This window comes from Argopecten irradians, chromosome 4 (genome assembly GCF_041381155.1).
Source record: "Argopecten irradians isolate NY chromosome 4, Ai_NY, whole genome shotgun sequence".
NCBI lineage: Eukaryota > Metazoa > Mollusca > Bivalvia > Pectinida > Pectinidae > Argopecten > Argopecten irradians.
Genome location: NC_091137.1, coordinates 41,599,428 through 41,661,852, shown reverse-complemented (window position 1 = coordinate 41,661,852; position 62,425 = coordinate 41,599,428). Strand labels below are relative to the sequence as shown.

The window sequence follows — 62,425 nt, the reverse complement described above, 5'->3', positions numbered from 1 at the left end:
TTGAAATAATCAAAGAAAATAATGGTCAAATATTGAATAAACATACCGATTTCATGGAAATTTACTTACAAAGGTGAAACGTGTAACCTGAACGAGCCCTCATTCGTTGTATTTATTGTGGGGGGATGGGTGTGTGTGTATACACTTTGTCTTGAGTCACGCGGACCAAGATTTGGCGGTTTCAGAAGCTGGGGATAGAGGGGCGCGTGAAATTTGATCCCCACGCGCAGCTACGGTGAGTGATGTATACAACAACTACGTTATTTAGCTGGGCACCTATAGCTAGTTATCTGCCATCGGAGTTTTAATGTGGGACAAAGAAACTACACATAAACTCAACCACCCACCTACGTACAAGCTACTACAGAAAATAATTCTTACATTTTTTCCGGTGCGATATAAATGACATCCCTTTTACTTATTTGTGTAACTGTTAAATTAATTTTGAATGTTGTTATCTGAAGTAGAAGGTGGAAAATTAAGTGTGAAATTAAAGGGAAGCGAGAAAAGACATAAATTTACTTGAGGCATAAACAATGGGAGGTTGACTTCGGGTCGCACAGACATCGCGTGAAATCGGAGACGTCAGCTTCTGTATCTAACCGGAGTTAGGCGATGGGGCCAGGGTTTTATAAGGGGGTAATATTTTGTCAACATTTAAAAGTAAAATACAATTTATGACATAGCGTATAATGTAGATATCATAAGGTTTGTATATAAATTTTACTCAGGTGAATGTATTTGATAATTAATATAAAAAATATGTTATTCTCCCATTTCATATTTATTTTCGAAAATGAGCATATAATTTGTGTATTTTTGATAATAAATCAATAGTATTAAAGATATTCTAATACTCTAAAGTATCTTTGTAGACATTCCCGCACTTTTTTTGAATTGAAAAATAGTCATGACAAAAGTACATTTTCTATGGGCAGTTCGTGAAGAACATGTAATTATGATAATACATTGATATTAATGTGCTAGTTTACATAAGTATCTTAGTTACTATTTAGCTTTATGTCATATATGTATTTCAACAATACTGTTGTCCTAATTTAAAATTATAAATAAAGAAAGTTTGAACTAAAGAAAATTAGATAGGATTATCTCTTGGCATAGTGAAATATCTATATAGTTACAGGGACACCAAGCTTCCCTTTGTGACACAGTAAGCTTTCTCTGGCTCATATTTCAATATCCATGTCAATTTCTGTTCTTAAATTTTTAGGAAGAAAAGTAAAGCCAAATCTTTTCTCTGGCTCATATTTCAATATCCATGTCAATTTTTGTTCTTAAATTTTTAGGAAGGAAAGTAAAGCCAAATCTTTTCTCTGGCTCATATTTCAATATCCATGTCAATTTCTGTTCTTAAATTTTTAGGAAGGAAAGTAAAGCCAAATCTTTACTCTGGCACATATTTCAATATCTTTGTCAATTTGCGTTCATTTTTGGAGTTGGTATAAAAATGCCAATGGACATTTTTCAAGTTCTAAAAATGATTGCAAAGTTTATGCTAATGATCATGCTTGGGTATGCTCTTTTTCAAAGAATAGATAATTGATACTGACACAGTCTAATGTTTATAGAGATAAAATTTATCAGTTTACATTATGAAGCTTTTTCTGTATCTTATATTTGTGGCATAAAAAGAAAACATTATATTTTATTCATTTTATTCATTATCCAAGTCAAGTAAGTATAAGCCAAAAGAAATTAAGAATGCAATCTAAATAAGGAATTAATTTAACAAATTATGTCAATTTACCTGAAAATTACTTGTGTAACATGTGTTTTTATTAAGCAAAATGAGCATAAGAGGTATTCAAATATTAGTTGTGTTTTGATTATTTCTATCAGAGATATAAATAGCCTTTATTTAAAATAAGTAAGATGAAAGTAACAATTGTATTATTGATGATAGGTGTATATAAACTATCCTTACAAACTATTTATGGAGAAATCGACAATTCTGAGTCTGTTATCTGGTAATTAAAATCCATTATCTGTTTATCATGAAGTCACGATTTGTTTTCTTTTGAATGAAACACTTAACAAACTGAGCAAACATGAGTACAATAAAGATATTATCATTTCCAATAATTGAACAATTTAGCCTGCTTATTTTACAGGAAATTACCTGTAATCCCCATTGATATAATTAGGATCCCACACCTCAATGATGAATTATTCAGGAAAAGGAAATCGATGTCAATTACAAATAAAAGATACGGATGCTGGGCTTACCTGAGCGTGTTTCTAGCAGTGATAGCTTGTTTGTCAATGATCTCAAATCATCGATTTCCTCAGGTAACCTGAGATTTTGATTGACGGGTGATTAGCTCGAGCGTTAGCCAATGAGAGCTCGCCTTACCTAATCCTCACACCTTTGACAACTACCTGGGAGGTAGTCGCGTGCCAGTCGCGCGGTAAACGCATCCGGGGTATTAGACAGTGATCAGGATGTTAATTGGGATCAGCATCCGTTACGGTACCTTACAGGTAAAAGGTCATATAACGGCTCAGTAAACACGTGGTTGTGATTTACCTGGGCAATTGGTGTTTTCTCACCTGGCTAGATATACCTGGCCAGGCAGGGGGTCACTCGCTACCGGACACCAGTCGCTCGCTAATCACCACCAACTAACACGATCAAACAACAAATAAACCTTTGAATGCAGTTGTGAATTTCCTAACGGTATATCAAAGCTGTTGATACCTCGGTATATTATGTAATAGAGATGGGCTTCTTTTGGCGGGAAATCGACGGTCGGAATCTAGATCAGACAATAACACTGAGCAGATATACAAGTTTCTAAATAAAAGTACTTCAATCAGATATTAATTACATATTTGTTATGAATTCATTCTGTCGTTGAAATCAATTTTCAATTAAAAATAATAATGAGGTAAAAACGGTTACGGTATAAAGCTAGTATATTAATAATCCGAAATAAAGGTCAAAATAAATCAGAGTCAAATGAAAGTAATTTCTATGGAATATATATTCAGCCAATAGGACCTTCTTTAGTCCAAAATAACACTTTAAAATAAATGAACGAACATGCACATTTTCTTATTAGTTTTATGTAGTGTTAAAGTTTGGAAAGCGATTTAGTTCAACTTAAAGATGCTCCACCGCCGACAGACCATAAATGATATTCATCATTTGAACAATAATTGGTGTTTTATCGTGTATATATAATTCTAATTAACACACACACAAAATAATATAAAATAATCTATTTCGCCTTTGGTGCATGCGCAATCAGTACTTCGTTCCATATAGGATATAGTGACACGGAATTTTTTTCGGGATGCAATTAATTATTTTTCATATTTTTAACTTGAAGTAAACTTAGAAGCACAAACTTTTCAATGGTGCAAGTAATGGTGTAAAGAACGTAACTTTTGTAACTGAAGAAAAATACTAAATCGTCTGCTCCTGTTTTCGATAGTGAAACAATACCATTTGTTAGCGGTGGAGCATCTTTAAAGAATAAGTTTGATTGATAAATAGAATTACAGACCTTCAATACTGAAAGGTATCTAAATACCTGGCGTTATATAATAATGTAGGAAGTAAAAATTTATTTGTCTTACAATTACATGTTATGATAAAAGAATCATTTTGTCGTTGATTCAGACTTAATTCACCAATGGTAATTTTATATTTAACAATTGACGTGGCAGAACCGTCCATAAAAAGCTGACATTTACTGAGAACAAATGAACACTTGCTACCTTTGTTGTAAATATAAGCAGGACATTTTATCCAATTTATTTGTCCGAGTTCGGCGGCTGTATGCGATAAATTGAGTGGAAATATTAAGATAATTATACAAGGTATAACTGGGTCCGGATGCTGGGAAATGTCATGTAGCCCCAAATGACTATTAAATAACGATTGAGCACCTGGACCAGACATGGACTGGAATGAGTAATGGATGGAGAGAAAATGGCGGGCGTTAACTGGGACGAAATGTTGTAGGTATTATAAACAAAGCGGTATGGAAGGACAGAGGAAGGGAGATAATGAAAGTTGAAGCTGAATGTTAATATGGGCACGCGCAGCGTAATGAAAATAAGTCTGAAATATTTTAAAAATTAAGGAATGGCTGATTACTCTTTAAATATAGTATAATTAATGTAATGATGGGAATTTGAGCTTAAATGTAAGCTATAGTGTATGGATATAAACATTTCGACCTATTGATATCCATATTTGTAGTTTGTTTATCAATTAAAAAGGTAACAATTTATTTACATTAGTGGAGAGGTGAATGAAGGGAAGAAACAAAATAACCCACTCAGAAAAATATGACAAAGTTTCTGATACATAACCAAGTTATATGACAAATCGACCAAATATGACCAATTAGAATAAACAGGTCAACCTCACTATTTTGTTTACTAACGTCAGATAAAGAGGTGGAATGGATTCAGTAAGTAGCTTCCGGGATGTGCTTCTTTAGTTTTCGGAGATTTCCCCTAACATAGAAATCGATTAGACCAGTCATCTCTGACACTAATCTATTATGAGGAGCATAAGCAGGCTAATCTATAAACAAACATTGGCTTCGGAATGGCTGTAAATTATGCGCGGTAAAATAGTAATGATACACGCACGTGTAAGGGCGTGAATGTATGTGTCTGAAGATAAATGTGTATAAATGTTGGTGTATAAGGATGTGTGTACGCGTGAAAGTGAACGTGTGCGCATGTACTTGAAAGTGTAAAAGTAACTTACGCGGTACCTGTGTGAATTTGGAAAGATGTGCTCGCGTGAATGAGTGATGTACGTGCCCTTTAAATAAAGGTCAAACTAGTTAAGCTACATAACTATTTTTAATGTAAACTAATTATAATGAACTTTTTTAATGCAAGTTGAATGTTTGAAATGGATATATGAAAGGATTGGCCGTTCAAAATAAAATAATTACCTTTAATCTCAGTTTGAAATACTTTAATGTTGGCTAAAAATGGAGCTGTGGTTGTACTTTCTATGGAACCTATTTTGTTATTTTTTCTGTTCTAGGAAATATAAGGCGCGTTCGTATGTGAATAATTCCCCATCCCGGATCTGCATATCATTTAGGCGCATTCGATTGTTCCACCTCAACCCCGATAGAGGATATTAATTTTGACATTTCGGAAAATGTCTTTACGATTATTGGTGTGGATCGCCACGTGCACACCATCATGCAAGCTCGGTTACTTCCAATTTCCTAATAAAGGTAACAGTCGAACACGCATCAGAAGTATTTATCATTATTTACAAAGATGGAAGAGATCGCTCCTGTTATGAGCGTAGCTAGGCAAATAATGCTTAATTGTACCCAAGAAAGCAAATCTGACTATCCCCATTGATTAAATACGATAATATCTCATCGGCCATTGTTATGGTAATTTCTGGCTGCAGTTCTTCTGCTTCTTAGAGCCAAAATTATGGACGCTCCGTCGAAACTTTAGTCCGTAAAGTGACATTTTATCTGATGTCAGACGAAGTAATATTTCAATCCATCAACCTTGATCAGCCACCAATACCCGTCTCTAAAACACAGACTACGGGGCGGGATTGTGGTTGATTTCTCCAACAAATGGCTACAGGTAAATGAAAAAGTGATATGAAATTATGAAATTATATCGATATCCAATGGAAAATAAATAAATAAATAAAGAATGAAAGAATTTTTTTAAAGTGTCACTGTCATTTGCTCATGGCATTGCCAATCAGCAGTTGATAACTTTTATCATGCTAAATATCGTTACATTTTTAAGGGAAGGCATTTACAGCGTTCATGGATATGTGACCATACAGAAAACGTGTGATATTTATATAATATATTGATATTGATTTTAATCAGAATTTTTAATTTTCTTTTCACCGTATTTTTTTGTAGCAATGATCCCTATGGTCCTTGTTTCACGATACACCAATCTGATAAAAAATATATATATATGTATGTATACGGTCTGTCCTCAAATTTATCGATATCATACGTATTCTCAATTTTGTTTAGATTCTATCAAACAAATTCTATTCTTTGCCTTGTCTACAGGACTACATCAACCACTCACCTCAGCCAGTACCTATAATTTGATATATATCAGAACTAAGGAAGTGATATTTTTATACCCGAATCGTTTAACATATTTCTCTCAAGAGATAACAATGTTCATCTTTCTTCTGTACAATGTTCACATTTCAAAGTTAATGCAATAGATGAAAAATTACTTGGCGTAAAGTATTTCCATGTGATGGACATCTTGGGTTTGTTTCATAATTCAATACAACGTAAACTGTTCCATATATTCTATTTTCTTTATGAAAACAAGACCAAATGTTTAATTCTTTCTGCTTATTTTTATAGCAAGATCACAATGATGAATAGAAAGATAAAAAATATCACAATGTCCAATACCTTCTGTTTCATTTTTAAATTAGATCACAATGTTCATTACCTCCTGTTTCATTTTTAAAAGATATACCACAATGTTCAATACATTCTGTTTCATCGTTAAAAATATTACAATGTTCAATACATTCTCTTTCACTGTTAAAATAGATCACAATGTTCAATACCTGCCCTTTGCTTTATTCGGAAACTAAAACATAAAAGTTCAATCCCTCAAGTTTTATTGTTCAACACAAATTTAAAAAAATTAGTCAATTGAAATTTTCAAATCCATCCCTTTCTTGATCAGCATGAGGGCAGAAATACACAATACCTTCTCTTCCTTGTTCAACATGAGGATAGAAATATACAATACCTTCTCCTGTCTTGTTCGTCTTGTTCAGCATGAGGGCAGAGATACCCAATTCCTTATCTTGTCGTTTAGCATGAAAGAATAATCTATTAAATATATTCTCTTTTCTTGTGTATTATGAAGGTAGAAATATTCAATACCTTGTTCAACATGAGGATAGAAATATACAATACCTTCTCCTGTCTTGTTCAGCATGAGGGCAGAGATACCCAATTCCTTATCTTGTCGTTTAGCATGAAAGAATAATCTATTAAATATATTCTCTTTTCTTGTGTATTATGAAGGTAGAAATATTCAATACCTTATCTTTCCTTGTTCAACATGAAGGCAGAAATATTCAGTATCTTCTCCTGCCTTGTTCAGCATGAGGGCAGAGATACCCAATACCTTATCTTGTCGTTTAGCATGAAAGAATAATCTATTAGATATATATTCTCCTGCCTTGTTCAGTAGGAGGAGAATGTGTTCTATATCACTAGAAATTATTTGTATAATTTTCTGCACTAATTGATGTTTGTTTCTTCATTGTTTTGTATAAGTGGAAGTTACTTAACTTTAATTATCAGTAGTATTAGCAGAAACTATTAGTTATTTGTTACTACACATACTGAAAAACTACAACGACAAATTGGCGAGACCCTACTCTGTGTTGGAGAACATTTTTGCCAGTTTAGAATATGTTATCATGTTTGAATGCACGGTAGTACATGTATCGTTTTTCTAACCTAATGATTTCTTTGGTGAGGTTTCAGGCAAATTCTCATGTCAACTGTGACCAGTTTTTGTGATTTTCAAAAATGAACTATATGCATTCTGTAGCAAGTTGTCATATGAAAATGTGCCTGAAAAAATAAGACTTACATTGTTTGTAGAATAATTGATAATAATGATTGACCCATCTGCCAGCCATTTTGAAAAAAGTGCTTCTCCGGTTTGCAGAGATTCCCAATTTATTGTTTTGTTTATGTGTATTCGTGCCTTAGTTTTTGTTTTCCACAGATATTTTAATGTTTTTCTTTTCTACATTTGTATATGTTATAATCTCTAAAAGAACTTGTAATTAACAAAGAATTATCTATTTTGATCTTCCAATTAATTATACTTGGAGTTAGTTAATAATTTTGGTAGTTAAAATGCAAGTGTCATAACTTCTGTAACCAAGAAAAACTACAAAAACGAAATATGTTTTTTCATAACAACATTGTCATTAACTTCATATAAATTTCCAGCACTGTTAAGACTTTTATGTAGACAACTGTAACTTTACAAGCACTGTTTTGTAGACATTGTAACTTTACCAGCATGTTTTGTAGACATTGTATTTTACAGCACAGTTTTGTACATTGTATCTTTACCGCACTGTTTTGTAGACATTGTAAAATTTACCAGCACTGTTTTGTAGACATTGTAACTTTACCAGCACTGTTTTGTAGACATTGTAACTTTACCAGCACTGTTTTGTAGACATTGTAACTTTACCAGCACTGTTTTGTAGACATTGTACTTTACCAGCACTGTTTTGTAGACTATCAATGTTTTGAGCATTGTACTTTACAGCACTGTTTTGTAGACATTGTACTTTACCAGCACTGTTTTGTAGACATTGTAACTTTACCAGCACTGTTTTGTAGACATTGTAACTTTACCAGCACTGTTTTGTAGACATTGTAACTTTACCAGCACTGTTTTGTAGACATTGTCACTTTACCAGCACTGTTTTGTAGACATAGTAACTTTACCAGCACTGTTTTGTAGACATTGTAACTTTACCAGCACTGTTTTGTAGACATTGTAACTTTACCAGCACTGTTTTGTAGACATTGTAACTTTACCAGCACTGTTTTGTAGACATTGTAACTTTACCAGCACTGTTTTTGTAGACATTGTAACTTTACCAGCACTGTTTTGTAGACATTGTAACTTTACCAGCACTGTTTTGTAGACATTGTAACTTTACCAGCACTGTTTTGTAGACATTGTAACTTTACCAGCACTGTTTTGTAGACATGTAACTTACCAGCACTGTTTTGTAGACATTGTAACTTTACCAGCACTGTTTTGTAGACATTGTAACTTTACCAGCACTGTTTTGTAGACATTGTAACTTTACCAGCACTGTACTTATGTTTTAGACATTGTAACTTTACCAGCACTGTTTTGTAGACTTGTTTTGCACTGCATGTTTTGTAGACATTGTAACTTTACCAGCACTGTTTTGTAGACATTGTAACTTTACCAGCACTGTTTTGTAGACATTGTAACTTTACCAGCACTGTTTTGTAGACATTGTAACTTTACCAGCACTGTTTTGTAGACATTGTAACTTTACCAGCACTGTTTTGTAGACATTGTAACTTTACCAGCACTGTTTTGTAGACATTGTAACTTTACCAGCACTGTTTTGTAGACATTGTAACTTTACCAGCACTGTTTTGTAGACATTGTAACTTTACCAGCACTGTTTTGTAGACATTGTAACTTTACCAGCACTGTTTTGTAGACATTGTAACTTTACCAGCACTGTTTTGTAGACACTGTAACTTTACCAGCACTGTTTTGTAGACACTGTAACTTTACCAGCACTGTTTTGTAGACATTGTAACTTTACCAGCACTGTTTTGTAGACACTGTAACTTTACCAGCACTGTTTTGTAGACATTGTAACTTTACCAGCACTGTTTTGTAGACATTGTAACTTTACCAGCACTGTTTTGTAGACATTGTAACTTTACCAGCACTGTTTTGTAGACATTGTAACTTTACCAGCACTGTTTTGTAGACATTGTAACTTTACCAGCACTGTTTTGTAGACATTGTAACTTTACCAGCACTGTTTTGTAGACATTGTAACTTTACCAGCACTGTTTTGTAGACATTGTTACTTTACCAGCACTGTTTTGTAGACATTGTAACTTTACCAGCACTGTTTTGTAGACATTGTAACTTTACCAGCACTGTTTTGTAGACATTGTAACTTTACCAGCACTGTTTTGTAGACTTTGTCACTTTACCAGCACTGTTTTGTAGACATTGTAACTTTACCAGCACTGTTTTGTAGACATTGTAACTTTACCAGCACTGTTTTGTAGACATTGTTACTTTACCAGCACTGTTTTGTAGACATTGTACTTTACCAGCACTGTTTTGTAGACATTGTAACTTTACCAGCACTGTTTTGTAGACATTGTAACTTTACCAGCACTGTTTTGTAGACATTGTAACTTTACCAGCACTGTTTTGTAGACATTGTAACTTTACCAGCACTGTTTTGTGCTTGAATTGTTTGTAACTTTACCAGCACTGTTTTGTAGACATTGTAACTTTACCAGCACTGTTTTGTAGACATTGTAACTTTACCAGCACTGTTTTGTAGACATTGTCACTTTACCAGCACTGTTTTGTAGACATTGTAACTTTACCAGCACTGTTTTGTAGACATGTAACTTTACCAGCACTGTTTTGTAGACATTGTAACTTTACCAGCACTGTTTTGTAGACATTGTAACTTTACCAGCACTGTTTTGTAGACATTGTAACTTTACCAGCACTGTTTTGTAGACATTGTCACTTTACCAGCACTGTTTTGTAGACATTGTAACTTTACCAGCACTGTTTTGTAGACATTGTAACTTTACCAGCACTGTTTTGTAGACATTGTAACTTTACCAGCACTGTTTTGTAGACTTTGTAACTTTACCAGCACTGTTTTGTAGACATTGTAACTTTACCAGCACTGTTTTGTAGACATTGTAACTTTACCAGCACTGTTTTGTAGACATTGTAACTTTACCAGCACTGTTTTGTAGACATTGTAACTTTACCAGCACTGTTTTGTAGACATTGTAACTTTACCAGCACTGTTTTGTAGACATTGTAACTTTACCAGCACTGTTTTGTAGACATTGTAACTTTACCAGCACTGTTTTGTAGACACTGTAACTTTACCAGCACTGTTTTGTAGACACTGTAACTTTACCAGCACTGTTTTGTAGACATTGTAACTTTACCAGCACTGTTTTGTAGACATTGTAACTTTACCAGCACTGTTTTGTAGACATTGTAACTTTACCAGCACTGTTTTGTAGACATTGTAACTTTACCAGCACTGTTTTGTAGACATTGTAACTTTACCAGCACTGTTTTGTAGACATTGTAACTTTACCAGCACTGTTTTGTAGACATTGTAACTTTACCAGCACTGTTTTGTAGACATAGTAACTTTACCAGCACTGTTTTGTAGACATAGTAACTTTACCAGCACTGTTTTGTAGACATTGTAACTTTACCAGCACTGTTTTGTAGACATTGTAACTTTACCAGCACTGTTTTGTAGACATTGTTACTTTACCAGCACTGTTTTGTAGACATTGTACTTTACCAGCACTGTTTTGTAGACATTGTAACTTTACCAGCACTGTTTTGTAGACATTGTAACTTTACCAGCACTGTTTTGTAGACATTGTACTTTACCAGCACTGTTTTGTAGACATTGTACTTTACCAGCACTGTTTTGTAGACATTGTAACTTTACCAGCACTGTTTTGTAGACATTGTAACTTTACCAGCACTGTTTTGTAGACATTGTAACTTTACCAGCACTGTTTTGTAGACATTGTAACTTTACCAGCACTGTTTTGTAGACATTGTAACTTTACCAGCACTGTTTTGTAGACATTGTAACTTTACCAGCACTGTTTTGTAGACATTGTAACTTTACCAGCACTGTTTTGTAGACACTGTAACTTTACCAGCACTGTTTTGTAGACACTGTAACTTTACCAGCACTGTTTTGTAGACATTGTAACTTTACCAGCACTGTTTTGTAGACACTGTAACTTTACCAGCACTGTTTTGTAGACATTGTAACTTTACCAGCACTGTTTTGTAGACATTGTAACTTTACCAGCACTGTTTTGTAGACATTGTAACTTTACCAGCACTGTTTTGTAGACATTGTCACTTTACCAGCACTGTTTTGTAGACATTGTCACTTTACCAGCACTGTTTTGTAGACTTTGTAACTTTACCAGCACTGTTTTGTAGACATTGTAACTTTACCAGCACTGTTTTGTAGACATTGTAACTTTACCAGCACTGTTTTGTAGACATTGTAACTTTACCAGCACTGTTTTGTAGACATTGTCACTTTACCAGCACTGTTTTGTAGACATTGTCACTTTACCAGCACTGTTTTGTAGACATTGTACTTTACCAGCACTGTTTTGTAGACATTGTAACTTTACCAGCACTGTTTTGTAGACATTGTAACTTTACCAGCACTGTTTTGTAGACATTTGTAACTTTACCAGCACTGTTTTGTAGACATTGTAACTTTACCAGCACTGTTTTGTAGACATTGTAACTTTACCAGCACTGTTTTGTAGACATTGTACTTTACCAGCACTGTTTTGTAGACATGTACTATGTAACTTTACCAGCACTGTTTTGTAGACATTGTAACTTTACCAGCACTGTTTTGTAGACATGTAACTTTACCAGCACTGTTTGTAGAATGTAACTTTACCAGCACTGTTTTGTAGACATTGTAACTTTACCAGCACTGTTTTGTAGACATTGTACTTTACCAGCACTGTTTTGTGTGGAATTGTAACTTTACCAGCACTGTTTTGTAGACATTGTAACTTTACCAGCACTGTTTTGTAGACACTGTAACTTTACCAGCACTGTTTTGTAGACATTGTAACTTTACCAGCACTGTTTTGTAGACATTGTAACTTTACCAGCACTGTTTTGTAGACATTGTAAACTTTACCAGCACTGTTTTGTAGATGTACTTACACTGTAACTTTAACTTACCAGCACTGTTTTGTAGACATTGTAACTTTACCAGCACTGTTTTGTAGACATTGTAACTTTACCAGCACTGTTTTGTAGACATGTAACTTTACCAGCACTGTTTTGTAGACATTGTAGTTTTGTAGACATTGTAACTTTACCAGCACTGTTTTGTAGACATTGTAACTTTACCAGCACTGTTTTGTAGACATTGTAACTTTACCAGCACTGTTTTGTAGACATTGTAACTTTACCAGCACTGTTTTGTAGACTTTGTAACTTTACCAGCACTGTTTTGTAGATGTTTTGTAACTTTACTTTACCAGCACTGTTTTGTAGACATTGTAACTTTACCAGCACTGTTTTGTAGACATTGTAACTTTACCAGCACTGTTTTGTAGACTTTGTAACTTTACCAGCACTGTTTTGTAGACATTGTAACTTTACCAGCACTGTTTTGTAGACTTTGTCACTTTACCAGCACTGTTTTGTAGACATTGTAACTTTACCAGCACTGTTTTGTAGACACTGTAACTTTACCAGCACTGTTTTGTAGACATGTAACTTTACCAGCACTGTTTTGTAGACATTGTAACTTTACCAGCACTGTTTTGTAGACATGTAACTTTACCAGCACTGTTTTGTAGACATTGTAACTTTACCAGCACTGTTTTGTAGACATTGTAACTTTACCAGCACTGTTTTGTAGACATTGTAACTTTACCAGCACTGTTTTGTAGACATTGTAACTTTACCAGCACTGTTTTGTAGACATTGTAACTTTACCAGCACTGTTTTGTAGACACTGTAACTTTACCAGCACTGTTTTGTAGACATTGTAACTTTACCAGCACTGTTTTGTAGACACTGTAACTTTACCAGCACTGTTTTGTAGACACTGTAACTTTACCAGCACTGTTTTGTAGACACTGTAACTTTACCAGCACTGTTTTGTAGACACTGTAACTTTACCAGCACTGTTTTGTAGACACTGTAACTTTACCAGCACTGTTTTGTAGACATTGTAACTTTACCAGCACTGTTTTGTAGACATAGTAACTTTACCAGCACTGTTTTGTAGACATAGTAACTTTACCAGCACTGTTTTGTAGACATAGTAACTTTACCAGCACTGTTTTGTAGACATAGTAACTTTAAGCACTGTTTTGTAGACTTTACCAGCACTGTTTTGTAGACACTGTAACTTTACCAGCACTGTTTTGTAGACATAGTAACTTTACCAGCACTGTTTTGTAGACACTGTAACTTTACCAGCACTGTTTTGTAGACACTGTAACTTTACCAGCACTGTTTTGTAGACATTGTAACTTTACCAGCACTATTTTGTAGACACTGTAACTTTACCAGCACTGTTTTGTAGACACTGTAACTTTACCAGCACTGTTTTGTAGACATTGTAACTTTACCAGCACTGTTTTGTAGACAATGTAACTTTATAAGCACTGTTTTTTAGACATAGTGACTTTACCAGCACTATATCGTAAACATTGTCACTTTACCAGCACTGTGTTGTAGACATTGTAAATTTACCAGCACTGTTTTGTAGACATTGTTTATAAACTTTACCTGCACTATATCGTAAACATTGTAATATTTTGTCACACTGGGTTATAACTTTGTAAGCATCATTTTGTAGACGTAATTTATTTTTTTGGTTGCTGTTTCCATTTTGTGTAGACATAGTTTGTGATTTGTCATTACTATGCTGTAGATATTGCTTGTAGTTTTGTTAACATTGTTTTGTAGACATAATTGTAATTTCATCAGTACTTTCTGTTTTTCATAAGTTGTTTGTAACGTCTTCGGTATTCTTTTGAAATACGTTTAAGTCACTGAATTTGTATTGTTTTAAAAACTTTTGTCAACAACTGTTTTGTTGAACTCGGTTTGTGTAAATAATTTGTATTTTGTGAATACATCTTGATTGAATTAGTCACAACGAAATGACAATTTGTATAAATATCATATAGATTTAACAAACAATATTTTGTAGATATTTTTTTTAAATAATTATGAATATGTGATTTTAACTTCATTCCAGATTTTATTTTTTTTGTCCTTTATCTTCATATGTCTATTAATCTGTTGATGGTTTATGGGTATTTCCTTTCACGTGCGACTGTTTAATGGTGACTGATTGATTACACCTTTATCGAACCGTCAATCAATTATCGATTTACAATTCGAAAAAAAAAAATTCAAATGATATGCCTGGATTGAAACATATTTCACGGATCGGTAAACATTTTGAGAAATCAATTAAAGAAATGTTATGCCTGGATGAATCAGCCATTTAAAACGACATAAATTGAATTTCGTGAAAGGATACAACTGAACAGTAAAAAATTAGAAAGGAATTTAATGCTTTTCTCGGTCTGTCGAAAAAGAAACTTGATTTAAGGACCGGTGACAATCAATTAGCAATATCATAATTAGCATATATTTGATTGCCTTGGCGGTGTGCTCGTGCAAATCGATTAAGATCGGTGTTTTCATGGTTGGTAGTTTTCCCTTTGTTGCAAAATCGACCTGTAATGCTAAAACGACGGGCATAAGGTCTTTAAGGCAGGGCTGGCAGACCCGCCTCTTGTTGTTGATGGTATCGCCAACACCTAGAGAATCATGCATGGTCGTACCGGGGAAGGAACCCGTCATGCCGGTATGGCGTTTTTAGGGACAACTAACCGTACCAAAAGGTCTTCGTTCACCCATCTGTTAACTCGGCAACAAAACGCGATCAAAAATATAAAAATCAGATTACACCCATCATAATCAAATAAGTGAGCGAGGTCGCTCTGTTATTTTTGTTTGATCTTAGAATTTTCATTGTCTCCTTATAAGAAATCAATTCATAAAAAATCAAAGACACAAAACGTTTTCACAAACCATGTAACGATACAAACAGAACGCTCTCAAGTAAAATGCCAATTTACGGCAATTAGACTTGCCTAATTGAATTTTAAAGATATAAAAATTGGAGATAAAAATGTATCTCGTGACACTACTCTGAGACTAATTAATTTTACTAATCAGGGAGGCTGCGACTGTGTATGCTATGTCATGTTACCGTGGATTGTGGACCCAAAAATGTTCGACAAGATGTCAACCGGAGGCATCCAAACGTATTATTGATAAAGAAATTAAACAATAAATAAAATGTGACGATACACAGCTCTGCTAACAGGGCACTGCACAACTCTCAGGAGAAATAAGTAACGTCCCGGAGTGTTGAACGATTAGTCATGCAGCTTTGACTAAATATCAATTTTTCTTGAAATGTCACACGTTAACAGGACAAAAAAAGGACAGCCAGATGAAGTCCTTTTACTACATACGCTGTAGTGGGCCAGCTTGAAACTGGGACGAGGCGGCCATAGACTCCTGCAAATCAACGTCTTCGCGTTTCTAATACCGAGTCAACTCGTATTCTTTGTGGTTGTTCTTTTGGCAAATGACATATAAATCATTAATTTGGTCGGCTAAATATTAAATCTGGTTGCTCAACTGGAAATTAGTTTTTGAAAATTTGTGAATTGTTGACAGACGGACGTGGGACCTATGGTACAATATTAAACTCACCTTTATGGCAAGTCAATTTATAATATTTATTATACAGGAGCAAGGTCTATCCCGTATTTAATCGGATTATATAGTATATATCTTATATAAATGAATTAAATGATATACATTGTATCTTTTATACGATATAGAATATCTTATGAAGAATTTCTTTTGATTTCTATATAAAATATCTGGTATCTCATATAGTACATGTATATAAGATATATTATATAGTAATAGGATATCTGATACGAGATGATTTATATCGTGTTCAAGATATCTTAAATAAATACATGGAAATTTATAGGATCGACATTGCTCCTTGAATAAATGTCATGTTTGCTTGGTCACTTGGATCAGCCTACAAGAGAGTGATGGATTCAAACACGAACAAAACATCAGAAATTTAAAGATGCTCCACCGCCGACAGAGCAAAAATGATGTTTATCATTTGAACAATAATTGGTGTTTAATCGTGTAAATATGTCTAATTAACACAAAAATAGTATAAAATGATTTATTTTGCCTTTAGTGCATGCGCATTTAGTACTTCATTCCATATAGGATATAGTTCCACGGAATTTTTTTCGGGATGCAATTAATTAATCATTTTTTTTTTTTATATTTTTAACTTGAAGTAAAATAAGAAACTCAAACTTTCCAACAATGGTAATGGTGTAAAGTAAGTAACTTTTGTAACTGAAGAAAAATGCTGAATCGTCTAGTCCCGTTTTTGAAACTGAAAAATTACCATTTGTACGCGGTGGAGCATCTTTAAGTGGGGGACATATATCCGCTAATTACGCGAAGATTGCTTGATCGCGAAAATTCCCCTCGCGTGCAATTATCTGTGAATGCATGTTACCTACCGCGATAATAACACTATCGCCATGGTTTTATATTTGCTAATCGCGAAAATATCCACGTTTACACGACATAAAGCAGGGAGTGGCAGAATAGTTTAAGGTTATACATTTTGTAAATGCCGTAATTTTATACTCACGAATCAAGAAGAGTTTTTAATCTGTTATTCACCACCAAAATTTACCAACATCTTGAGAATTACAACGCTTGATATGAATATATAGGTTTTAATTTTACAAAAATGAGCTGAAATGCCAAAAATCATTATATTCACCTCTATAGTGCATTAAAATGAGTACATACGGTCAGACCATGAAACCAAGTTGTGCTCTACAATTTCATTTCACATTTTTACAGTGTTATTAGAAATTGTATTTGATTTCTGCAGGTATGTTTGTATAGATCTAATATACGTAAGGCATAAAAAGTAAGAATTTGAAGTGCATTAATTCAATGTCGTAACTAATGATTAACAGCATATGCTTTGTCTGTGCCTTTGAATGGTTTTCACCGCTTTATTCATCAAATCTGATGTTTTTTCAATAGGTTACATAACCGATGAAAATAGCATTTCAAAGTTTTCGCCCAGTGATGGCACATATAACTTTCAAGTAGAATGGAAGATGTAACACACTTAGTTGTCATCGTATTAGAATAATTTCTAATTTTTAAGGAACAAACTCTTTGAAAATATTTGGAGAAGACACCGAATTTCCTGAACACATGTACTGTCGTGGTTGGAATGCAGTTTGTTGTTTGATGTTGGCGCTGTGTTTTATTTATATAAATTAATCATACAAGAGCATGTCCCTCCGCTATTGTTTCACGGACTCCGATGTTTTCGTTCAATTTGCCGTACCTCCGTTTCTATGACAACCATTCACACCCCTAACAGATGTCCTTATAAATACGTCGACAGATCGGCCCTTTAGAGTTTCCTCCTGGTCCAGAAAAGGTGTTAGATGTTATCAGGGGAACCGAACCAAAACAATCCACACCAGCCTCATCACCGGCTTCTGAGGGCCACGGTAATAGCAGGATAATTTGATACGGATTCGATATAGGTCCGGGTTATCACTCATGTAATCTGTCCCTCTCCCGAGAATACACCATTCACGTAGTTTTTCTTAGAACGGTAACTTTTATGACAGAAATATGAACACAATGTATTGTTCTATTAAATACCACGTTTATCGGTCCTTCACTTTGAATACTATCAGTCGGTATTGTTGGTAATTGGCAAATTGGAGAAAATCACAAACCGTAAAACGAAGGTATCTGGGAACGACCTATCATCTGTCACGTATTTCTGTGATAGTAGGGAAATAGTGGACATATTGGTCAATGTTCGTTTTACAGTTAGTCTTGTTACAATAATGAATCTTATCTTTCACAACACGTCAACTTTGTAGCATAATTTATTATTTAAAAAAAGAAAAGGCGTGGTTGGTTGTCTGACGAATTCAATTTAATCATTACAGATACTAGGTAATTAGATATCTTATATATGTTAGTAAGGGATATCTATAACTTGAAAAAGCTAAGTGGACCGCTCGATAAAGAGTAAATAAGTAATTCGCTAGATTGGAATAGCATTATGCTTCCAACTATTACTTTATTTTATTGTTTATATTTCGGTGATACAATGAACGGGTGTATATTATGAATAAGCATAGGACTAATGGCCAAGTATATCGCGCGAACTAACAAACAAGCATTGTGCAACATATTACGTGGGTAATAAGCACATCTTGACATCTAATGTGATATGTATCTCATCTACGTGATCTAAAGCGAATAAGCAGCTTGTGAAATTTAACCTCAATACGCACATTGCAAAATGTAAAATGTGAATAAGCATATTCGAAATATAACACGAATAAGCCCATCAGGAATTATAACATGAATAGGCACAACACGAATTATAACATGATTAAGCACAATGTGAAATACTATAAGACTCTTTCATATGTGGATATGAAGGATAGGGATATTCTACCCGAGGGTCACAAAATGTAGTAAAACCCGAGGCTTGCCGAGGGTTTTGCAACATTTTGTGATCCCGATGGTAGAATATCCCTATCCTTCATATCCACTTATGAAAGAGTTTTTTCTTTCATACCTCGAAGTTTTATTGCAATTTTTCAACTGTGATATTCCGCCATTTTAAAATAAATTCGAAGAAATCCACGACATACATGAAAAATTACGTGACACTTTCAACAGAAATTCCGTTGTTTGCATCTTTTGTAGTAAAACCAGTCATATTTGTGAGAAAAAATTTTTTTACCGAGGAAATAGAGATTTTGTTGACGCCGTGACGTCACGAGGCTTTATTGCATGGGTACCCATGCACTTTAAATTCTTACTTTTTATGCCTTACGTATATTAGATCTATGCAAAATACTTGCAGAAATCAAATACAATTTCACTGATGAAAATGAAATTAAATGAAATTGTAGAGCACAACTTGGTTTCATGGTCTGACCGTATGTACTCATTTTCATGGGTACCCATGCAATACAGCCTCAGGCGACATGAGTGTATTGCCCTGTACCAGCAAGAATTACACGTGTAGGTATGAAAGAAAATGTGGATACGCACTGACTTGAATAATAACCTGAATTAGTACATCGATTGGTATCATACCGAATAAGCACAACTTAGTTGACAGGTATTGGATGAAAACGTAAAGAGGATCCTTTGAAAGTATCTTCGAAAATTCCAAGATTATTTCGCAATGGGTGTATTTATAATGGCGTCGCACGTGTTTTACAGAATACAGACCGACTCTCTGTCGCCGCACCGCTGATTCTAAAATCGAATTGTCAAAACAAACTGCTCACTTCAATATCTCAGATGTTTTCATAAGCGTAAAGCTGTTGAAAGGGTTAAGAAATCGTTTAATAATACTGACAGAAAGCGAATTCTATTATTTGTAATTGTCTAGAAACTTTGATGTAATGATTGTTAGGGACCAGACACTTTGATACAATGGTTGTAAGAGACCAGGCACTTTGATGTAATGGTTGTTAGGGAGCAGTCAATTTGATATAATGGTTGCTTGGAATCAGACACTTTGATGTAATGGTTATGAAGGACCAGACACTTTGATGTAATGGTTGTTAGGGGCCAGATACTTTGATGTAATGGTTATAAGGGGCCAGATACGGTGATGTAATGGTTGTTAGGGACCAGACTCTTTGATGTAATGGTTGTTAGGAATTGGACGCTTTGAGGTAATGGTTGTGAGGGACCAGACACTTTGATGTAATGGTTGTTAGGGACCAGACACTTTGATGTAATGGTTGTTAGGGACCAGACACTTTGATGTAATGGTTGTTAGGGACCAGATTCTTTGATGTAATGGTTGTTAGGGACCAGATTGTAGAGGTTGTGAAGGACCAGACACTTTGATGTAATGGTTGTTAGGGACCATCTACTGTGGTGTAGAGGTTGTTAGGGACCAAACACTCTGATGTAATGGTTGTTAGGGATCAGATACTTTGATGTAATGGTTGTTAGGATACTGTGATGTAGAGGTTGCGAGGGACCAGACTATTGATGTGATGTAGAGGTTGTTATGGACCATATACTTGTGATGGTTGTTAGGGACCAGACCTTTGATGTAGGTTGTTAGGGACCAGATACTTTGATGTAATGGTTGTTAGGGACCAGAACTTTGATGTAATGGTTGTTAGGGACCAGATTACTTTGTGTAATGGTTGTTAGGGACCAGACTTTGATGTAATGGTTGTAGGGACCAGACACTTTGATATAATGTTGTTAGAGACCAATGTAGAGGTTGTGAGGGACCAAACACTCTGATGTAATGGTTGTTAGGGATCATATACTGTGATGTAGAGGTTGCGAGGGACCAGATATTGTGATGTAGAGGTTGTTATGGACCATATACTGTGATGTAGAGGTTGTTAGGGACCAGATACTTTTTTGTAATGGTTATTAGGGACAATATACTGTGATGTAGAGGTTGTTAGGGACCATTACTGTGTGTAGAGTTGTTAGGGTTTGGGACCAGATACTTTGATGTAATGGTTGTTAGGGACCATCTACTGTGGTGTAGAGGTTGTGAGGGACCAGATACTTTGATGTAATGGTTGTTAGGGACCATATACTGTGATGTAGTGGTTGTTAGGGACCATAAACTGTGATGTAGAGGTTGTTAGGGACCAGATACTTTGATGTAATGGTTGTTAGGGACCATCTACTGTGGTGTAGAGGTTGTGAGGGACCAGATACTTTGATGTAGAGGTTGTGAGGGACCAGATACTTTGATGTAATGGTTGTTAGGGACCATATACTGTGATGTAGAGGTTGTTAGGGACCATCTACTGTGGTGTAGAGGTTGTTAGGGACCATAAACTGTGATGTAGAGGTTGTTAGGGACCAGATACTTTGATGTAATGGTTGTTAGGGACCATAAACTGTGATGTAGAGGTTGTTAGGGACCAGATACTGTGGTGTAGAGGTTGTTAGGGACCATAAACTGTGATGTAGATGTTGTGAGGTACCAGATACTTTGATGTAATGGCTACTCTATGGCGTCGATTAAGCGGAGAATGCTTATGTACATTATAATATGAAGAAAATGCTTAATCGTCGATTGGATTGAATAAAGAACATTTTACACTTAGATTGAGCAAAAATGTTCATTCTTCTATTGTACAGATAATGCATGCTTACTGTTCGATTGGACAGAGAACGCTAACTCCTTCGATACACGTGGTTCTATTATCTTTGTATTGATGAAATTCATATATTTTCTTTTTTTAAATCAAGGATGACATTGAATTTTTGTATATGTCTCTTATTGTGGCTCTGGTAAAATGTTTATGTTGAAAATGTTCATATTTAAACAGAAATGATTGTGTTGGGTTCAAACTGAGAATCCAAACGGGGTTATTGCCAAGAGAACTAACATTTTATCTCTCTATCGGACCTTAGCATATCATCATCCTTCGATTTTGCGCGTTTTATTTTGAGCGGCATACGGGGTCCCTGATATGAAACTGACAGGTATGCCGACTTTATTTTCGAAACAAAGCCTCGCTGGACCAGTATCCACTTACTAATTTATTCGCATACTTGTCCTGAGGTGCCGGTCAAACCTTCAGTCATTTTTGTATCAACACTGACCAGGTGATAATGTTTATCAAAGGTCAAGTGTCCAGTCCAAGTGACCGGGCATGGCATGGCTCCGGACATGTGCGTCCACTCCAGACTGACCATCACCCGCTTCCCTTACCTTTAATTTGGACAAAGCGCGTGCCGAATGGCGTGCTATTCAGTTTTTCACCGTTGGCAATGTAAACTAGAATTGAATCAAAACCAACAAAGCTGTATAATCTAAAAGGTGTTAATTATGGCGACCTGGCGTTACCCTTATTTCTCTCCGGTCACAACTGACCAACACCCGCTGAAACTCCGGAGTGACCGTATCAATTTCAAAATCCGGTCATCCGTTAAATTGAACACGAGTATAGCCATTGTGGTCCGTGATCGGCTAGCTCGATTACCTGGATATGTGTCGCGTGGCGGTCAGTCGATAAGTGTGTCCAGCCATTCTACTGACCATTGGCCATTATTGACAAATTTACTAACGGTCCAAGGATTAAGTGTAGAATAATAAATATGTCTGTCCGGGCCGTTATCAGGACGTCAATGAAAGTCGTCTAATACTCCAATCAAAACGGATTAAATTTTCCGAGAAAAAATTGTGCATTTGTCCGGAAACTCATAAATATCTTCAAAGGACTCGGATAGTCGAGATAAATATCATAGATCATCATTATAATAACCCTGACAAGTCTGATTACACCAAGTTGTGCTTGTTAGGCAGTTGTGATCCAAACAAAGATGATGTTTAAGATTCCGGATACTTATTATAATACTAGTCCGGATATTACTGGGAGAAAACAATATCAGTTTGGGGGTGGTCGTAAATAACAATCAGGTTGACGTTGATAGGAATTTCTAACGTTAAACGATTCAGTATCTCGTTTATTTTCAAAAGTATGTTTTATCAAATTAAAGATCCAATCGTGATTCTACAATTTCACTTTGTCGGTACCCTACCAGAGTTACTTCCCTTCGTTTCACTCAGTCAGTTTCAGAGCTACTTCCCTTTGTTTCACTGTCACAACTGACGGAGTAAAACGAATGCAAATAACACTGTAAGATCAGAAATATGATTACCTAAAAAAAACCTAAGGAGTTATGGGTAAAAGCTTATGTAGAAATACCATGAAACACGTTTTAAGTTCAGGTATGACCAGACATTCCGAAACTTTTGAACGGAGGAGTAAAACAATAATCGGACAAAACATGTCCTCCTTCCGGGATATATCATCTGTATATAAGCATGAGTGTGGTAAAAATAGTATTCGATTCAACGTCATATATTTACATATATCCCTATATAGTCAGTGGGAGAGGAGTTGCGTTAAAATTAACGTATATATAGCTACTGTATCCACTTGCGTTCATATCACCTTTAACGCAATTAAATCACTCTTCAGTCCCCATTAGGATAAGTCTAGGATTCAAAAGAAACAGAAATGCTAGAGTTTCAGGAAACATGTTATGCGCTTCGAATCATAGATATTAAAGATGCCAGGTAAGCGAGAAATATAGAGTGGGTTTGAGTACGATAGGATATAACGATGCTAGAGTTCATTAAGCGAAACTAAAAATGTCGGAATTTTACGTCCCGTACCAACTTATACAGGCTTGTGTACGGCGTTATCCATACATGTCTTAGTGGAGCACTGTCTTTGTGAATCTCTAGGTTTTCAATTAATTTCAAAAATATACACGGAAATAATTCTAAATATAGCTACCTATATACCACTTAGAAGACTTTTATTTGATCTGTAGAATTGTGTATTTTTTCTTTTGAAAAGACTGCCTTCATATGTATATTAAAGATACTCCACCGCTAAAAACCGATATTTTCTCTATCAAAACCAGAAACAGACGAATTGGTAGTTTTCTTCAGTTACAAAAGTGAAAACTAATTTTACACTCTTACCACCATTGAAAAGTTGGAGGGTCTAATTTTACTTCAAGATAAAAATATAAATTGCTTCCCGGAAAAAAAAATCTTGACACTATATGGAGTGAAGTACTGATTGCACCAAGAGCAAAATTAATTATTTTATATGATTTTTTGTGTTTACCGATTAGACATATATGTACACAGTTAAACACCGTTTTTGTTCAAATGATGAGTACCTTTTATGCTTTGTCGGCGTCGGGGCCTCTTAAAACAAATATCCCACGGTGTGTTTTATAAGTATGTTTAAGTCAGAGATTTAATTCTCTGGTTTAAGTACACAGCTGAGCTGATAAATATGTAAATGTGCTACCAACTTTTTGCATTTCTGTTTTGCTTTCAAAAGGTGTTCCACGTTGACTTTTCGCCGATAGACGATTAAAGGGAAATAACTTTTATTTTCACAAGTGTACTAACGATCAAAGGGACACAACTCGCTAAAAAAAAATTGTTTTCAGCCGGGCTAATTAGAGTTGCATCCCATTATACAGGCGTAAACATAAACAGTCTGTTTCCAGGACAATTTGATTTCGGAGGAAAACATACCTTATACCAGTTCATTCTATTCAACGCCAAAATGTCTGGTTAATAAAAAATGTTCAGCTAAGTCGACGTGATAGATAAGATTTCATTCTACTTAGATTCTTAATTATAAGATGTACCACCGCCGTCAGAGCATAAACAATATTCATCATTTGTACAATAGTCGTGTATACATTTTTTTCTATTTAATACAAAAGATAACTTTAAATAATTTATTTTACTTCTGGCGCGTGCGCAATAAATGCTTCATTCCATATAGATTATTGCCACGGATTTTTTTTCGGGACGCAATTAATTATTTTTAATATTTTTATCTTGAAGTAAAATTAGACACATTGGTGGTGATGGTGTAAAATAAGTAACTTTTGTAACTGAATAAAAATACTAATTCGTCTGCTCCTGTGATTTTTATTGAGAAAAATACCAGTTGTCTGCGATGGAGCATTTTTAACTTGAAATAGGAAAAGGTAAGACCATTACAAGAACTCCGATTATTGTTCAGTAACCCTTCCAATGCCAACTTAGCATTGAGTTATCATCAGAAGAAATGACATAAGAAAACTAAGTACAGAAGTCTTGACTGTGCCTGCTTATCTTTACTGACCTCTAACGGAAATACAACCTATATAATATGTACACACTCAGAATTAGTTCAGTTCAAACCAGTACTAACTCTGGTTTCTGTATATATTAGTACTTATCTACTCGTAGGACAGAATTACACTCCAATTTCCCCAGTAAGGTCACCGCCGTCAACATGGAGACCCTGTTGGTCCTATCTCTGTGTTTCGTCACAGGTAATTAACTCAAAACAATTTTATCATCACATTAACACGACAGTTTCTTTTACTGTGTACTTCATCAGTATGCCATTTCATTGACGTGACAAAAATGACATAATTTGGACGAGTTCAACAGTTGTGAATGGTGACGCATCGATATCACAAAACATTATCTGTGGAATATTATTGACTTTTAAAAATCATTTATAAAAGTAATTCTAAACATCACATCACATGCATTACAACTTGTATAAGGTCAACCGCCTTTGGTTTTCAGCACTAGAAAAAATTTATTTTTGAGAGTTGTCGTCCAATATAAAGTATACTGCAAGCTTTTTTGTTGCTATGTAGACTTTACAGGAGGCTTCGCTGTGTGTGTAAATTCGCGCCCCAAATGTAGAGGGAAAGAAGGGAAGAAGCAGACCGACATACATAATTTAATAATATATCTCTAGATTCTTCTCGAATCTCTAATATAATTATCATGTTACTTGTACTTGATAAGATGCGTGATTATATTTAGTTACAAACCACTAACTAACTTCCTTATTTATCATTTTGATATTTTTCCTCCTCCGGTTTCTTACACGTATAGAAAGCCGTCGTTGTAATTATATATTTATAGTGTCAGTTCGACATTTACCGAAACTGATGGAAACTATTTCTAAGAGTAGTTCGGATAAAAGAAAGAAAAAAGACTGTCGATCTATTTATATGTTTATTAGTGATATAAGGTAGTTTATTAGAAGTAGGTTTTCACTTCGCACTGGAGATATTTCTTATCATTCCAGATAATCTAGATTACACTATGAAACTTGTCATTCAATCACGAAACTATGCTACAGTTAAAAACCAGGAGTCAGGAGTTTGTTGTAAAGTAAAAAAAAATAAAAAAAATAATCGCCATTTCACCTATATTTGTATGGTATCTAATACAGATTTTTTTTTAATTTTAAAAGGTTTTGTTGACAATGTCAAGTGTATGAGACATCAGGCGTTGTCTAAATAGGTCTTCGCCCAACAATCTTTAAAGGTCCACTACCTTTCCGAAACGGCTTTTAATTTTTTAAGATGGGAATGTGAAACGAGATCAAAAATTTTGTATAGTCGCAAAAGTTATTAATTTACCGTTTAATACTACACTCATCATCACTTCCTGAAAAAAAAAATCATAACGCGGGTCGCCTTAGGTTTCCCGCCGTCGTCCTAAATACCGCGCGGTAGTGGACTATTACTGCGTCAGACGGCAAAACAGCGAAATGAATACCGACAGTTATCATATATTACACAGGAAATCGCAGTCTATAATAATCTTATAAAGTCTTTACGTTTGCAGAAATTAAGAAATTAAAAGCTATATATAATTGACGTTTTCTAGACAATACTAGTTATCTTCACTTCATTTCCTCGGTGACACACATGAATTCAGGTGTCAGTCACTAGTATATACATGTTGTAAGTATTAGCTTCCCAATTAAGCTAAGAATACTACCATACAGAATTGTTTATTAGGAAGCAATGCTAGGAAAGCTTGAATAATTGTTCTGTTCACAGTTAGCTGGCATGCTTCTTATGACAATTCATTTTTGAAGAATGAAAATTTAAATGCTTTCACATTCAATATACAAAATAATCAATTTCCTGATATTCATGAAAGGGCCACTAGGCTACCTTTCCGAAACAAAAAATAAAAGTCTCTTTAAAATAATTTTAACATAATAGAATTGATAACGATGGCCAAAGATGAGGTTACAACACCAAACAAGTTGAAGTTTTGCCATCTTGGGCAGTAATAGTCAACTAATGCGTTGTAATTATGACGACGTCAGGAATATAATACGACCTGCGTTATGAAAATTAACGTTTTGTTTATTTTAATAAAGTTGTTCAGAAGGTGTAGTGTGCCTTTTCCTTATGCTAACAAGTTTTTCTTCTAATTTAAATGTACTGATATACATGTACATGTACTTGGACAAGTTGATGAAATACATAATATACGCATAGAAACAAGCATAGCATTTCTGTTAAAGGCCCATTACCTTTCCTGAGCAAAATATAAAGGTTTCTTAAAAACATTAATAACACCAGAAAATGCATACCGATGATCTAAAATAAGGTTACGACACCAAACATATGCAAGATTGCCTGCGTAATATATGAAAACAGTTGAGAGTCAATTCGCTGTTTTGCCGTCTGGCGGAGTGATAGTCAACTACCGCGCGGTATTTAGGACGACGGCGGGAAACATAATACGACCCGCGTTATGAAAATAAACATTTTATTTATTTTAATCAAATCGTTCAGAAGGTGATGATAAATGTAGTATTAACGGTAAGTTAATAATTTTTAGGACTCTACAAAATTATCGATCTTGTTTTACATTCCCATTTTATAAATTAAAAGCCGTTTCGGAAAGGTAGTGGGCCTTTAAACTGTACTTTACTTTAGCGCTAAACAGTTCCACAAATATCCCCTAATATAAGTAAAGCCTAACATTTCAGCATCTCCATGCACGGACAGTTTTTACATGTTAGACATGATCATCTATACAATGTAAATGCTCCACGCGCTCCCGACAATGTAAACAAAATTGACAATTCATGGACTGGATTACATGCCTTAGTACCAATTCTCTCCGCTAGGCTGCGCTCATAAATATTATTCTTTTGTCTTTACTTTGAATATTGTATACGGAGCGAAGCCTAGCGGAGAGTAGAAGAACTACGACAGGTGTAGTAGCTATGGGTTTTGCCCACAAGGAAGACACCAATGCTATTGTCGGGTTCACTATCAATTTATTCATATAAATACCAATTATTTATTTGGTTAATTCCCTATGCGTCTCCAATGAATTCATCTAGAGATCTATGTTGCCGCTTGGCCGTCCAAACCCCAAGTGACCAATACCTCAAATAAACTACCCAACATTCACTCGACGTAGACAATAAACCAATACCATATAAGGACATAAATATGATTGACATACAAGTTACGTCACATTCATATAACTCATAGCTCTCACTTGACCAGCCAATCGAAGTGAACAAATTATTTATAACCATGTGAAATCCTAACAACATGGCAGGCAAAGCGACCGATTATAATAGCTACCATCCTGGGATTGGCCCGTTGTCTGATAAGACCACGCACTGACCTTGCCATCTTACCACATATATGTTACCTAACTCTATATAATCGTATGATCCATATATTGTGTCCTGATCCCGAATTTGAAGACGGTCATTATTTGCGTTTTTGTGTTTTTTCGTGATACTGTTAGAGTCCCTACTCATTAAAGTAAAATAAAACTGTTCATTCTAAGTACTGGGTCGCGACCAGTTACCGTGATGTACCAGTTACCGTGATTTCTGCGCACGCTCTACTCCCGTACATTTTTTTTTGGACAGCCTGGGCCATCCCAGCGTTCAATGAACAAAAAACTGTTCATTTGCAACCGATATTGCTAACAAATCTACGCTTTCCTTTTGAAATCAAGATTTGTAACATTCAATCAAAGTGGGGGTAGCTTGAAATCATGGCTTACTTGGAACTGAATCCTGAAATTTCATGAAATCATCGTTTATTTTGTTTGTCAATCGTTTTCAAAAATCGTCTGCATCAAAGTAGGTCAAAGAAGGCAAAATAATGGGTATATGGCAAGTTAGAGATCGGGCATGGATGGTCAGGATCGTAAAACAGATGATAGTTTTTACCTGGTGCATACGTCTTGTGTTTATCATTTTGCAAACAAAATAAGTTAATATGTATGTTTTGAATTTCCGTAAAGTTTCAGGTCGTCTACACCTTTGTTAGTTTACTTTACTCCAGCCAAGATTTGAATCCTGCTTGAAGTTTAGACAGTCTTTTTTTCCCCGTGATGCTTTTTGGCCCTGCAGGTAGGGCGTTAGAATTGTACCTGCTGCCCCTGTTGCATGATCGTAAAAGGCGACTAGATTTAGGATCTTATCTTTTCTCTTCTTCCTAACCGCCTCACTGTTGGCCTTGGGTTGAGCGTTCGCCCTGTGAGGAAGGCTTTGGGTTCTGTCCCCTGGCCGAGACACACCAAAGTCTATAAAAGTAGTAGTTTCTACTCCTGCTAAGCGCTCAGCAAACAGGGAGTGTGACGACTGGTTCGCCCGTTGTCAGTATAGTGTGACCGGGTGGGGTGTGTTGCTTTGTGTCTTCGGCGGCATGCTTCAGTGATATAGCACTATAAAAAGGGCAACAGTTCCACTATACAAGAAGACACAACACGAACATACTGCAGTCTCCCAAGACACGCACCACGCACTTCACACACGCTACACACTGCATACATGGAAGGCCGTCCTTACATGACCCTAGCTGTTAATAGGACGTTAAACTAATCAAACAAACAAACAAAAAAAGCTTTCGATCAGTCACTGGATCCCAAAAAAATTGATTATATTATTCTACCAAAATATATCAAATAAATTTTGGTCGCTTTATTGAAACATATACTAAGTTTTGGTGCAATTAGCAGTTTTTAAAAGCGCATTTCCTTTATATTTTGAAATCACGGTGGTCCTGTAGTGTAGGTACAGTCAACTGTAGCAATTAGAGGTGAAAATAAATGGCGCCTGGTCTAAAAACATATAATCAAAATTAAACAATGACTATTGTTGCTGAAGTATCTTGGACTAAAGATAATTCATGTCGATTTGCAACGCCTTCTGTGCGTCAGTTTTGACAAAATCCTTAAAGAAACCTCGAACAAATCACGGTAACTGGTCCCGACCAAGTACAACAAATTAAATACCATGGTGATACCGCCTACTAGATGAAATGGAAAAGAAAAAAATATGTCTCAATAATGTTTTCTTTGTGTTTCTCCCTCAGCATTTCGAAAACAAAACAGCACTACACGATACAATTCAGTTCAAAATCAAACATTTTATATTGTTAACAGCTTCCACAGCTATTTTCCGACAAAACATAAACACATGCCTTAGCCTGACAAGCCTATAGAATCTACTTCAATCTTGTTTTTATCAGATGCTATCAAAAATACGCGCGAATCTGTGCCGTCATCTTTGGCGTCAGGTTTTGTGACGTCATTGCTGACGGTGCCGTGCGCTTGAGAACATACACAGTTTATATTGGAACAGTACATTTATTGCGTTGTTCTTGTATATGTGTAAATTAAAGCTACTTACAGTAATTTTAAAACGTATGCTGATAACACATTTAGTCTAGTACAGAAATTTCAAATCTCGTCGTGCTGATAACGAGAATTAAAACATGGCTGCCTGCATGGAGGCGCGAGACTTTTCCCGCGGGACACAATATCAAAGTCCAAAGGGGTACTGGAATGTATTGGATCTTTATGCTTACACACATGTTATGGTTAGTAGAGCTTCGCTCTAGCATGAATTTGTAAAAGCTATGGAAATATCAATCTGTTGAAAGATTGATACTTGATTTCACCAATGCAGAAAAAATATATATGTCTGCTTCCCCTATCAGTGAGTCATACGTATTTTTTTAAGGGATAACTAACTACATGTACCCATTATTACGTTGAACATTTTATTGATGGTTTCCATATTCTTTTGTCTTAACGGTGAACAGTTCATCAATGGTTTCCAGATTCTTCTGTTTTTACATTGAACATTGTATAAATGGATGCCTATTATTTGTGTCTTTACGTTGAACATGGTAAGAATAGTTTCGCTATTATTTGTGTGTTACGTTGAACATTGTTTGGTTTCCATATTCTTTTGCCTTTACTTTGAACATTGTATTGATGGTTTTCCTATTCTTTTGGCTTTACATTGAACATTGTATTGATAGTTTCCTTATTCTTTTGGCTTTACATTGAACATTGTATTGATGGTTTTCCTATTCTTTTGCCTTTACTTTAAACATTGAACATTGTATTGATAACATTGTATTGATAGTTTCCTTATTCTTTTGGCTTTATTTTGAACAATGTATTGATGGTTTTCCTATTCTTTTGGCTTTACATTGAACATTGTATTGATAGTTTCCTTATTCTTTTGGCTTTACATTGAACATTGTATTGATGGTTTTCCTATTCTTTTGGCTTTACATTGAACATTGTATTGATAGTTTCCTTATTCTTTTGGCTTTATTTTGAACATTGTATTGATGGTTTCCTATTCTTTTGCCTTTACTTTAAACATTGAACATTGTATTGATGGTTTCCTTATTCTTTTGCCTTTACTTTGAACATTGTATTGATGGTTTCCTTATTCTTTTGCCTTTACTTTGAACATTGTATTGATGGTTTCCTTATTCTTTTGCCTTTACTTTGAACATTGTATTGATGGTTTCCTTATTCTTTTGCCTTTACTTTGAACATTGTATTGATAGTTTCCTTATTCTTTTGCCTTTACTTTGAACATTGTATTGATAGTTTCCATATTCTTTTGTCTTTATAACATTGTATTGATGGTTTCCATATTCTTTTGTCTTTATAACATTGTATTGATGGTTTCCATATTCTTTTGTCTTTATAACATTGTATTGATGGTTTCCATATTCTTTTGTCTTTATAACATTGTATTGATGGTTTCCATATTCTTTTGTCTTTATAACATGTATTGAGGTTTCCATTGTATTGATGGTTTCCATACTCTTTTTGTTTTTATTACATTGTATTGATGGTTTCCATATTCTTTTTTTGTCTTTATAACATTGTATTGATGGTTTCCATATTCTTTTGTTTTTATAACATTGTATTGATGGTTTCCATATTCTTTTGTCTTTATAACATTGTATTGATGGTTTCCATATTCTTTTGTCTTTATAACATTGTATTGTTGGTTTTCCATATTCTTTTGTCTTTATAACATTGTATTGATGGTTTCCATATTCTTTTGTTTTTATAACATCGTATTGATGGTTTCTATATTCTTTTGTCTTTATAACATTGTATTGATGGTTTCCATATTCTTTTGTTTTTATAACATTGTATTGATGGTTTCCATATTCTTTTGTCTTTATTACATTGTATTGATGGTTTCCATATTCTTTTGTCTTTATAACATTGTATTGATGGTTTCCATATTCTTTTGTCTTTATAACATTGTATTGATGGTTTCCATATTCTTTTGTCTTTATAACATTGTATTGATGGTTTCCATATTCTTTTGTCTTTATAACATTGTATTGATGGTTTCCATATTCTTTTGTCTTTATAACATTGTATTGATGGTTTCCATATTCTTTTGTTTTTATAACATTGTATTGATGGTTTCCATATTCTTTTGTCTTTATAACATTGTATTGATGGTTTCCATATTCTTTTGTCTTTATAACATTGTATTGATGGTTTCCATATTCTTTTGTCTTTATAACATTGTATTGTTGGTTTTCCATATTATTTTGTCTTTATAACATTGTATTGATGGTTTCCATATTCTTTTGTCTTTATAACATTGTATTGATGGTTTTCCATATTATTTTGTCTTTATAACATTGTACTGATGGTTTCCATATTCTTTTGTCTTTAAAACATTGTATTGATGGTTTCCATATTCTTTTGTCTTTATAACGTTGTATTGATGGTTTCCATATTCTTTTGTCTTTATAATATTGTATTGATGGTTTCCATATTCTTTTGTCTTTATAACGTTGTATTGATGGTTTCCATATTCTTTTGTCTTTATAACATTGTATTGTTGGTTTTCCATATTATTTTGTCTTTATAACATTGTATTGATGGTTTCCATATTCTTTTGTCTTTATAACATTGTATTGATGGTTTTCCATATTATTTTGTCTTTATAACATTGTATTGATGGTTTCCATATTCTTTTGTCTTTATAACATTGTATTGATGGTTTCCATATTCTTTTGTCTTTATAACATTGTATTGATGGTTTCCATATTCTTTTGTCTTTATAACATTGTATTGATGGTTTCCATATTCTTTTGTCTTTATAACATTGTATTGATGGTTTCCATATTCTTTTGTCTTTATAACATTGTATTGATGGTTTCCATATTCTTTTGTCTTTATAACATTGTATTGATGGTTTCCATATTCTTTTGTCTTTATAACATTGTATTGATGGTTTCCATATTCTTTTGTCTTTATAACATTGTATTGATGGTTTCCATATTCTTTTGTCTTTATAACATTGTATTGATGGTTTCCATATTCTTTTGTCCATTACTTTGAGCATTGTATTATTGGTGTCCCTTTTAGCTTTGTCTTTACGTTGAACATTGTATGAATGGCTTTCTTTATTTACTTATAACATATACATGTTACTTGTAGCTACTGTGGCCACGGATCCTTGCCACAACTACAGGGACATCCAGGAGCCCCACAGGAGTGTCTTGTTTGTACCCGAGGGCACGGACAGACTGCTATGTGACCGAGCCTTGGTAACAGACTGGTACAGGTTTAGTAATGGTGACATGCCTACATCCTGTGTGCCCTCCTATCACTGTGGAACTAATGCCCCTATATGGTTTGACGGCACGCTGCCCACCTCTCCAGCAGCCGGTATCATCACTGGGAAAGCATGCATTAATTTTGGACAGGCCGCCAGCGCTGCCGCTTACGGAGGTACTGCGTGCTGTCACCATTCATTGCCCGTCCAGGTAAAGAACTGTGGCACGTACAATGTGTACCATTTGGCCAGGACTCCAGCATGCTTTATGGCTTATTGTGCAGGTATATTATATAGTACTTATACTTAAAAAATATAACCTGTCATTTGGCCTATTGATTCATATTGTTAAAGTCAGTAAGAATACTGTACATCGATTGTACAATAAAGACTTATTAAAGGATTTGGAATTTGTTCTCTACGTCTATGACGTTCATGAATCCTAGTATTCGCTTTATCAAGACACAGTTAAGAATCTCCTGTTTCTCTTGCCAATATATGCATAGTCTTGCTCAGTACTAGTAAAGGCTTGAAACCGGATATTCGCTTTACACTTACTGTGAAGACTATGTTGTGAGTTTGTGGTCGACATTATATGAATAAAGCCTTATTCAATGCTTATATATATATTTCATGGATATCATCTCGTTAGAGATTGTGACCTGACCAAGATGTGACTGTTGTCAATGATAAAACAAAAAAACGCTTGCTCTTCTGAAACACCTGGTACAATCGTCCTTAAACATTTGCAGTGGTATTTCGCGTTCAATCTGAGTTTGTTTTTACATGTTTTTTTTTTGCCTTGATCGAATTTAAAATGATTTTTTTTATAAATCGGTTTGAGGACTTTCTCTACTCTAGTTCCCATAAAAAACTATAGCGATTTAGAGTTTTCTCCCTTTGATATGTTTTAGGCATAATGGTTTTGTAATTTAGTTTGTATTAAAATAACTAATTAATTAAAACAAAATGTATCCAAATATGGCCAATGAATCATTCTGAAAAGTTAAATAGGTCAATCAGTTATTGCTGGTATAATTGCAACACCTAAATCTGGACTGAATTCGTTTCTTTGATAACAGGAAAGCAGCAAGTATGCCCCATTGGACAAACAAACATTGGCTCCAATACATGCACAGGTATGATATTACATTTCTATTAGCTAACATACAGTCGTAACCTATGTATACGTCTGCTGCATTATGTTTGAAAATCTTCATCCTGAAACACAGTTTTGAAATCTCATCACTGCAACATATTTATTATATTTATTTGCAAGTCTTTCATTTCACACGGCACTGTTTAATACTATAGAGTTATCAAATTTCACGGGTGTCAATTTCACGGATGTAAGTTTCACGGGTGTAAATTTCACGGGTGTAAGTTTCGCGGGTGTAAATTTCACGGGTGTAAGTTTCATGGGGTGTAAATTTCACTGGTGTAAATTTCACGTGTCTAAATTTCACTGGTGTAAATTTCACGGGTGTTGATTTCGCGATTGGCTGTTTGGAACTTTTACGCGAGTTATCTTTGCAGTCTTTAAACCGCCATTCATGCAACATGCTTTGATATGTAAAACATGATTTTGATAAATTTTGCGATGTTTTAAATTTCGCGAATCTTGATGGATCTGCGAATTTTGCGAAATTAAAGCTCCCGTGAATAATAGCAACTATACAGTTAGTTCTTTTTAATCTTTGCCTTAAAAAATCAATTAATCAATTGATTTTATCATAATATACCTTATGTTGTTCAAAGTGAAAACTAGTGATCACCGAATATGTTATTTGTCTACTATTTGTATATAAAATTTTTCCACATGAAAGACCTCTATCCCAAGATGACCCACTTCCCGACCCTGGGTCAACCCTACATTGACCAGAACAATAACGTGAAGTTCCCATGTCACATACCGTACCCTAAGGGCGAGCCTGATGTAGGATTTGACGTCACGTGGACAGTTGACGGACAGACGATAGTTGACCCCAACACGAACGCGCCTGTGACGACAAAACTGACCGGGGACAGCAGAGATGCGCTACTGGACAGTGTCCACATGGCTGGCCACATGGGCAAAACTGTAAGGTTCTGGGTCTCAACTTTCTTTAATTAAATTTAATTTTATGAAACGGTTGTTCAGTGCGATAAACAAAACATAGGGATTGTTTTCTGAGATAAAACTTCATTAAATTATTCTTTACCGAGACTTATATTATAAGACTGTTGTTCTTAATCGAAATGAAGTGAAGTACAATCGTTTTAGTTTCCTCTTCTTACTTTTCGTTTTTAGCATTCTTCTTAATGGCCTGTTGGAAGTTATTTTGTGAAGTAAATCTTATATTCTTTTTTATAATCCATGTCTAATATATATATTAAAAAAAATATTGCAAAATGCACGTTATCCTTCATACTAGTTAATTAGTTCATGTTATGTGATTCACGTTTGTTTTCCTTCTCTTACAGCTGAAATGTAATGTCACATCCTATCACCTATCAACTCCAGGAATTAAAAGTGACTCGCTTAGTAGTAACGGATTCTGGGCCGGAATTAGGGTAAACGGTGTCTTATTGATAAATGTTCCATGGTATTCCATGTATTGATAGAGAAATAGGGGGGTTCTGAAGGTAACTGCGATACAAGAAAATGAGTATGTGAATATTGATAACTGAAATTGTAAAATTGTATTGTACATTTTACTTAGGACCTTAACTATTGAACTTTGTTTTGAAGACAGAACCGAAATCTACCACTGAAGCAGATGAACCATTTAGTTTTATCCTAAAAGTTTAAGAGTTGAGAAAATATTGCTTTTTATATTTTCATCAGTCTATTTCATAACTTTATAAGAGTGTTCACTTTGTAAATAATATACTTTTTTGATTGTTCATCAAGTAGTTGAGATTCATTGTGGAATCTAAAAAAAAAAAAAAAAAAAAAGTTGTCTTCTTCATTTGTTCGGGATCATATTCGTGTTAATCCATTCTGTCTTTTTCAATCTTCTTAATTCAAACTGAAAGTCTTCCAAGTGATTCATTAGTATCTGCAGTGCTTATTGATATTTTGATCTTTTTGCAACGCAAAGCCTTTTTTAATTCAAGTATATTCAGAGTTCGGTGATGACCAGCAAACAGCTTGGAATGTGTAGCTTATAGAAATCAATGTAACTTGAACAATATCTAGACATTTGTGAATTTTCTTAATAAGATTTTTTTTTAAATCCTGTGCTACATGGGAATAAATATTTATATTCCTGATACATGTAATATAACATATTTATATTTTTTTCAAAACATAATTTGTGAATCAGTTTTCCAAATTGAAAGCAACTGGCCCATTCCCAATGCTATTCATCCCTCGTTTTTACCTCAGGCCTTCACCAATGCTATCGTATTTATCCCCCGTTTTTACCTCAGGACTCCACCAATGCGATCAGATTTATCCCCCGTTTTTACCTCAGGCCTTCACCAATGCTATCAGATTTATCCCCCGTTTTTACCTCAGGACTCCACCAATGCTATCAGATTTATCCCCCGTTTTTACCTCAGGACTCCACCAATGCTATCAGATTTATCCCCCGTTTTTACCTCAGGACTCCACCAATGCTATCAGATTTATCCCCCGTTTTTACCTCAGGACTCCACCAATGCTATCAGAATTATCCCATGTTTTTACCTCAGTACTCCACCGATGCTATCAGATTTATCCCTCGTTTTTACCTCAGGACTCCACCAATGCTATCAGATTTATCCCCCGTTTTTACCTCAGGTCGTCACCAATGCTATCGTATTTATCCCCCGTTTTTACCTCAGGACTCCACCAATGCTATCAGATTTCCCCCCGTTTTTACTTCAGGACTCCACCAATGCGATCAGATTTATCCCCCGTTTTTACCTCAGGACTCCACCAATGCTATCGTATTTATCCCCCGTTTTTACCTCAGGACTCCACCAATGCTATCAGATTTATCCCTCGTTTTTTCCACCGATGCTATCAGAATTATCCCTCGTTTTTACCTCAGGTCTTCACCAATGCTATCGTATTTATCCCTCGTTTTTACCTCAGGACTCCACCAATGCTATCAGATTTATCCCCCGTTTTTACCTCAGGACTCCACCAATACTATCATATTTATCCCCCGTTTTTACCTCAGGACTCCACCAATGCTATCAGATTTATCCCTCGTTTTTACCTCAGGACTCCACCGATGCTATCAGAATTATCCCTCGTTTTTACCTCAGGCCTTCACCAATGCTATCAGATTTATCCACCGTTTTTACCTCAGGACTCCACCAATGCTATCGTATTTATCCCCCGTTTTTACCTCAGGACTCCACCAATGCTATCAGATTTATCCCTCGTTTTTACCTCAGGACTCCACCAATGCTATCAGATTTATCCCCCGTTTTTACCTCAGGACTCCACCAATGCTATCAGATTTATCCCTCGTTTTTACCTCAGGACTCCAACGATGCTATCAGATTTATCCCCCGTTTTTACCTCAGGCCTTCACCAATGCTATCAGATTTATCCCCCGTTTTTACCTCAGGACTTCACCAATGCTATCAGATTTATCCCCCGTTTTTACCTCAGGACTCCACCGATGCTATCAGATTTATCCCTCGTTTTTACCTCAGGACTTCACCAATGCTATCAGATTTATCCCCCGTTTTTACCTCAGGACTCCACCAATGCTATCGTATTTATCCCCCGTTTTTACCTCAGGACTCCACCAATGCTATCAGATTTATCCCCCGTTTTTACCTCAGGACTCCACCAATGCTATCAGATTTATCCCCCGTTTTTACCTCAGGACTCCACCAATGCTATCAGATTTATCCCTCGTTTTTACCTCAGGACTCCACCGATGCTATCAGATTTATCCCCCGTTTTTACCTCAGGACTCCACCAATGCTATCGTATTTATCCCCCGTTTTTACCTCAGGACTCCACCAATGCTATCAGATTTATCCCCCGTTTTTACCTCAGGACTCCACCAATGCTATCAGATTTATCCCCCGTTTTTACCTCAGGACTCCACCAATGCTATCAGATTTATCCCCCGTTTTTACCTCAGGACTCCACCAATGCTATCAGATTTATCCCCCGTTTTTACCTCAGGACTCCACCAATGCTATCAGATTTATCCCCCGTTTTTACCTCAGGACTCCACCAATGCTATCAGATTTATCCCCCGTTTTTACCTCAGGCCTCCACCAATGCTATCAGATTTATCCCCCGTTTTTACCTCAGGACTCCACCAATGCTATCAGATTTATCCCCCGTTTTTACCTCAGGACTCCACCAATGCTATCAGATTTATCCCCCGTTTTTACCTCAGGACTCCACCAATGCTATCAGATTTATCCCCCGTTTTTACCTCAGGACTCCACCAATGCTATCAGATTTATCCCCCGTTTTTACCTCAGGACTCCACCAATGCTATCAGATTTATCCCCCGTTTTTACCTCAGGACTCCACCAATGCTATCAGATCCCCTTATCCCCCCAATCTACGTTTTTCCCGTTTTACCTCAGGACTCCACCAATACTATCATCGTTATCCCCCGTTTTTACCTCAGGACTCCACCAATGCTATCAGATTTAATCCCCCGTTTTTACCTCAGGACTCCACCAATGCTATCAGATTTATCCCCCGTTTTTACCTCAGGACTCCACCAATGCTATCAGATTTATCCCCCGTTTTTACCTCAGGACTCCACCAATGCTATCGTATTTATCCCTCGTTTTTACCTCAGGACTCCACCAATGCTATCAGATTTATCCCTCGTTTTTACCTCAGGACTCCACCAATGCTATCAGATTTATCCCTCGTTTTTACCTCAGGCCTTCACCAATGCTATCGTATTTATCCCCCGTTTTTACCTCAGGACTCCACCAATGCTATCAGATTTATCCCTCGTTTTTACCTCAGGACTCCACCGATGCTATCAGATTTATCCCCCGTTTTTACCTCAGGCCTTCACCAATGCTATCAGATTTATCCCCCGTTTTTACCTCAGGACTCCACCAATGCTATTCAGATTTATCCCCCGTTTTTACCTCAGGACTCACCAATGCTATCAGATTTATCCCCCGTTTTTACCTCAGGAATCCACCAATGCTATCAGATTTATCCCCGTTTTTACCTCAGGACTCCACCAATGCTATCAGATTTATCCCCCGTTTTTACCTCAGGACTCCACCAATGCTATCAGATTTATCCCCCGTTTTTACCTCAGGACTCCACCAATGCTATCAGATTTATCCCCCGTTTTTACCTCAGGACCTCCACCAATGCTATCAGATTTATCCCCCGTTTTTACCTCAGGACCTCCACCAATGCTATCGTATTTATCCCCCGTTTTTACCTCAGGACTCACCAATGCTATCAGATTTATCCCCCGTTTTTACCTCAGGACTCCACCAATGTTATCAGTATTTATCCCCCGTTTTTTACCTCAGGACTCCACCAATGCTATCAGATTTATCCCCCGTTTTTACCTCAGGACTCACCCAATGCTATCAGATTTATCCCCCGTTTTTACCTCAGGACTCCACCGATGCTATCGTATTTATCCCCCGTTTTACCTCAGGACTCCACCAATGCTATCAGATTTATCCCCCGTTTTTACCTCAGGACTCCACCAATACTATCATATTTATCCCCCGTTTTTACCTCAGGCCTCCACCAATACTATCAGATTTATCCCCCGTTTTTACCTCAGGCCTCCACCAATACTATCAGATTTATCCCCCGTTTTTACCTCCGGCCTCCACCAATACTATCAGATTTATCCGTCGTTTTTACCTCAGGACTCCACCAATGCTATCAGATTTATCCCCCGTTTTTACCTCAGGAATCCACCAATGCTATCGATTTATCCCCCGTTTTTACCTCAGGACTCCACCAATGCTATCAGATTTATCCCCCGTTTTTACCTCAGGACTCCACCAATGCTATCAGATTTATCCCCCGTTTTTACCTCAGGACTCCACCAATGCTATCAGATTTATCCCCCGTTTTTACCTCAGGACTCCACCAATGCTATCGTATTTATCCCCCGTTTTTACCTCAGGACTCCACCAATGCTATCAGATTTATCCCCCGTTTTTACCTCAGGACTCCACCAATGCTATCAGATTTATCCCCCGTTTTTACCTCAGGACTCCACCAATGCTATCAGATTTATCCCCTCGTTTTTACCTCAGGACTCCACCAATGCTATCAGATTTATCCCCGTTTTTACCTCAGGACTCCACCAATGCTATCAGAATTATCCCTCGTTTTTACCTCAGGTCTCCACCAATGCTATCGTATTTATCCACCGTTTTTACCTCAGGACTCCACCAATGCTATCAGATTTATCCCCCGTTTTTACCTCAGGACTCCACCAATACTATCATCGTTATCCCCCGTTTTTACCTCAGGACTCCACCAATGCTATCAGATTTATCCCCCGTTTTTACCTCAGGACTCCACCAATGCTATCAGATTTATCCCCCGTTTTTACCTCAGGACTCCACCAATGCTATCAGATTTATCCCCCGTTTTTACCTCAGGACTCCACCAATGCTATCAGATTTATCCCCCGTTTTTACCTCAGGAATCTACCAATGCTATCAGATTTATCCCTCGTTTTTACCTCAGGACTCCACCGAATGCTATCAGATTTATCCCCCGTTTTACCTCAGGCCTTCACCAATGCTATCAGATTTATCCCCCGTTTTTTACCTCAGGACTCCACCAATGCTATCAGATTTATCCCCCGTTTTTACCTCAGGACTCCACCAATGCTATCAGATTTATCCCCCGTTTTTACCTCAGGACTCCACCAATGCTATCAGATTTATCCCCCGTTTTTACCTCAGGACTCCACCAATGCTATCAGATTTATCCCCCGTTTTTACCTCAGGCCTCCACCAATGCTATCAGATTTATCCCTCGTTTTTACCTCAGGACTCCACCAATGCTATCAGATTTATCCCTCGTTTTTACCTCAGGACTTCACCAATGCTATCGTATTTATCCCCCGTTTTTACCTCAGGACTCCACCAATGCTATCAGATTTTCCCCCGTTTTTACTTCAGGACTCCACCAATGCGATCAGATTTATCCCCCGTTTTTACCTCAGGACTCCACCAATACTATCAGATTTATCCCCGTTTTTACCTCAGGACTCCACCAATACTATCATCGGTATCCCCCGTTTTTACTTCAGGACTCCACCAATGCTATCAGATTTATCCCTCGTTTTTACCTCAGGACTCCACCAATACTATCATCGTTATCCCCCGTTTTTACCTCTGGACTCCACCAATGCTATCAGATTTATCCCTCGTTTTTACCTCAGGACTCCACCAATACTATCATCGGTATCCCCCGTTTTTACTTCAGGACTCCACCAATGCTATCAGATTTATCCGTCGTTTTTACCTCAGGACTCCACCAATGCTATCAGATTTATCCCCCGTTTTTACCTCAGGACTCCACCAATGCTATCGTATTTATCCCCCGTTTTTACCTCAGGACTCCACCAATGCTATCGTATTTATCCCCCGTTTTTACCTCAGGACTCCACCAATGCTATCATATTTATCCCCCGTTTTTACCTCAGGACTCCACCAATGCTATCAGATTTATCCCCCGTTTTTACCTCAGGACTCCACCAATGCTATCAGATTTATCCCTCGTTTTTACCTCAGGACTCCAACGATGCTATCAGATTTATCCCCCGCTTTTACGTCAGGCCTTCACCAATGCTATCAGATTTATCCCTCGTTTTTACCTCAGGACTCCAACGATGCTATCAGATTTATCCCCCGTTTTTACCTCAGGCCTCCACCAATGCTATCAGATTTATCCCTCGTTTTTACCTCAGAACTCCACCAATGCTATCAGATTTATCCCCCGTTTTTACCTCAGGAATCCACCATTGCTATAAGATTTATCCCTCGTTTTTACCTCAGGACTCCAACGATGCTATCAGATTTATCCCCCGTTTTTACCTCAGGAATCCACCAATGCTATCATCGTTTATCCCCCATTTTGACCTCAGGACTCCACCAATACTATCAGATTTATCCCCCGTTTTTACCTCAGGACTCCACCAATGCTAATCATCCCCCATTTTTACCATAGGCCTCCACCAATGCTATCGTATTTATCCCCCGTTTTTACTTCAGGCCTTCACTAATGCTACCAGATTTATTCCCCGTTTTTACCTCAGGACTCCACCAATGTTATCGTATTTATCCCCCGTTTTTACCTCAGGACTCCACCGATGCTATCGTATTTATCCCCCGTTTTTACCTCTGGACTCCACCAATGCTATCAGATTTATCCCCCGTTTTTACCTCAGGACACCACCAATACTATCATATTTATCCCCGTTTTTACCTCAGGCCTCCACCAATACTATCAGATTTATCCCCCGTTTTTACCTCCGGCCTCCACCAATACTATCAGATTTATCCCCCGTTTTTACCTCCGGCCTCCACCAATACTATCAGATTTATCCGTCGTTTTTACCTCAGGACTCCACCAATGCTATCAGATTTATTCCCGCGTTTTTACCTCAGTACTCCACCAATGCTATCAGATTTATCCCCCGTTTTTACCTCAGGAATCCACCAATGCTATCGTATTTATCCCCCGATTTTACCTCAGGCCTTCACCAATGCTATCAGATTTATCCCCCATTTTTACCTCAGGACTCCACCAATGCTATCAGATTTATCCCCCGTTTTTACCTCAGGACTCCACCAATGCTTTCGTATTTATCCCCCGTTTTTACCTCAGGACTCCACCAATGCTATCAGATTTATCCCACCGTTTTTACCTCAGGACTCCACCAATGCTATCGTATTTATCCCCCGATTTTACCTCAGGCCTTCACCAATGCTATCAGATTTATCCCCCATTTTTACCTCAGGACTCCACCAATGCTATCAGATTTATCCCCCGTTTTTACCTCAGGACTCCACCAATGCTATCAGATTTATCCCCCGTTTTTACCTCAGGACTCCACCAATGCTATCAGATTTATCCCCCGTTTTTACCTCAGGACTCCACCAATGCTATCAGATTTATACCCCGTTTTTACCTCAGGACTCCACCAATACTATCATCGTTATCCCCCGTTTTTACCTCAGGACTCCACCAATGCTATTCATCCCCGTCCCAGGACCCACATTATTTACCTCAGGCCTCCACCAATGCTATCAGATTTATCCCCCGTTTTTACCTCAGGACTCCACCAATGCTATCAGATTTATCCCTCGTTTTTACCTCAGGCCTCCACCAATGCTATTGTCACAGACGAGAAAGGTGCGGAACAGGAGGTGACACTAGAATCTACAGTACCCATACCCTGTAACGACCCACACAAGCAGGCCTGCTCCGTCCAAGTAGAGATGATGTCATCTAAGGACCCATTCGGTATATCATTCCATCAGCACATTAGAGTTGCATAAACGAAAAACGTAAATTAAGAATTTAAGATAATCCACATCAAGTGTATTAATTACTTGTGGTTGGAGGCTAAAACATTTTTTCCTGAGTCTTGGGTTCGTTACGTAACGAATTTTACATTTTGATTTGCATTCACTGGTTTTTTTCCGGCGGTAGTTACATTTCGACATATTTGCTTAAATAATTACTGATCTCTGTCTTTTTGAACAGACATTTCTACATCGTCCTGTACTTATACCTTAAAATATGACAATGCCAGTCATACCTACAAGGCGACGATCAAGGTCACGGCCACACGTGACTTTGTCAAGGACGGTGACCAGGTTCACGAGCTGGCATTCCGTCCGCTCCTTACATGGACGAACCCAATGTTCAACGGATATAAGATAGATCCCATACAGGTAAGCCAATGACAATCAACCGCAGATTTCCTTTCCGATCTATCAGAGTTAGTTCCCTTCGAATCACTCCGTCAGTACTGATGGGGGTCAACAAAGGGACTGATAGACTCTGATAGATGAGAATGCTGACAACCATACAATGGATTACAACGAGCTGACTGACTTCAATATAGCTTCGACAAAAATATCAATGATAATGTATAGTTGGTAATATTCGCGCTTTAATTTCGATAAATTCGCGAAATCAAGAACCTCGCAAAATTGTTAAAAAAATCTAGGTTTTACGTATGACATCATATTACGTGAATGGCACTTTAAAGACTACAAAGGTTATTTGCGAAAACAACTCCCACAAATAAGCTGCGAACAGTTAATTGTGAAACTTTACATCCGAGAAATTAGACAACTATACAGTATGTGTAAAGTTTTGTTTTTATACAATGTACCTTTGACTGTAGTGATGTTCATCCGATGCAGTAGACTTAATGTATTCAATGACTATATATTGTGTAGTTATCCATGCAATTTGTGAAACCATTAGTAAAGCAAATTCTTTTTGTCTAATTTTCATGGAACAAAAAGCATTTATAGGTTTAGAGTTTTGAGAGTCACGTTAAAATATTTGCATGTATGATAAAATATAATTAAGCCACACTATGATATTGTGACTGATATTAATGGAGACACATTAGCCTGCAATCCGGGATCACAGAATTGATGACCCCACAAAGGTAAGTGACCTTTCAGGTAGAGTATCGATAAGTTTTAAAGAGATTAATCGTATTGATAGATCCTATTTGATAATTAACTATTAACTGATCGCCTGCTTGTGCTGTTCCTCAATTGTCTGCTCTTCTTATCAGTTTGTTGTTAAAACGAAGTAAACTCCAATTATGAATTGTATTTTTTGGATAATCTAAACCCCCAAGACAATCGGACAGATTAATACTTCAATGATAGCTTTTAATAGAAAAAATATACAATGTTATCTTAGTCTATTACATCGACTTCAATATACGTTATATTTCGAACATAAATAAAATGACAGAAGCAATGAAACATAAGCTGGAAGGATATCTATCTCCCTAAATATATATAAAATATATTTTACTTATGTTATGATCAGGTGACGTCACGTGACAGACCACATGCTCTATGTTCCGCCTCCGGCGACCCTCACTTTAGACAGATCGACCGTAAAGGGTGAGTTTACCCATCGTGTATTTATTGTTTTCCTTAATATGCACAAGTACACACTGTAATGGTAAACTCGTGAATATATATCGCCTACTCCATATATATAGAGACTCATATTCAATCTGACGAAAATTATTATAAATACGCAAAAAGTATTTTTGATGTTGTATCCATTTGTTTTGAGGATACAATTTAGCCTATAGTGGAACCACTTACTGAAATCAACATATTTGAACGCCAGAATTGCAATTAAACTATCAAATATGCCGATTTTAAATCTAAAGTTTGATTTTTTTACTCTATAACATGTTTGCTGTTATTCTTTTTTTCCCAAAAACTAATAAAGATGAACAGAAGTGTAAATCAATATCAACGCCACAACACCCTGTATGGATTCAAACAAGGATTGTACATTGTTTTCTCTGAAATTCATGACGCTACGCTCGCAAACACCGATACCGACCAGCAAGGAAGATAAATCTGTGATATGCAAGTATTGAATATTGAATCACATTCTGTTTACATTGCAGCCGATTAGACGTCTATGAAGTTGGAGATTTCGTTATGTACAAAAGCAAAGTCAGACCATTTGAGGTATGTATCTACAACTGTCGTTTCGATGGAAACACAAAAGTGGTCTGGGTACCTTGGTCACATAACTCAATAGTATATTAGTATGTTTTAACTCTCATTTTTAATAGCCAAAATTAAGATCATTATTAAAGATGCTCCACCGCCGACAGAGCATAAATGATATCCATTATTTGAACAATAATTGGTGTTTAATCGTGTGCATATATGTCTAGTTAACACAAAAAATAATATAAAATGGTTTATTTTGCTTTTGGTGGATGAGTTATCAGTACTTAATTCCATATAGGATATAGTGTCACGGAATTTTTTTCGGGATGCAATTAATTTTTTTTTGATATTTTCAACTTGAAGTAAAATTAGAATCTCAAACTTTTCAAAAGTGGTAATGGTATAAAGTAAGTAACTTTTGTAAATGAAGAAAAATACTAAATCGTCTGCTCATGTATTGGATAGTGAAAAAATACCATTTGTCAGTGGTGGAGCATCTTTAAGATAAGAAAAATAGATATATACATGTAGGTATATTCATAAGCATTACAATCGATGTGATTCTCTCTAAAAGCTAGGTCGTACGAACTAAATTAAACCAGACCGTGTATAAACTATATCATTCAATTGTATGTCTGTATTAAGGTTTAAGGCCCTGTTTGAACTAGTGATTTTTGTATGCCTATATATCACTACTTAGGTGTACTTGAACATAACTTCACTAACAGGCTCAGCATGCATTTCTGTTACCAAATAACAATGCCATTATGTTTACTAGGACGGACGCATAGACATTTATTTAGTAACTAAGTTATGTTAAACTACATCAAAGAAGTGATATACTGGCATGCGAAAAATCAAGTTTAAACAATGGTCTTAAACCTTCATATAGTTTTATACACTTGTTTCTTTGATTTGACACGGTGGCAAAATACAAACTCTCTATAGGTTGTATTAGAAAATCGTTCACAAAATAAAGAATGTAATTAATTTTGCTTAAGACAGATTTTGCAAGAATATAATAATAAATGCGTTTTAAAAATGTATTTTGAATAACTTACATTATTGCTTGGCTAAACTATAGCATTACCGAGCACCGTAACAAAATGCTCTTTCACAGATCGATATCAGGACCTGGTCGTGCGGAAGTTACCATCCATGTATCTGTGCCATTGTGGCGAAGGAAGGTAACGACATAGTGTCTATCGATATGTGCGAGAAGAGGAAGAACCAAATCGCTGCTCCAGATGTGCAGGTCCTCTCCAACGGACCTCTTCATAGCATGACCGTGGACCGCAACCCATCAGGCAAACACTTTTACGTACGTATATATACATTAATAGAATCAAATCATGTGTTTGAGTTTTAATAAGTAAGGATACATTTATAAACTTTACATTTTAAGTGATAATAGAGAGAAAACACATTATCCAATAAAATGTAATGATAAATAAGAATAAAGTTATAGTTTTACACTTTTTTGTGTTAATAAGGAAAAAATATCATCTAATATTTCATAATGTTATGATAAATAGTTGATGTAAATAAGTAAACATATTATTCAATTACTTCGAAGAGGTGTAGAAAAAGCAATTTAAAGTGTTTTAGAAGTGAACCCTCGAGAATGTAAGCTCGGTTGGTTTAAATTTTCAAACTAGCCACAGTGTGGGATGTGGAACTGTGTGTGGTGTGTGTCGTTGGATGTTTGTAAGTGTGTGTGTGTTTGTGTGTTTGTAGGGGGGAAGGATTACCTCTGTAATGGTATTCCATTACAATTTGCGTTTGTTATTACTTAGGTTAATGAAGATATTCACATTTTAAGCAACAGATATGATTGCATACGAACAAGACAAATATTCTCCAGTATGTATTTTTTACAACCAAACGAGTTCAATAAACTATTTCTTTTGTGCCCTTAGTTAAACTTTGCCTCCGGCGCTCGTCTGGAAGTTGGTGCACATGTATCCGGTGGTCCCCATGGACACGAGCATCTCGGGCACATGAGCGTGGGGCTACAAGCGCCCCACCGATGACATGGAGGAATCTGAAGGACTTTGTGGCACATTTGATGGCACTTCAATGAATGATCTTGAGGGACCCGATAAACATGTCTATGACTCCCATCATATACACGACTTCTACCACTCGTGGCTGTAAGATTCCTCATTGATGATGTTAACGCTTCTAATTTAGCCTAGCCAACTTTAGGGCATATTCCGAGTGTTGAGAGAAATAAGAAAAAAAACCCAATAAGTTTGATATCACACGCGTAAATATCTTTAAGTTAGTACATGTCAAAAGGTCAATTTTACTTGTAATGGGAGAAAATGTAAATTCATGGTTTTGCATACTACCTAGATTTGACTTTAATTTGGCGAAATTGCCCTGAATATCTAGTGAAATCACTTGAATTTACATCAAGGCAATTTAATCTAAATTCATTCGAAATTGAAATGAAGGTCACTTTATGTGAAAGTGACCTTATCTAGGGTATTTTGATTCAGTTAATGCATGATCAAGTTTCACGTAAAATTGCCTTTGTACAAGAAAATAGCCATTAAAAGAAAAAAAATGTAAAATAGCAAAGCTAAAAATAATATCACAAACATAGTGATGCAACGTTGTCTATATTTCAAGTTTTGAAGTCGAGCTTCTGTAAAAACTAAGAACAATTAATTATAATGATTTTGAATATATCATGAAATATTAACAAACGAGGTACAATACCTCTTCTTATAGAATGAAACCAGGGACGAGTTTGTTTGACAGTCAGCCGATGTTTGACCCGCGTAATGACCGCCCTGAAACCTTCTGTAAATGTGACCATTCCAAAGCTGACTGTACAAAAGGCAAGGGCAACAACCCCAGTAAAACGGTAAGGCGTAGTATAAAAAAGGCGTCAGCATCTTACACTTTATAATGAACTCTAGTACAAAACCGAACACAGGATATGTGTTACTAGTATCACAATACATATGGATTTATCGTATCAATTTTACCGCGGTTTATCAATTTAGTTATCACGCATGTAAATCAGCCACTAGATTCTTTCACCATTAATGTGGGCCTATAATTAATTAATATGAAGTTAAAGTGAATAGTCGGGCAAAGAAAACCAGTCTAAATGCGTTCATTGGCCTTCCAAAAGTTCTCACATATTAATACGAAGGTCAAGTTCTGCTTAGTTTCCCAGTTCTGACCATTAAAGTAAAGAAAAGTTGAAAGCATCGAAAGCGAGGCTGTGTGGAAATGTAACCACGGACATAGTGAGCCGGGAGGACGTTTTAGAATTCCCATACTTTAAATTAATTTCTTCGTACGCAGACAGATTTTGACGAGAGATTTTATTTTTCCATTTCATAAGAAATTATACTGGATACATTCACACCATTTTTACCGACTTTAGCCATTCTTGCCCGACTGTTCACTTTAAACTTATATCAAATATGCCTGGGATCATAGTTACAAACCGGATACACATGTTAAAACCCAAATAACTGAAAATCAATCGTAAAATTTGAGTAAAATACATATTTAAGACGTGTCAGATGCCTTACAGAGTAAAATATATCAGCTATTGTGCAAATGTGTCAAATAAAATAATTATAATGGAAATTCCATCTTTCTGTATTTTGAACCGGCCCGGTCGAATTTCGCAGACTATGCAGTGTGATAAAAATAGAAGCGTTGAACTTTAGTGATTTCCCAAAATACACTGCATGAATTTAATGAACGTAAACAAAATGGTGGGTCGAAAAGGTGGGTGAAGCGAACACAAACGAATTTCGATAGAAAACGGATTACGAAAAAATTCAGTAACGTGCGCGATTGGGAAAGTCCGAATGAAAAGTCTCGTTTGACTTCTGACTTATCATTCAAGTACGCTAAATACAAATTGTTTTATTACGAATCTTAACAAATATGGCTTCTACTTCATATGTCAACCAACGTAAATTAGAAAATCATCTTAAACTGTGGAAAACTAATATTCCTTGTCGTGTCATTTAGTTTGTTGTTCATTATAACCTCGCTTTCGACCAACTTTCGTTTTGCGTTCCAAAAATAGAATATGACGGTCTATTTTTATAATTTTTGGGGTAGGTATTCCCCACATTTTCCTGTTGTTTTAAATCACCAATCATTGTAATAAAATATTCAATAACATCTGAAAACCATACCTCAGCATACAGAACAACTTATTGTAGGTTCATGTCCCTTTAAATCGTAGTTTTCAGTTCAGTTGCAAGAGTTCAATGATTTTCAATAGTAACAGCGATTATCAGATGTTATGACTTACAATGGGTAAGATCAAGGAGGAAAGTATTTAGTTGTTAACTGTACAAAACCTGTAATTCATATTTCAGAACTGCAATGGCAAATGTACACCAGTTCAACTTCAGGGCGGAGCTCATCCACGTGACCTAGATTACCCATTCGAGGCCCCTGTCAAACGAGACTTTAGTTCAGGTATGCATGTATACTGTAAATGTGAAACAAAGCGAGGGGGAATTATCCGCTAAATTACGCGAAGGTCCTTGATCACAAAGTAATAAATGATATTAATAATTATAATAAATCATATCTATAGTGTATCTATCACGAATATAGCAACACCGTGAAAGTTTCATAGAGACCGCAGAACCAAAATATTTCCCTTAAAACGATATGTTAACGTTTGTCACTGTCCAGGTTAAATGGAGTTTTCAAGTCTGGTCATTTGTCATTAATTTTGAAGAATGGCATCTCGCATACCTGTGAATAAGAAGAAAGATCTACTATCTTGCTGAACTTTTATGTGGGCGGTGCCATCTTATGTTGAATTCCGCACCAAAAATTGACCAAAATTTTCATGAAATTCCAATATTGATTGCCTCCCTCTGTCAGAAACACACTTGATAGAATTATAGAAATTTCTTTACATATTTCACATCTACATTTATTGCCCATCCCACACATTAAACATTTAAACTGATGCGCCCTGAATACCCAATCAGAAGGCTCCGAAACATTCACTTCTCTATGAAATCTTGTGCCCAGAAGGGGATTTCCAGGAATCTATTTTTGGTTGATTCTGCGGTCCCTATATTGACATTTCACGGATCAAAATTTCGCAGCCATGCCGATGAACTGCTACATCACAAAAATACCATTTCCGCGACAAAAACCGGCTTTATAGTATACGGTTATTCTTCGACTTTTTTCTTGGAGCATTTGCGATTATTCAATAATATAACCTTCTATGCATTACTAGCACTTACTAATCTCGTACTTATCAGAAGAATTCCGTCATAATATCTATATATACACTCTCCTCCATGAAGTTAAAAAAGATGTTTGTACCTAAATAATGTTGAGAAGTGGATATAAGTTTGAAGGGATGATTTCCAAAAATAGTATTGAGTCGGTTTCTGTAGATTTTAGTGATTTTGATTTGTTTTCGTTGATATAAACGGTTGCAAATTATTTCACTAAAGCATAGACACTTGCTTACGACTTTTTCACATTTAACTCGAATACAATTTTAACGGAATTAGATATCGTGGTCTCACAATAATATAGTATACCATATATCAATTTTAAATCATTCCACACATCAAACTGTCACTACCACGTCGACCTATTGCCTGCTAAATAACAAAAATATCATCACCGAAAAAAAAGTTACCGTAGAAACATCATCACCACAAAAAGCATCATCTCCACCAGCATACCATCTTCACGAAAACACCATCACTACGAAATTGCCGCCACAAATAAACACCATCTCTAGGAAATTGCCGCCACAAATATACTCGACAAAATTATCACCACAAAAATACCATTTCGAAAAAAATATCACCACATAAAATCATCTACAAAATTATCACAACAAAAAAGACCATCTCTACAGAAAGCCTTTGTTTTATATTTGAACAAAAATAAATGACTACCAGGTTTTGTTTACTGACACTTCTGCAGTACATATTGCAAAGAGGTCTTCATTCCCAACTCCTAGCGGGATTACCCAAGCGATGGCCATCTCTAGCTGTACTCACGATATACAGACGTCTTCCCTGTACAGCCGGTGCCGAACTGTTCTTTCACCAGAGTCGACACAACACTACATTGACGCGTGCGTAGAGGATATGTTGGTGAGTCAGATAAACATAAGTCTGGTTGGAAGGCTGTTTTTCATTGGTCAAATTGTTTTGTCTATCATGTCATGAAACATACGTGTTCCTAACGTCCTAAAAATAACAATTCTATGCAAATGACTTTTATCAATTTCCAAGTTTTGCCTCGTAAAAACTGGAAAATGGTTGGAAAATTCTGTATTAGTAACGCTTTACATCATTCGCTAATACAGTTCAATATAAAATGAGAATCTAAGGTTGCATCAAAATTAAAAATGATTTCAGGTTGCTTTTGTCTTTTTTATATGTAGGCTAGTTTTAAGGTGGGTGTTCGCCAAGCATGCGACGATTTTAAACACTAGATAAGTCATCAATTCTAGACATGCACATGGTCATTAAAACACTAGTGTTTTTATCCTTTTGACAATGGCCATAGTGTTCTAGATATCAGGTACATCAATGTAGATACTAGATATATTTCTATAGACACTGAACTTATTGACTGAATCCTATGAACCTTGCATATTATTTAAACAACTACACAGCTCAATACCGTTCATCTTTTACACATTTCAATATACGTCAACAGACAATTAAATGTCAATTATTTCCTTTTCACGTCAGTATGCTGATGGCGATGACTTCAACATTGTCCACATGAACGCCTTTGATACAGAATGCCAGGACACTGTGATGCGTGATGTTACAAACTACTCCATTGGTCCAAATCGTGAGAGAATCCCACCAGCTGACGTCACAACACACATGTGTCCCAATCAGTGTAGTAAACGTGGAACATGTCGTCAGGGCACTTGCGCATGTCAAACCGGATATACAGGTCCTGACTGCTCCGTACCAGTAGGTGTCGCTCCAGTCGTCAGTCATATTCGCGGGTATGTTATATATTATTTCATATTTACTCATGGATATGCCCACTTCACTATCCTCAAATAATTGGCACTAATAAGTTTTTTTGATGTCTACTTTTTTTGTCTTACCCCTGCTTAGTTCTGAATGTATTTCATATAAATTTATCTTATATGTATAAGTGTACGGTATACCTTTTACTGATATTTGTGATTAAATCACGGACGCTGACCTTCAAAACACGAAGCAATATCTTCTTCTGTATTTGAATTAATTCAAAACTGAGTGGTGAGAGTACAGTGTACGCAGATGCCAAGAACGAAATACCTCGTATTAGTCTCAAATGAAGCATTTTCACCGCGACATAACCACTGCATCTCAAAATTACTATTCACGTCACGGCAATGCCGTATGCATTCATGATATCACCAAATTGTTTTGCCCATATTTCCAGTTCAAAAGATTTGCGCATGCAATCTGTCATACCTATGGGTTGACAGAGAAAATTCCACGGTTAAAAGCGGTGATATATCAGTGCGTGGTGGGAGAAATAATTATATTCTCTGAGAGAGTAAACGTTCTCTCCTTCATGAACAGAACTGTAGGTCGAATCCAGTTCATGGCACAATTTGAAAACAAGAAAAGGCTGAAATTGAGGAATATGTGTGATCAGAGAAAAATAGTCTAGGGACGATGAATATGACATGATGACATCAGCGATCGGGCCTGTATAACAAAGTATATTATATGTTACTTTATAGACGGTGTTTGTGACATCAGAGATTGGACCTGTATAACAAAATGTATAATATGTTGCTATAGAGACGGTGCTTGTGACATCAGAGATCAGACCTGTATTACAAAATATACTACCTGTTGCTATAGAAATGGTCTTTGTGACATCACCGATCGGACCTGTATAACAAAATGTATTATCTGTTGCTATAGAGACGGTGTTTGTGACATCAGAGATCAGACCTGTATAACAAAATATATTATCTGTTGCTATAGAGACGGTGTTTGTGACATCAGAGATCAGACCTGTATAACAAATTGTATTATCTGTTGGTATAGAGACGTACTTTGTGACCTCAGAGATCTGGCTTTATAACAAAATGTATTATATGTTGTTATAGAGACGGTGTTTTTGACCTCAGAGATATGGCTGCATAGTAAATTGTATGATGTGTTGCTTTAGAGACGGTGATTGTGACCTCAGAGATCTGGCCTGTATAGCAAAATGTATTTACATGTTGCTATAGAGACGTTGTTCCTGAAGTCAGAGATCGGACCTGTATGCAAATATTATTTGCAGTAGATACGGTGTTTGTAACGTCAGAAATCCGACATGCATTGAATGTATTATCCGTTGCTATAGAGACGGTGTTTGTGTCCTCAGAGGTCGGGCTGTATACCAAAATGTCCGTCATATGTTAAATTAATAGGACCTGTAAATTAAAGAGTATTATCTGTTGCTATAGAGACGGAGTTTGTGACATCAGAGATCGGGCCTGTATGAAGGTTCAGGTTATAGCCCAACACTTGATGGATGGACCAGGACTAAAATGTCGTTACCAAAGAATGGAGGTAAGGACCTTTCATCAGTATTTGGTATATCTTTGAAACAAAAAAAACAATAACAATGATATCGATGAAATATATATTATATAGAGCATTGCAAGACAAGCGTTGTCATTTTTATCACTGCTAAGTAACATAATGCAAGGATCAATTATTGTTCTATTTTTGCGGGAGGTATGTAATTGTTACATCTATAATATCCGTTCACAACGCTAATGGCATTCTGTATGTGTCATTTCCTCCCGAATGCAGGGCTTTTGTACTATACTAATATCGCTTATATACAATATACATCATTCAACTAAAATATATATATCTATTGCTATCTATCTATCTATATATATATATATATATATCTAAAATATTATCTTTTTCTGTAGAGACTGTGTTTGTAACGTCAGAGATCGGACCTATATACAAATGTATTATTGTTGCTTTAGAGACGGTGTTAGTGTCGTCAGAGATCTGACCTATATACAAATGTATTATTGTTGCTTTAGAGACGGTGTTAGTGTCGTCAGAGATCGGACCTATATACAAATGTATTATTGTTGCTTACGGACCTATATACAAATGTATTATTGTTGCTTTAGAGACGGTGTTAGTGTCGTCAGAGATCGGACCTATATACAAATGTATTATTGTTGCTTTAGAGACGGTGTTAGTGTCGTCAGAGATCGGACCTATATACAAATGTATTATTGTTGCTTTAGAGACGGTGTTAGTGTCGTCAGAGATCGGACCTATATACAAATGTATTATTGTTGCTTTAGAGACGGTGTTAGTGTCGTCAGAGATCGGACCTATATACAAATGTATTATTGTTGCTTTAGAGACGGTGTTAGTGTCGTCAGAGATCGGACCTATATACAAATGTATTATTGTTGCTTTAGAGACGGTGTTAGTGTCGTCAGAGATCGGACCTATATACAAATGTATTATTGTTGCTTTAGAGACGGTGTTAGTGTCGTCAGAGATCGGACCTATATACAAATGTATTATTGTTGCTTTAGAGACGGTGTTAGTGTCGTCAGAGATCGGACCTATATAGAATTATTATTTATTGCTAGAGAGACGATGCTTGTGACGTCAATATTGCCTTTTAATTATTTGAAATATTTGTCACGAGAACAGACCATTGTCGATCGTAGTATAATCGTCTTACAGTTTTATATTGGTTTCATCAAACAACATATAGATTTTTTACTATTTAGGTTCGTGATGGAAGTCTACATCCAGTTGGTTCCGTGATCGAGGCACCAGCCAAGTTTGTAAGCTTCCTTGAAGTGGAATGTTCACTGCCTCGTAGTGATGTTTCTACCCATGGTAAGTCGTCCTTTTTTCATTTTCTTGGAAATTTTCAAAGGGCAAATATATCATTCTGGAATCGTTGCTCATTCTTGCATGTTTCAATGTGATTTTCGTTATTCATAAAATGTTAAGAATATTTTTCGAACTTATGTTGTGACGTCATCAGGAGATACTGAGGCTGTACAGAATATAAGGCTTCAATACACTGTAAACGTTCTTGTTTTGACACAAGTCTAGCGAATAAACAATTTTAAATGGATTAGTGCATTGGTGAATTCACCCAATCACATTACAGCTTTTTAAACCATAAGATGAAAATAAATTGGCACAATAAAATTTTAGTTCAATAATTCTGGCGCGATAAGCGCTACAATATCATTACAGCTGCTACAATATGTACATTAAAAGCATTACTGTCATATAAAACTCGCATTGTTTAGACTTTCTATATCCCTGCATGTGTGAGCAAATAGGAATTAGATGACCTTTGAAGGTTCGTTATTTACACTGTACTTTGGATACGACCCTTGTGATAATTAGGGCTTCACCAATTCTTTAATCCAGACAGCACTGTAGCCGGATTCATGGTGTCGGTGACAGCTGACGGACATAGATACAGTACTCCACACCCCTTCGTCGTCTACGACGGTACCTGCCAAGTATGTGACGTCACTGGTAATTGTACTATCAAGGTAAGTATCGATTACGTTCTTTTCATCAAAAGTTGTTTAGGATATACGTACATGTTTTAAACTTCAGTACTGTATCGTTGTTCTTGTGTGGACAATTTCGCAATTTATTGTTTGGTACTTTTCCGCGGGATGTTATTTTCACGAATCCTTTGTGAAGCATCTACAAGCGCCTATATGTGATTATTTATTTACGAAACATTTTTTTGGCAGGGGGGGGAGTAATATATTTTTCATATTTTAGATGAATCCACGAATTTAGCGAAATCAAAGCCCAACGAATATTAAACTTGTACTTTTACTTTGTACTTTGGAGGCTTTACCGATATTGAAAGCAATTTAGAATTTGCAAATTCAATATATTGTATGCCACATGAATAATATCATAAACCATAATGTTAACGTGACGTATGTAGATGTTTGTGTCTATATATTAATTAACTTTGATGCTATCATGATCTGTTTTGTAATGTATTGTAGGCCAACACTTGCCTCATTGAGAACTTCTGTAAGGTTTCTGGCGAGCAGAATTATGACCGTACCAGTTATTGTTCACCGTCCACAAATCCCCATAGCTGGACCAAAGATGACGCTCTCATAGGTAAAATAGGGTTTCTGTCAATCAAAAATAAAAGGATTGTTTCATTAGTGAAAAAAGTCAAGGTAGACAAAGGCAAAATGTATATGATCGGAAGCTTAATGAGCCATTTGAAATTCATTTTTTATCTTCTATTTTTTCTGCAAAAAAAAAAAAAAAATAAAAAAAATTCCGATATGACAAACAAAACCTTTCCGTGCTCATTGAGACGTATCGGACTTAATACAACCTTAAATATCTTGGCGGTTTACTTTTTTGATAAAAAGGCGGATTACACAAGTAATAAAAAGTTATATGGATTAAGTTTAGATTTTAAAAGTCCACCTTTCTCTACAGATATCAACTCGTTCACAGCCTCCAGGTCTGGCTGTCAATGTGGCTATGATAAGACTAAATTTGACTGTGCCTGTTGTAAAAACAGTGGCTGTCAGTGCGGACAGGTCAAACCCCACCTATGTACTGTGTGTGAAGACCTGGCTGCCTGTCCTTCTTACCCAGATATTATTGTATAAATAAAGTGTCTTCTACAAACTTTTTATAGTCGTGTTTCATATTTATTTCATTTAACCATTGATGTCACTAATTTTTTAACTTCATCGAGGTATGAAAGAAATTCATAATCCGATGAAGTTAAAATATAGTTACATTAACGTTTTTTATTAATTTTTCATGCTACTTGATAACACAAAGTACGTTTAAACGTACAATTTCCCAAAGGATTATTTTTTTTGAATCAATACGCAACGTCGACGTCTCTATTGTGACGTCATGATAGCGTCGGCTTTCGCATTATTCTCGAATTTTTTTCTTCATAGTATATTAAGAAAAATAATCTGTCAGTCAGAAAGTCGGAGCTAGTATGAAAACAAATAAAAATAGTTGTAGATAAGTAAAATAAGTACGTCTACAAAATTTGAATTTCTATACGCGTCCTTGATAATAATGATAATTATCCGAACACATATTTAGCAAACACAACACAAACATACCACATTCTCCCAAAACCCACTATCACAAGGAGACACAACACAAACATACCACAGTCTCCCCAAAAACACTATCACAAGAGGACACAACACAAACATATCACAGTCTCCCCAAACACACTTTCACAAGGAGACACAACACAAAACATACCACAGTCTCCCCAAAAACTATCACAAGAGACAAAACCTAAAACATCACAAGGAGACACAACACGAACATCGCGGTCTCCCAAAACACTATATTCACAAGGAGACACAACACAAACTTATCGCTGTCTCCCAAAACACTATATTCACAAGGAGACAAAACACAAAAATATCACAGTCTCCCGAAAAACACTATCACAAGGAGACACAACACAAACATACCACAGTCTCCCCAAAAACTCTATCACAAGGAGACACAGCACAAACATACCACAGTCTCCCAAAAAACACTATCACAAGGAGACACAACACGAACATATCGCTGTCTCCAAAAACACACTATCACAAGGAGACACAACACAAACCTATCACAGTCTCCCCAAAAACACTATCACAAGGAGACACAACACAAACATACCACAGTCTCCCCTAAAACACTATCACTAGGAGACACAACACGAATATACCAAAATCTCCCCAAAAACACTATCACAAGGAGACACAACACTAACATATCGCTGTCTCCCATCGCATACCATTTTTGAATGACCTTACCTTTTAATGTGGTGGGCCATATATTTAGTAGTAGCCTTGCTCAATATCGCTGATATCCGATCCATTCCTTTTGTCATATTAGAGATGCCATCATTTGGCGTACTATCCTTCTCAGTATAATGCAAAGTACATAAAATGCTGATTGGATCGTTTATCTGATGGAGAGAAGTTTTCCCTGCGTCTGTATGAGTGAGCTAAATACAATCGAACTTGTACAATGTACTCAAGGGGGCGTTACTTAACAGTTTTAGGGTTCATTATAAAAGGAAGGCAAATTGTAGGCATATGGGCAGATATTATGTTTCATTTCAAATTAGGCATTGAATCATTGGGATTGGTTGGGGGAAGGAAGGAGTAGGAGTGTGAGTATTCTTACCCTCAGTGAGTAGCTGTCAACAATAATTTTTTTCATTTAGTTTTCTTTTCTAGACTAGAAACCAATTTGGTTAAACCACCTATTTGGGTTTGCACTGATGCCAAATGCATCCGTGCGAAACAGGCACAATAGCACTGAAGCCATTAAAATGTACACATTAACACAGATATTATATTTTTATCCACCGTAGCATTAGCCTATGATCCTTTGGTAACTATATGGTCTTTGCCCTTCGGATGTCATTAATACTAGGTGTAAGTTTCATATAAGTTTATTATGGATTTCTGTAAAGCAGGTGATTATAATCTGATCTACATTGTGCAATTGATGACAACAAGGCCTTTGATCGTAAAAGTATAAATGATACCTTCGCTTGGAAACTTCTTAAAAGAAAAACTAAAAAGACACGCCTGTCTTCAAAGAAGTATGTCATGTAGTCTAAACTCTGTATTATGTTCTCGCTATGCTTTAGAGTTTACAAAGATAATCATTTCAGGCAGACAATTTTGTTGCTTTATCGTCTTGGATTGATTTACAACTACACTAACTTAAGTATGCTTAGTCTGTCAATGATCATTTTCAATATGTAGGAACTTTACTTTATTCATTGTGATGGAAAGATCTTGGTATACATCATTTCTCTCTCTCATAAAGTACTCAACAGTAATTTGATTTAAATGTACTTTATTAATATAGATAGATAAACAATAGAAATAGACACACATAATTCAACTGATTTTAAGCTCATTTAATATTCGCGAAGATGTAGTGTAGATGATACTATTGACACAATTATCAGCACTTTAGGAAAAGGTGTTTTTCTCTCCATTGCACCACCTCCCTCCCCCATTCACATGGTTTCGTCCTTCCTAGCGTTCCCTTTGAAACCTCCCCTCTAACACACATTTTTTGCTTTGAAACAGATGAGGGTTATGTCCCTTAGCCGAAACACACCATAGTCTAGAAGTTCAATTCAATTCTTTTATTACCTTGAGCCTTTCGGCTCATCGGTTTGTAGATTCCGTTCCTGCTTAGCTTTACAACGCACTGGTCTGTATTGTATAGAAAAATATCTGTGATAGAAGCAAAACCCTTAATGACGATTGAAATAAAATTTTCATGAATTAAAATGATGCTAGCTGCATATGTCTCCACACGATCTAAGATAAACATTTTGCATTGCATTTTTACTGAATGCAACCAGTGTTAGAGTCAATAACGACATTGGATACTGGCTATAAGATTCAATATACTGTACACATGATTGTTTTTGCAAGACAAAAACTCGATGTTTTCAATTAAAATAGGAAAATGAATTTTAAAAAATGATGTTGTATATAGTCCATTTTATATTGAAATAGATAGAATTCATGACGTTCTCGCGGCGACATTGGCATCGCTAGATAAGTCTACCACACTGGCACTGCTAACGAACTAACACATTCTTAATGTTATCAGAATACGAGGAATTAGAGTCGTATAGGGGGCTTTGCTCTAAGAAATTAAGTGAAAACGTATTAACGGCGATATTCTTAAAAAATACACAAGGATCTTGAAGGAAGTGCTGGATAGAAAGATACAACTGACACTTTAGTAGAATGGTGAAATCTTACCAAAAAGATCAAAAAGTTAACACTTTAAGTGGGTAAACAGATAAGCATTAATACTGAGAAAATTAAGCACATAGATAGGTAGATAGGTAGATGAACTAATAGAGGAAGACTCCAGTAATTCTTAATACAATATAGAAATTTAAAACTAAAATTAAACAATATCATGATAATAAAGCGCGATCAAGGGTCCAGTACTTTAAAGGAATATATTAGAAAAAGTATTTCTTTGGAAAAGAAAAGAAAAATGCAGAAATTCGCAATAGTTAGAATAAATATTGAGAAAGGAACCTAATTAGGATCGATAAATACTCATTGTCCAAACAAAGTTTTGTAAAAAAAAAAAATATTTTCAAGACAGACGGATGGAGTAATGGTAAAGCTGAGTACTTAACAAAATGTATAGAAAATATATTAACAATTAAAGACAGTATGCATTTAGACAGGCCTATTGAACAGGAAGAAAAAACTAAACCAATGAAATAAATTAAATCCCCAGAAAATGATAGAACAAAATCCTAATTCTAAGGTAAAATTGTTATACAAGAAAGGGGAAAGAGACGATATAAAAAATTGGAGACCTATAACCCTTTTAAATACTGATTATAAAAAATGCAAAACTTTTAAGTAATAAATTAAAAATAATTGTTTCATTCAGACCAAAAAGTAATTGTATCAGGACGAATCTAAATGGATGCTAATAGACTTCTATATGATGCAATTGACTATTACAAAGAAGGGGCCATGCTATTTTTAGACCAACAAAAACTGTTTGACAGAATTAAATGCGACGGGTTATGAAATGTTTACATGAATTGAATCTGGTAATAATTTTTTGCAATGGGATGTATATGCTTCTAATAAATTCAAAAACATGCATAAAGACAAACGGCTATACAAAGGCATTTATTGCAATCATAAGATCAGCCCGTCAAGGCTGCCTACTCGCGCCAGTACAGGCAAAGCCATCAGATACAGAAATAAAAGGAATGCAACTACCAGGAACCGATAATATTGAAACCAAATTAAACATGTTTGCTGATGATACAAAACTTATGAATAAAACAGCGTCAAACTAATACAACTGAAGGTATCTATGTAGGCCCAATGAAAAACAAAGAACAAATATATTTGAAAAAAA

The 62,425-nt window shown here is 35.9% G+C and overlaps 1 protein-coding gene across 1 annotated transcript; it reads left to right on the top strand.

Moving 5' to 3' along the window:
* The first annotated feature begins 25,298 nt into the window (after window positions 1-25,298).
* Window positions 25,299-58,146, top strand: LOC138321702 (von Willebrand factor D and EGF domain-containing protein-like). The gene is given in 21 exon segments (XM_069265594.1): window positions 25,299-25,428; window positions 33,683-34,084; window positions 34,883-34,939; window positions 35,627-35,880; window positions 36,264-36,353; window positions 44,094-44,238; window positions 44,482-44,672; window positions 45,799-45,875; window positions 46,400-46,463; window positions 47,572-47,772; window positions 48,371-48,472; window positions 48,474-48,604; window positions 49,191-49,326; window positions 50,816-50,918; window positions 52,410-52,582; window positions 53,189-53,457; window positions 54,913-55,018; window positions 56,227-56,338; window positions 56,888-57,015; window positions 57,493-57,613; window positions 57,947-58,146. Coding segments are annotated over 21 exon segments (3,078 nt in total). The 5' UTR covers window positions 25,299-25,388; the 3' UTR covers window positions 58,123-58,146.
* Window positions 58,147-62,425: the final 4,279 nt, after the last annotated feature.